The 71504-nt window shown below is 32.9% G+C and overlaps 9 protein-coding genes across 11 annotated transcripts; 4 read left to right on the top strand and 5 right to left on the bottom strand.

Moving 5' to 3' along the window:
• Positions 1-3009: 3009 nt before the first annotated feature.
• LOC122604870 (G2/mitotic-specific cyclin-2-like) lies at positions 3010-5394 on the bottom strand. Its single transcript, XM_043777733.1, has 4 exons — positions 5196-5394; positions 4576-4610; positions 3391-3855; positions 3010-3297 (listed from the first exon to the last, which is right to left on the bottom strand). Exons 1-4 carry the CDS (start codon positions 5392-5394, stop codon positions 3010-3012), a joined length of 987 nt encoding a protein of 328 aa, XP_043633668.1.
• Positions 5395-12100: 6706 nt separating this feature from the next.
• Positions 12101-14825, top strand: LOC122605650 (cell division control protein 2 homolog). Its single transcript, XM_043778605.1, has 8 exons — positions 12101-12126; positions 12201-12382; positions 12632-12752; positions 12840-13007; positions 13379-13572; positions 14038-14125; positions 14210-14263; positions 14383-14825. Exons 1-8 carry the CDS (start codon positions 12109-12111, stop codon positions 14467-14469), a joined length of 912 nt encoding a protein of 303 aa, XP_043634540.1. The 5' UTR covers positions 12101-12108; the 3' UTR covers positions 14470-14825.
• A 4799-nt stretch (positions 14826-19624) lies between these two features.
• Positions 19625-20227, bottom strand: LOC122604869. Its single transcript, XM_043777732.1, has 2 exons — positions 20126-20227; positions 19625-20077 (listed from the first exon to the last, which is right to left on the bottom strand). Exons 1-2 carry the CDS (start codon positions 20225-20227, stop codon positions 19625-19627), a joined length of 555 nt encoding a protein of 184 aa, XP_043633667.1.
• A 7502-nt stretch (positions 20228-27729) lies between these two features.
• LOC122603148 (double-stranded RNA-binding protein 2-like) lies at positions 27730-30979 on the top strand. Its single transcript, XM_043775774.1, has 3 exons — positions 27730-28269; positions 29405-29624; positions 29719-30979. The coding sequence occupies exons 1-3, from the start codon at positions 28024-28026 to the stop codon at positions 30525-30527; spliced, it is 1275 nt and encodes a 424-aa protein (XP_043631709.1). The 5' UTR covers positions 27730-28023; the 3' UTR covers positions 30528-30979.
• A 1084-nt stretch (positions 30980-32063) lies between these two features.
• LOC122605001 (mRNA-decapping enzyme subunit 2-like) lies at positions 32064-35062 on the bottom strand. Its single transcript, XM_043777863.1, has 8 exons — positions 34886-35062; positions 34514-34665; positions 34303-34430; positions 34099-34194; positions 33149-33301; positions 32860-32963; positions 32686-32753; positions 32064-32501 (listed from the first exon to the last, which is right to left on the bottom strand). The coding sequence occupies exons 1-8, from the start codon at positions 34942-34944 to the stop codon at positions 32317-32319; spliced, it is 945 nt and encodes a 314-aa protein (XP_043633798.1). The 5' UTR covers positions 34945-35062; the 3' UTR covers positions 32064-32316.
• Positions 35063-36980: 1918 nt separating this feature from the next.
• On the top strand, positions 36981-40326 carry LOC122603779. 2 transcript variants are annotated; one of them, XM_043776585.1, is made up of 4 exons: positions 36981-37289; positions 38475-38591; positions 38679-38880; positions 39864-40326. In XM_043776585.1, the coding sequence occupies exons 1-4, from the start codon at positions 37175-37177 to the stop codon at positions 40153-40155; spliced, it is 726 nt and encodes a 241-aa protein (XP_043632520.1). In that variant the 5' UTR covers positions 36981-37174; the 3' UTR covers positions 40156-40326. The 2 variants fall into 2 exon arrangements, with proteins under 2 accessions (XP_043632520.1, XP_043632518.1); XM_043776583.1 differs by having other exon boundaries at positions 38475-38880.
• A 118-nt stretch (positions 40327-40444) lies between these two features.
• On the bottom strand, positions 40445-45653 carry LOC122603160 (phosphoglucomutase). 2 transcript variants are annotated; one of them, XM_043775789.1, is made up of 18 exons: positions 45511-45653; positions 44548-44757; positions 43899-43965; positions 43465-43648; positions 43274-43326; positions 43099-43187; positions 42748-42984; positions 42600-42664; positions 42450-42510; positions 42251-42368; positions 42080-42161; positions 41928-42000; positions 41709-41770; positions 41477-41572; positions 41259-41413; positions 41086-41182; positions 40888-40965; positions 40445-40800 (listed from the first exon to the last, which is right to left on the bottom strand). In XM_043775789.1, the coding sequence occupies exons 1-18, from the start codon at positions 45515-45517 to the stop codon at positions 40693-40695; spliced, it is 1842 nt and encodes a 613-aa protein (XP_043631724.1). In that variant the 5' UTR covers positions 45518-45653; the 3' UTR covers positions 40445-40692. The 2 variants fall into 2 exon arrangements, with proteins under 2 accessions (XP_043631724.1, XP_043631725.1); XM_043775790.1 differs by lacking the exon at positions 44548-44757 and having other exon boundaries at positions 45511-45652.
• A 6368-nt stretch (positions 45654-52021) lies between these two features.
• LOC122604011 (ubiquitin-like protein 5) lies at positions 52022-52521 on the top strand. Its single transcript, XM_043776893.1, has one exon. It carries the CDS (start codon positions 52128-52130, stop codon positions 52347-52349), a length of 222 nt encoding a protein of 73 aa, XP_043632828.1. The 5' UTR covers positions 52022-52127; the 3' UTR covers positions 52350-52521.
• Positions 52522-60609: 8088 nt separating this feature from the next.
• On the bottom strand, positions 60610-64229 carry LOC122604148 (auxin response factor 16-like). Its single transcript, XM_043777046.1, has 4 exons — positions 64072-64229; positions 61866-62931; positions 60986-61776; positions 60610-60903 (listed from the first exon to the last, which is right to left on the bottom strand). The coding sequence occupies exons 2-4, from the start codon at positions 62907-62909 to the stop codon at positions 60834-60836; spliced, it is 1905 nt and encodes a 634-aa protein (XP_043632981.1). The 5' UTR covers positions 62910-62931; positions 64072-64229; the 3' UTR covers positions 60610-60833.
• Between the last annotated feature and the right edge of the window lie 7275 nt (positions 64230-71504).

Raw genomic sequence — 71504 nt, 5'->3', positions numbered from 1 at the left:
TCGAAAATGGAATAAACTTTAAAATTGAGAATATATGATAAAAGTGAATAAATTGTATGACTTTGTTAAGGTTAATGACATTTTAAATCATTTTTGTAGAAATATTAACGTATATTTCATGTTACCTTACATAATCAACAGAAAATTATCATAATCATATTAATATATACTTTTTTTCAACATATAATATATATATATGGATGTTAACATATGTTTTTTTAATATATGGTATCATTATACGAGTACTAATTATATATGTTCACTCGCGTATTACGCGGGACAATAATCTAGTTTAATTATTATATCGATAATTATAATAATTACAAACATAATTTTTAAATATGTGAGTGGTCCAATCAACAAATTAAGAGATAAAAATAATAAAGAGAATTATAAACAGCATTTAATTGGTGGTAATTATGTCTGTAAAAGTTTGTTTTTAAATTTATTTGTATTATAGCGTTGCTCATATAACAAATATATAGGTAGGAGATGGTTTAGTCTTGGTCTAATGGTCCATTTATGTGTCTAGCTAGTATATAAGAGCACCCCCAATGTACTCCGTATTGTTCCGTATTTGACCGTATTGAGGGGCGTATTGGGTTGCTCCGTGGTGGGCAATACGGAAGGTTTGCTTGTTTTTTTTTTCTTCTTTTTTTTTAATTCGTAAATTATATACATGTGTGTGCCTGTGTATATATATATATATATACATACATGTTTGTGTGTACCTGTGTTTTGTAAATGGTGCTTCGCGTTTTTCGGCAAGAACTCCGGTGAAAGTCTAGATCTTGAAGACAACATAGCTATATATATTTATTATAATTTTCATTTTCTACCCTACAGTTTAATATTTATTACAATTTGAACCCTACAGTTCTATATATGTATATATATATATTTCAAAACTATTTAAACTTATTATTATTATTTATTATTCTTTTAAATTTTATTATTGTTATTATAATAATAATAATTATTATTATTTAGAGTGCATAAAAAATAAATATTAATTAAAAGTGTTAAAATAAATATGTTGGAGTGTATTAGAATGTATTGAATGTATTGAGTATTGGGTGTAAATTGGGGGAAATGTATTGAAAATATGTTTTTCTGATATGGCAGTGTATTAGTTAGTATTGGGTAAAACCATTGAAAGTGCTCTAAGAACAAAGGATACGGTGAATGTGAAAGTCAAACAAACTTCAAACGCGCCTTGGGAATCGCCATTTAGCCTGATCATTGGGTGGGGGTAATGTAGCCGGCAATTCCAAAACGATTTGGGTTTGGGCCATCGGGTAAAACCATACCATTCCTTTTAGCTTAAAATTATATTTCATATATAGTTACCCAACTTAAATTCATACCATCTTTGTAATATGTCATTCCTAAGCATTAATTAAATATATAATATCTACCTACCCAAGTGACAATTTTCAATCATTTTAAAGTCTAAACACTCATCAACTACATACATTCTAAATAAGCATGAGGTTAACTTAAATAATAATACTAATAATAGTTATTATTATAAGATAATAATAATAATAAGCACATATATGATCAATAAATACATTTATTGACTTTTAAACTTACAAAGTTTATGGGGAATATCTACCTGCCAGATGCTCATGCACTTGATCAAGAATTCACCATCAACATTGAACATAAAAAAAAAAAGAGAATAAAATGTCTATCAGAATAAAAGACATGTGGTTTAGTTGGGTATTAAGAAAAAGGTTTTGCTAAACACAATATATAATATATAAAATACTTGTATAACTATCATAAAATTTAAGGTTAGATTTTCGATATGATAATTACAAGTTTTTTATACATGTTTTATACAGAAAATAATAATAGTACTATATACACACAAATATGTGTGTATCTTTATTTGATGGAATGTCATTTGACCCATCATCATATATGCAGCTAGCACCATAAATAATTCCCAAATCCCAGATGTCAGTCTGGTATATATATGTATTATTTACCAAAGCTATTACGACTAGTTGATATACTTTTTTTTTTCAATGGCGTTAGTTGATTTTTACTAATGCTTTATCTGAAGAAATATTAATTAAAGGGACGATGTCACCACCAAACTTTACTAGATTATCAAAAAAAAAAAAGAAAAAAAAAACAATTTAAGAAAAAAAGGTAATGGACGGAAACTCTTGATCCCATGTTTCATATAAAATCGTAAACACAACAGATGTTCAAGCAGATCGATATTCAAGATGGGAAGGTTCTTGGGATTGAATAGAGCATCATTAATAATCTTTTTAATGGTCCGGTGATTATATATCAATTTCAAACTGTTTGTAATAGTTAGTTAAACTGTTAAACATATATATATATATATATACTAGGTCTTTTACCCGTATGATGTGCGCATGGTAAGAAAGTTGAAAAAAAAGTAAAGATTGTAAATATTTTTAATATTAAAAACCCGTATAAAACATAAAAAGAAAATGGTTATCATCAAATATATTAATGTTTGTTGTCTAAGTACATCAAATATATTTGATATACAAAAGCTTAAAGGTAGCTATATGCATTTGTTTATCAAAACTAAAAAATGTTGTAGTAAATAATCACATAGATATTTCAGAATAGACTCAATCCATGTCGTCGCAACTTCAACAGGATGATCATACGCTTTTAAAAAACTATTATTAATATGCTCGGGCTGAACCCTAGGATAGTTAGTCTTTATTTTAATATTTAAATTCTTTTTTGATATATATAAATAAGATAAATATTGTAAAAAATTATGGAAATGACACATATGATGTAATCCTAGGTGACAATGTTTTAAAATAGGTTTAATTTTGAAAAGGACTTTAAAATGCTAGGATTATTACTCTCTTAATATGGATATAGATAGATATATATCATTCATGCCACACTAAGTATATATGCATGTTTCATTACATTCAATCAATTAACACATTAGATCATATTTCGAATTTGATCTAGCAGCTAGCTAGCGATCAGGATAAATTAGTTAGGTGCATGGTGTACGTCATCATTTGAATTGAAAGGAATCCACCAATTGCAATCCTCATGACCAACCCAATGAAGCTCCAGCATCCTCTTTGAACAAGCCAAAAGTTGTGTGTCCTTGAACCCAGTGTGATCCCGAACCGTGTCTTGCCACATACTCATATTACATGTGAACGCACATGCCGCATATATCGCTGCAGCCGCCAACATTTCTAGAGGATACGTTATCATCAGCTGATAGTTCCATATCCCCAATTTGGCGTAAAAAATCAACATCTCTTCCAACTGTTAAAGAAAAATAAAAAAAAAATATCCTCGTATCAAAATACATACCAAATTATAACTAGTACTAGTGATATATATGGAAAACACACTCACAGTGGGATCTAGATCTAGCGGGTTTTTGATGGCCGCATTGAGAAACCGATGGATGAAAGTATACACTGTAGGGACCTCTAATTTCCATCCTAACTCGTCCAAAATGCGTTTCTCCATAACGCGGCCGCGATAACGGTGAAGGCCGTTCGGATCGGGAAGTCCTCCGTTGACACATTGAATGAGTTCATCGAGTGACAAAGTTACGAAGAGCTGAGTTTCGTGGTATTTAGTGGCAATGTGCATTGCAGCCACGGCTACGTAATCTACTTCTTCTATGGAAACAACATTTTGAGCCTCTGAAAGAAAACGGTCAAATATGTCGACAGCAGCCAATGCTGTCATGTGCTCTAAAAACTCCCGACAGTGCATGTCGAAGAGCCAATCGACCAAAGCTTTTCTCTTTTCTATGCTAACTTTGGGTTGCCGAATTCGCAAATAATCATCCAATTTTCTCTCATTATTATTCTGACATAAATATAAAAAAAGCCCGAATATGTTAAAAACTATTTTAATTACATGTCCCCAAATTAAACGGGCAATGTCTCGATCTAGAATTACGTCATCACTAATTTAAATAAACAAAAACGCAACAAGAGCAAAACTAAAATGACACACTTTTTCAAACAAATATTTACAAATATAATTTTTATATATGTGCATGAGTGGTACAATCAACAAATTAAGAGATAAAAATAATAAAGAGAATTATAAACAACATTTAATTGGTGGTAATTATGTCTGTAAAAGTTTGTTTTAATTTTTTTTGTATTTTAGCGTTGCTCATAGAACAAATATATAGGTATTAGGTAGGAGATGGTTTAATTTAGTCTTGGTCTAATGGTCCATTTATGTGTCTAGCTAATATATAAGAACAAAGGATACGGTGATGTGAAAGTCAAACAAACTTCAAACGCGCCTTGGGAATCGTCAGTTAGCCTGATCGTTGGGTGGGGGTAATGTAGCTGGCAATTCCAAAACGATTTGGGCTTGGGCCATCGGGTAAACCATACCATTACTTTTAGCTTAAAATTACATATGCCCTTCCTAAGCATTAAGTATATAATATCTACCCAAATGACCAGTTCAATCATTATAAACACTCATCGATCAACTACTTATTGAGCAATAAGCATGAAGTTAACTTAAATACTATGAGTAAATACATTTGTTGAATTTTAAACTTACATAGTTTATGGGGAATGTTTGCCTGCCGGACCCTCCTGCACTTGATCAAGTTCACCATCAACATGTTAAACAAAAGAAAAAAAGGAGAATAAAATTTCTATCCGAATGGTTTAGCTGGGTATAGTATTTGGAAAAAGGTTTTCCTAAATTAACACAGTATATAAAATTTTAATTGTACTCATAAAATGTAAGGTTGGGCTCTTGATATGGAATGTACAAATTTTTTTATACATGTTTTACTTCAAAAAATACATAATACTTAATGAAAATAATAAATATATACACACAAATAATGTGTGTATAATGTCATTTGACCCATCATCATATGTAGCTAGCAGCATAAATAATTCTGAGATTTACTTTTTTTTAGCTATCATAAATAATGTGTCTGGTATATGCATGTAATTAATTGCCAAAGTTACTACGAGTAGTTGATGTACTTTCCTTTTTCAATATATAGCATTAGTTGATTTTTACTTGGGGTAAAAGTTTAGGTTTTGTGATCATAAAAAAAAAAAATTAATGCTTTACTTGAAGAAATTTTAATTGCAAAACGATGTCAACCAAAAACTTTACTAGATAATTAAAAAAAAAGGGTATTGCTTAACTAACTAACGTACCATTACGACGGCTGTTGGGGATACGGAATTGAACTTTAACTTTCCTGCGGAGACGGCTGATTCTAGGAGGACGGCTTGGACAGCGGAGGAAGGGAGTGTGTGTGTGGGTTTTACTTTTTCCGTTTTTGGATTCTACAGCACGAATGACGTCTTCTGTTTTTGGTGGTGGTTCGGATGCTGATGGAACTTCTACTTCCATTTTGGTGAGCGATATATCTTCAAAAGATGATGGTTCGATTTTTCTTTTGAGAGCTAGCAACGGTAAAGTGGGTGTTTATATGGAGATTTTTCCTCGGGGTTAGGCGTTTATAAGCGTGACAATGTTACCATTACTTCAGTTTCCTTTTTTAGCTATCAATGATTTATCAAATGGCATTTTAGTTATGGTAAGATATATAGCAATATCATATACATCGAAGTCTCTCCCTCAAGATTTCACTATTCGACAATTTTAGTCATGTACTTCTATGGTGCTAAAAGAAAGAATTAAACAAAAAAAATTTTCACTCCAATATAGGTCTCTTTTCTTACTAATTTTTCTATTCTTGATATATTGATCGAGAGATTCTTACAAATATCTTCAAGATTGTAACAGTATAATAATTGTAATTGTTACCGTCCATTAATTTACAATTACTGGTAGGTTTTAATATATCCTTTGGGCTTTAGTTATAGTCCACATATATCCATGTGTTTCGTGTTAGGTAAAAGATTAAAATGAAATCATCATATTTAACATTTTAATGTAAGTATTAAAAAAATAGTAATAAAGTTAACTATTGAAATTAAAATAAAAAAAAAGTTAAGATCATTAAACAAAATGCAAAGTGAAGCATCAATATATCTTCCTTTCACTATTTAAGTGTTAATCTAAAATGTTAAGTTATTAAATAAAACAAGCTATTAATAGCTAGGCACAACAAGGGTTAAGAACTTAAATATGCCAAAAATTATGTCCAGACCACTCTAAGTATATAACTAAACAATATATCATAAATCTTGAAAGCTAAACTATTAAAATTTAACATTAAAAAAACTTTAAACTATATAGCATAAATTTAGGCTTGCCAAATCCGTTTAACTATTTTTAGAGGACGGGTTTGTCAAACTTGTGCTCATTTTCATAGTTGAATTAAAATATAGTTGAATTAAAATATAATGTTTTAAAATATAATTTTTAGAGAACGGGTTTATAGTTGAATTAAAATATAATGTTTTAAATACGTTTTTAAAAGTTATCACATTGAGAATCACTAAAACTTTAATATTATATATTAGATCAGATGTCAATTACTATTCACATATGACACATGTTAAAAGTTCATATGGGAGCAAATTTTTTTTATTGAAACATATATTTTATATTATAACCTATTTAAAATATTTTTATGTTAACAGTAAAATACAATTACATAAACATAATGTACAACTATTTAATACATAGTCTTATTAATAGGTTTTACTTTGGGTGTCACATTTTTATAAATATCCTTTGACAATAATATACACAAAAGTACTGATAGATTGGTTGGTAAAAGTGGCCTGCTGGAAGACTTCATTTTTAAAAGAAGAGGAGTTCGAATTTTGCTAAACACAATTCATTAGTTTTTGGATAAAAAAATAACTTTTTTTTTTTTTTTTTTTTTTTTAAATTTTTATTTGCTCTTTTTCCATCAGCAATCACATTTGGTATTATTTTTATGACATAACTTTTGATATTATATATTTTTTTATAAATAATCTCTTGTATTATTATTAAGTTTTATAACCCATATAAATTCGATGCTAAAAATATAATATGTGTTAATATAGGAACTCTAATATACTATAAATCTGAGTTTCATCATCAACTTTATAACAATTTCAAGATTTACAATGTATTGTTTAACTATATGTATCAATTAATAAGTTGATAACTATTGACACCTTGAAGTTGAAGTTTAAAGCGTAGATTCGAGTCTATATCTTACAATTGATTTGTTAATATATATGTGGGGTAAAGATAATTAAAAATTAAAATGTTAAATTTTGAAGAAAAAGCATATTACAGCCCACATAAGGCCTCTCTCTAAGCTACCTTCATCCTTCCCTTTTTCACACCTCTTCCACACTGCCACGTTAGTTTTTCTCTCTCTTCATCCACCTCTTCCACAATCACTCCCTATAACCCCTCTTCCACACTTTATTTTTTTTAATTTTATATTTACACAAAATTAAAACTAAACTTAATTTTATTAATAATAAAACATTACAACTAAATTAAAAAAAACATTACAATTAAACATTACAACTAAAAATAAAACACATGACACACTTAAAAACAAAACATTACATGGAAAAACAAAACATTACGATTAAAAAAAAAAACTACTCGTCGTCGGCGGTCTGGTCGTCCTCCTCCGGGTCGTGGCTAGGAGCCGGCGGTGGCGCCGGTGCATAAAACGAGCTACCGAAGTTCTCTTGCAAGTATTGACGATATCTCATATGTGCTTTAAAGTCGTTTTGCGACAAGCCCGTCAGAATTGGTCTCGCCAAAACCTTCATGGCGTCTCTAATCTCGGCCCGTCGCAAGGCTTCTTTTTGTTCTTGAAGATAAGAACTAACGAGCTGAGCCGTTTCAGAACCCGAAGATCGGCCCGATGTGGCATCGGAAACTAGACAACCTGCGGCTAACATTACGTCCCAGTGGTCGCCTAATGGGGTCTGACCCAAATAAGGCCTCAAATGTCGTTAATTTGGTTTTCTAGAAAGTGATTCCAAATGTCGTTAATTTGGTTTTCGTTATTTGACATGGTTTAGAGATGGAGTGGGAGTGTAAGATTTTATTGATATTGTGAAGAAAATGAAAGGAGTTGTGAAGAAAATGGAAGTGAAGAAGGAGATGTGAGAAGATAGTATATATAGATGAAAAGTGGAAAAAAAAAAATTAAGCAAACTAGTCGTTTGTTTTAAAAAAGTTTGAAAAAAACATTTTTCTTTTTTGTTTACGTTGAAATGGTCCCCACAAACACACTCCTCTCCCTCGTCAAAGAGCATCGATCGATCGAAATGAGTTGAAGGAAGAGGTTGTCGACGAAGTCACTCCCTAAGCTAGGTGTGTCGACGAGCCCATCGAAGAGCGGTCGAAGAACCCTTAGGGAACGGCCTAAGAAGTTAGACGATGTAACATTGTAAAAACTAAAAGGGTCTTTCACACTTTTGGACTTTCTAAATTGTTGACCTTGAGGCATACCAAAAATAAAATCCCGAAACCCTTTATTTATTTTTTTGTAAGCGGTGTTTCCATTGATTGATTTGTTCACAAATTCGTGTGCCGGTGTTGTTAACATTATTAAGACGAGCAAATTCGCCCCAAAGCTTGGTCGTATTGTTAAATAATAGCTAGGACTACTTCTATTTAATTTCTTATATATATATATACACCGCGGCATCGATCCCCGCTTTACCTCGTCAACCCCAGTCGACTATCAGACAACTATTGTCCCCAGGACAGTATAATTCCTTCTGCGTAAGTTACTAGGTTGATTTTCTGTAAAAAAAAATTTTACTATTGTTTTTATTAGTATTATTAGGACAATAAAATTCGTTCTGTGGTAAGTTACTAGTTGCTTATATGTTTGGATCATATCTTCGGTATGTCTTTGTAGATAATCTGCATTCTTAGATATTTTCTCTTTTTTTCTCATTGCGTTTATGATTGATTTTATGTTTATTTGGCCTCATTTGTTAGTTGTCTGATAATGTGACTAATGAATTAACCCACTAGTTATTATTATTATTAAAAAGTAGATAACATCCAATGCCGTTTTTCACGGGTTTTGGATCCTAATACCACACAACCTTACCCCAGACTATATAGACTATATAGAGGCTGCGTCTAGGTTTTATCTAAGATAGAATGGGACCTCCGGTCTTGCAAGGAATGAGGATAAAATCCTTGACCTTTGTCTCCAAAGATAAGGGTGTAAACCACTTGATCCAACCTTTATGGTTATCACTAGAGCCGACAATAGTTGCCCAAAAGCAATAGACTGGGCGATTTTGGATTATTTTTCATGCACTTTGGGTGTGATCGGGTGGTGGTAATTGTCTAAGCGGGTCCAATTGGGTAGATTTGAAAATACGTTTATAAGAACTATGGATCTAATTGGGCAAAGCTTTAAGCATGGACGGGTTAGAATATGGTGGAATAGAAAGAAAAAAAAAAGACAGGAGGTTCTGGAGCTTGATTTCAATTTCAGGTAAGTGTACATCGGTGGACATGGTGGTGGAGAAATGGCAGTGGGAGAGATAAACATTGCTTTTCCAAGATTTGAAATTCCTAAGTTTAAGAAAAGTGTATATTTATAAGTTGTACATTGTGGAATGAAATGTGTAATTTGATTTGGTGAGAAAGAAATTACATTACCAAGCTAGTTTTCTGGATTGGACAACAAGGGTATGATAAAGGAGAGAGTAGACTTCTTGAATTTTTGAACTAGTTATTATTGAACGTGTTAAATGTATTTTTGAACGGCAGCCGGATTTTTCATTAAAAACAAATAACTCGTGGACACCCCTAGCAAGTCGCTCAGAGCCTCAGGAATGAACATCAGAAGAACAATTATACCAATGTGAAGTTACAATTTTTTTTTTGTTTAATTAATTTCTCAATATCCTCATGAAAACGATGCCATTCATTCCGCGAGACACATGGAAGCTTTGCACGATGGAGGGCACACTCGTAGGAGATGCCTCTTTTATTTCCTCCACAATTCTATATATTAAGATATCTCTGTTGTCAAACACTTTTTCGTTCCTTTTATGCCACATGCTCCAGACTCTTTGTATGATCGCATGAATAAACCTCTTTTGTTTCTCCGCGTAGTTGAAGCCATTGACACTTTGCAACAACTCACCCAACGAATCAAACTGTGGCCTGTAGGAAGCTTTAACCATGTATAGACCTGTGTGCATACTACGTTCGCCACCACACGATGCAACAACACATGGTCCGCTGTATCCTCCCTAACACCGCAAATTTTATAAACCGTAGATTGCAGATCCATACCTCTTTTCTCTAGTGCTATAGCAATAGGAATCTTCACGTCCCACAGCCCTCCATGCAATAGGTTCGATTTTGGTGTGGCAATTCTGTTCCATCCAAAGCCATCTGCTTCGATGTTCACGTCCACTCTGTTCCAGAGGTCGTGTCTCGCTCTTCTCACTAAAAAACCTTACTCCGTGTCATCATTTCAGTTCCAACAGTTCCCCTTGTCTCAAGATGTTGATGTGAAAGCATAGTAATCAGATGAGCCAACTCCTCCTTTCTTCGGTTCTACTCGGTTTTCTATTCCAACCCCATTCCCAAATAACGCCACCATTGATTTCTTTGTAGCTATCCATCAATTGACAACAGTGCTTCTTCTTTTTTGCTAATCGATTATCAATGGGTGCCGATCCCTAAGCGACCCATGACTAGTCCACTTGTCTACCCAAAACATTGTTTTATTCCTGAACGTGTTAAAAAGTTAAGCTTCAAGTTAGGATTCATGTTAGTTGAAATGGATCAAATGTTTCGTGTTAATAATATGATGTATGCTTACAGACAAAAGAAAATTTATACTAACAAATGAGTAAGGCTGCTAAGATTTAGTGCTCTTAAGGTGTTTAATGAAAGTCCTGAGAAAGAAGAATACGAATGGTCTGGCACGAGAGTATGTTAAACATACTTAAGTGTTGTCGGTTAACCAGTTCCAGACTTGAGTCATGCCTCTACTCGCCGGCCCGTTTAAGTTACACATATTATGGCATTTTCCATTTGGGACGGGGGTTAGGTTTTTTGTTACAACTTCGAACTGCCAGATAATCTACTCAAGTGTGTCAGGAATATCTAGCTCTGCGACCGTCGTTCCTCTAACTTGTTAGTTGTTTTGCTCTCAAGCTACCCCTCATAAAATATACTAGATTAAGGTCTTTTAGTTTTCTACCAATTCTGGTTATCCTGAAACATGCCAATATCTTCTGGTAAGACTCAGCTGGGAGATGAATGTAGCCACTTTGGCAGTGAGCCAATGAGATGAGTAGGGGGAGAAAGACGGGCTCTTTGATGGAATTAGGTATGAAGGTTAACCATATAGAATCATGGTAGGGTCCTCTTAAGAGTGAACAGCTGATTAATCCATCATAATAACATGGATCAATGTGACAAGCTGCCTGATCATAAAAACAAAGTAAACACAGATGCTCTGTTTTGAGAAGGGCATTACTATGATCACTAAAGTTGGGAAACATGTGCCATATAATTTCGACACAAACTTTAGATTGTCGCTTTTAAGTTTATTATACCATGAAGAGGATCTGCAAATATGAAATATCATGCCAAATATTATTGTCCAACTAAGGATATGATGGATCTATGCTAGTTTTTACTTATGAAGGATGATACTCTTTATCTTGATCAGTGTAATTGTGATTAATGTCTCAAATGGTCTAAAATGTATTATCGACTTACTATTTTGAGGGCCCATTTTCTATTCTTGATCCGGGCCTTGGATTTTTTTACATTCACGGAGACGGCCCTTATCAATAGACCTATTGATTCATAAAAGATAGGGATGACTACTGTAGTTTATGTGGTGTTATTTTGAGAAAAGTTTTAATTACACCACATAAAAACTCTTAATGCTGTGTGTTCAATTTACTTGTTATGCACAGTTACACTTGTAAGCCATTAATTGCTCAATTTTGTAAGTGTGATTGTTCCCGAAAATTAGGGACGTTAAGAAAAAATTTAATTTATTGTGAACTTCTTGATGGGGTTAGGGTTGTGAGTTTGAATCTGCCCATTGAATTTATAATTCTGATTTATTGTGAACTTTTTTTTGTCATTGAATTTAGGGTTGTGAATTTATAATTCTCATTTGCATATAATATGATGGAATTGGATCAGGTATGCGTTTCAGGGTCTCCAAATGATTTTGTTCTAGATTATTCATTTATTCATATATATCTCTACCACTGCAGTACAAGATACTTGAGAAGATTGGTGAAGGAGCATATGGTGTGGTATACAAGGCTCTTGACACAAAGAACAATGCGATTGTTGCTGTGAAGGAAATTCGCGTCCCTAAATATGATGGCATACGGGCCTCAAATCTAAGAGAAGTGGTGATTTTGAAAACATTGCAACATGACAACGTTGTCAGGTACACTGAGTTATATAATCATACTAATGTTTTGAGTGGTCAGCTTGAGAATTATATAGATTTTAAAAGTTCTGCATGTGCCACTTTCTCCTTCACTACTTTTTCCTGTGTTTGTGCCCATGCCTTGCATAATCTGTTAGAGATCAATGTAACTAATCAACGATCGTTATTCCCTACATCACGTATCTTTGTGGTGTTTGTGTCGTCAATGATTATATATCGACTTGAATTATGGTTGTTTGGTGGCAGGGTGCTTGATGTCGTGTACACTCATAAGGGACTGTATTTGGTTCTTGAGTACCTAGACGTAAACTTAGAGAAACACATGTCCTCTTGTCTAAGATATTCCGATGATCCCCATCTTATTAAAGTGAGTAAATTATTTCAAACTTTATAACAATATTTCTAGAATTTTAAAAACACGAGTGTCATCTTTTTGTGTTCTTTTATCCTTCAGGTGTTTCTGTACCAACTTTTACGTGGTATTGCTTATTGCCACTCTCATGAGGTGATGCACAGAGATCTAAAGCCTGAAAACCTGTTGATAGATCTTAAAACAAAAACTCTCAAGCTTGCAGACTTCGGGTTCGCTAGGTTTATTCGTTACAAGCCCTTATCACTTGAGGTAATTTAAATGATATAGAGTTTTCCATATCATATGAATGATATTGTATATTTCAGTATAAGAATCACCTTTATTCACTTTTTTTTTTAAAGAACGGCAGAAATTTATTAAAAAAGATTTCTAACAAGATGCTAGAAATCACAATACAAAGTCTAGAGCATCTTTGTTCACTTATCTATCATCACACTATTGTTTTGTCAACTACTACCTAGTTAGGCCGTGCACATGTTTTATTTCACCTTCCATGAGTAAGGGAAAACCTCATTCTTTTACCCCTTAACACTCTTTGTCACGTTTTGGCAATATTTTTTCATGCAATAAAATCAACACCATTTGATAAATAATACTTAAGTGTTTGTATAATTTTCTAGGTAATGACGGTTGCTTATACACCGCCAGAAATTCTTCTTGGATCTAAGGAATATTGCTTTAGTGCTGATATGTGGTGCATTGGTTGTATTTTTGCTGAGATGGTAAATCGCAAAACACTCTTTGGTGGAGACTCCAAGATTCGTCAATCAGTTAAAGGAAATTCTCAAATTCGCCAACTCTTCCATATTTTCAAGTAATACATTTTTTTAATTATTTTGTTTTTCTGTTTGTGTGTGTATATAGTTGTTTCCGTGTGTACAAACATAATTACACAATCCCGCCCGGCCGCACCCGGGGGGGGGGGGGGGGGTCATACCTTTAACCAAAGTGTATTATAGACTGTTTCGATAATAACCTTCGACAAAGAGAGCTTCCATAAATTGTCATTTTTTAAAATCAATGGTTGATTATTATGCTACATCAATTATTAACTTTTTTAGTGTTCTTACAAAAAATTTTTAATAACATTCTGACATAGAAGTTCTAATGGTTCTCACTTCTTACATGAACCTTTTCCTGTATATGTATATATATATATATATATACAGTTATGAATAAAGGCAACTCCATAAAAAGATAAATATGTATGTGTGGTTGGAGTTGGGGGGATGCTTGCCTTTTTTCTAATTCATATCTTATGGTTGTTCTTTCATTATAGAACCATGGGTACTCCAAAAGAGGATACATGGCCAGGAATTACTTGTCTGCCCAATTTTATGCCGACTTTTCCGGAGTTTGTTGCAAAGGTAAATAGTTTTCACCGTTAGTACATCTTAGAATGTGCACCATGTTGTTTTTTTTTTCTCTCAAATAACATTATCTACATTCAGGACCTTGCAGTTGTTGTTCCAGACCTTGATAAAGTGGGCCTTGATCTCCTACGTGTAAGATCAACTAGTTACTTATAAATTTTCATTAGTTGCATTAGTGATAGCATGTTTCTTGTCTGTTAATATATTGAAAAGGTGGTACTTAATTATGGCTTTGTATGGCCATGTTTCAGAAAATGCTATCAGTCCATCCGAGTAGCAGAATTACTGCTAAGTTGGCATTGGAGCACGAGTTTTTCAAGGGTATTTCATTTCCTTAAAAGCTGTTATTTTGTGAGATATATACGCGCATATAGTATTCTGGGAGATTTTTTTTTTTCTACCTGTGGGACTACTTTGATCAATCGACAAAGACCCACTAGCGTCAATGTAGATCCCGGACGAAAGCTCTTATTACTTTCCTGAACCGTGGTGCCATGGTGGTAATAAACACGTATGGAAGAAGTTTCTGAATAGAATAGATGAATTGAGGACTTGAGGTAGAAATGTTTTCTATTTCCTGCAAGTTAGAAATGTTTTTGAACATGAAATTGTGGTTTAGATTCCGTATCTATACTCTTTAGTTTAATAACCCTATGAATTATTTTGTATCAATTTAAATTAGCAAGCACTTGATTTGGCGGTTGGAAAATATATTGTCATAAATTGGCTTATGATAATAAGTAACTTGATTATGTTTCATCTTTTTTGTCATCCATTTTAACCATCAAGTCACATGATGAGTTGTATTTCCGGCAAACTAATTTATATATGTGGGTGTGAATAACCTTTCCATCTTAATAATAATAATAATAATAATAATAATAATAATAATAATAATAATAATAATAATAATAATAATAATAATAATAATAATAATAATAATAATAATAATAATATAATAATAATAATAATAATAATAATAATAATAATAATAATAATAATAATAATAATAATAATAATAATAATAATAATAATAATAATATAATAATAAAATAATAATAATATAATAATAATAATAATAATAATAATAATAATAATATATAATAATATAATAATAATAATAATAATAATAATAATAATAATAATAATAATAATAATAATAATAATAATAATAATAATAATAATAATAATAATAATATAATATAATAATAATAATAATAATAATAATATAATAATAATAATAATAATAATAATAATAATATAATAATAATAATAATAATAATAATAATAATAATAATAATATAATAATAATATAATAATAATAATAATAATAATAATAATAATAATAATAATAATAATAATAATAATAATAATATAATAATAATAATAATAATAATAATATAATAATAATAATATAATAATAATAATAATAATAATAATAATAATAATAATAATAATAATAATAATAATAATATAATAATAATAATAATAATAATAATAATATAATAATAATAATAATATATAATAAATAATAAAATAATAATATAATATAATAATAAAATAATAATAATAATAATAATATAATAATAATATAATAATAATAATAATAATAATAATAATAATAATAATAATAATAATAATAATAATAATAATAATAATAATAATATAATAATAATAATAATAATAATATAATAATAATAATAATAATATAATAATAATAATAATAATAATATAATAATAATAATAATAATAATAATAATAATAATAATAATAATAATAATAATAATAATAATAAAATAATAATAATAATAATAATAATAATAATAATAATAATAATAATAATAATATAATAATAATATAATAATAATAATAATAATATAATAATAATATAAAATAATAATAATATAATAATAATAATAATATAATAATAATAATATAATAATAATATAATAATATAATAATAATAATAATAATAATAATATAATAATAATAATAATAATAATAATAATAATAATAATAATAATAATAAAATTGGCTATTGAAATAACATAAATATTACTCGTATATTATATCTTATATTAAGACTTAAGAGAATAAGGTGAATAATGAAATTGATTAAAAAATATAGAGAATTAGGGGTGAGAAAAACCGAACCATAAATCGAATAAACCATAAAAACCGAAAAAACCAATGGTTTTCGGTTTTGATTTTCTAAAAATCGAATGTTTTGGTTTGATTTTTGTTTAATATGAAAAACCGAAAAAAAAAAAACGAACCGAATAAAAAATATATATTGTTTATATTATTTTGTATTTATGTCCTTTTAATACTCATTCTCATTAAACATATTAATATATTTGCTTTTGTTAGTGTTAAAACAATATTAACTATATGTTTTATGTGAAAAATACAAGTTTATTTGAAATAAATATTAGAAGTTTTTTCAACTTATTTTGATGGATTTATTGTCAATGTTATGTTGTTTTTGCTACATATATTTTTTGGATAAGTTATTGAAGTTGTAGTATAATCATTTGGTATAAACTTTAATCTTTTTAACTTAAGTTGGCTCAAACCCACAAATAGTTAAAAACCGATTAAAACCGAAACGAAAACCAAATGGTTTTAATTTTCAAAAGCTGAATTATTACGGTTTGGTTTTCGGTTTTAATCAAAATTCAATCAAAAATGAATCGTACTCACTCCTATAGAAAATTACATACATCCCTTTTAAAGTTTAACTTATTACATAGACACCCAAGCTAGGTATAGCTTAACAAATGCAAAAAATAAATATACGGTTGGTAACATGGTAACATGTTGTTGTTTTTAACTTTCTCCCTTACAATAGTTTCATCAAATGATTGACTAAAATTTTTTTAATAAAAAAATTAGTTATAGAACTAGCAGCATGAATGTTAAGCCTTTAGTAAATATACCCGCAGTTGTCATATAAACTTATATATTTATCCAATCATATTTACAACATTATAAATATACAAATTTATGACAAGGTTACCCTTTCATCGATAATAATAATCATTCATCAAGTATTCCATCCATTCATAAATACAGATAAAATATCGTATAACATTTGGAGGGTTTGTATACATTTGAATAGACTTTAATTGACTTAATTTGTAAACAGATGGCCCGTTTCTATGTTACTATCCCTATAGCTTAATTTATTTTACCAATTCAATTCCTTTGAATCAAAATTGTGAAATCAAAAAACATTACAAAGGGTTGATTGGAAAGTAAATATACCCGCCCCCGCCATCTTAGATTAAATACATTACAAGGCAATGTTAGAATGATGAAGACTTATCTAAAAAAACCTATATTTGTATTATATAAACGGGCTGATTGGAAAGCAAATTCAACGGCTTAACCAATTGCTAAAAAAATTATTGCATTGATTAAGAGAGTAAGAAGACTATGTAACAGGATTCTTCGGTTTTTGGTCGGTTCAAATAAGTTAGACATCTTATTACAAAATGAGGTGATGTATACGCATTTTAATAAGTAACCAGACTGCATTTTAATTTCTACCCATATTTATGAATGGTTCATTTTGGTTTATGTTTCAGCTTTAATGACTTATGTAGGTTGAATAAAAGGATCGGGCTAAAGGGAAATGGGTCGAAAGGCACCCAAATTATTTCCCAACATTGTTATTGAATAATGAAACATTGTTAATTAAGCTAAAGAATAATAGATCGACCTCTATATTCAGCATCGTAATCCTTTAAATGAAAGTCAAGATACATACAGTTGACTATCATCTTCAATTAAAATGCATAATTTTTGAATTTACAGTCTTTAGATTACTTATTGTTTTTGTTTTATGTAGACATATACATATATACAAATATATTAACTGCTTACTATACTTTGGCCAACTGATCGAGAGGTTTACTTGATTAATCTATAGGAATTTTTCTTGATCTTACACAATCAGTCCATTACAAATAAATCGTAACCCAAATGGACCTGTTCATAAGTATACACGTCGATTTTCACCTCTAATTAATATATCTTTGTGTAACTTTTTTGTATACTGTTTATTTCGACAATGATAGGTCAGCTTTGACTGTTAATGTACCCCATCCTACATATTCGATCTGTTGTGTATTAACTATGATCATCAACGTACCATTATATATATTTAAGTAATCATTCCAACATAGAACGTACCAAGTTTCAAATATTAATATATGGTATCTTCTCCCACAATGTAGTATGTATCGAGTAAGAGGATAATATATATGCGCTTGTATGATACAAATATAGTATGAACTTAGGATTGATAGAAATGCTTTAATTTTTATGATTAGTGATTAATTAAATATATACATACACTTAGCAACAACACAACAACAACAGGACCCAATCCCTGCGCAGGGTATGGGGGAGGTAAGCTGTAAACAGTCTTACCTATACACAAAGATGGAGAGACTGCTTCCATAGGGACCTCCGGCCACAAAAGAGTGCAAGACGGAAAATGAGAAATGTTTAGAAAATCAAACCTGTCTGCCGAGAATCTGAAAAGAAGAAATACCTGTCTGCTGGGTCCGGCTACTATGCGGGTCGAACGTTTATCACTCATGCGTCCTACCGATATCTTAGAAACATGTTTGACAATACAAATACAAATACGAAAGCCACCATATTGGGTATATTAAACAACATAAAAGTAGCAAACTAATACGTAACTCGAACAAGTAGTGGGAAACAACAAGACAAACATACAAATAAATAAATAAATAAGAAATGACAAAACCTGAAAAGATCCTGATTGAGCCAAGGCAGTAACTACTTCTAAACAACCTGTGGAAAAAAGGACCTTAGGCCACCTAGCTATCCTAATCCTAATCCTCTCACCTGCTCTTCTAAACCAATAAACTAGTCCTAAACCCCTAGTCCTCTAGATAAACTCTCATTGGTCATGTCCCCCGACAGCCATCTTGGGGGAAACAAACACAAGAGTAACCTCCCCCCTCGGTTTAGGCCTCTCGAGACACAAGGCTAAAAACCCCTACGAAAGGTCACAGAGAACCAAAGTCTAAATAAAAAGTCTACTTAATCTAAAACCCATATGCCTTACCCTCGCATTCCACTACCTCTACCTGGAAGCTCCTCTAACGCATTCAGAATTCCGTACTTCCACCTCCATCTACCTACCACTCTTCCTGTCACGTCAAAGTCCTCTGTAGCGTAACTAAGCCACTTCTCTAGGCCAAACCCTCACAAACCTCCTTTGGCAAGGCAATATGGGAAAAGAAGACTATCTAGGTCGTCCAAAAGTCCTACCCTAACCTACTATTCTACTCTAATCCTAGTTCTCCATGCCGTCCTATCCGACGTCATGTCCTCCGACAGGCCAAGTTCAATTAGATCCTTCGCTAATCGATCCTCCCACCTCATCTTTGGTCATCCCCTTCTTTGTATGCCATCCACGTGAATAGACTCCGCTCTCCTTAGTGGTGCAGTTTAATCCCTTCTCCTAACATGGCCAAACCATCTCAAGCGCTCTTCTCTTAGCTTGTTAGTGATGGTCCCTACTTTAAGTTCTGCTCTAAAAACTCCCGTCGGGATCCTGTCTGCTAAGGTCTTCCCGCAAGTCCACCTTAACATCCTCATCTCAGCCACCTCTACTCGAGCCGCTTGGGCTTTCGTCATCGCCCAACATTCTGACCCGTATAACATAGCCGGTCTAATAGCCACTCTATAGAACTTCCCTTTCAGCTTTAGCGGGATCCTCTTGTCGCACATGACTCCCGTAGCTGCTCTCCACTTCATCCATCCGACTTGGATTCGATGTGTCACATCTTCGTCTATCCCACCCGATTTGTGTATCACTGATCCCAGGTATCTAAAAGACTCCTTCGGACGCAATATGCGGCCCCCAATGCTAATAACCTCATCCCCATTTTGTCTTATCTCCTATTTATCGAAGTCACATCTAAGGTATTCTGTCTTCTCTCGGCTCACGCACAAACCATGGTCTTCAAGGGCTTCTCTCCATTTCTCTAGCCTCTGGTTTAGTTCCTCCGTCGATATCGCTATCAGCGCAATGTCATCGGCAAAAATCATACACTTAGCAAATGTTATGTTATTCAAAATTTAAAGAGATTAGAGTAGCAAATATATAAACAATGCACAACATGTGTAACCAACTTCAATGATTCATTCTATAATATGTAACAACAACCTAATTTAACCGATTTATTACATGACTTTGAAAAAAAAAAAGAAAAAGATGTTAATGTTTAAGACATTCTTCGATTCCCCCAAAACCAATGATATATCAACTTATTATATATAACATTAATTTGTTATGATCGATATACTACATGTTAACTAATAAGATCATGAAGCGTACGTACATAAGCATTTAATTAGAAAGTAAAAACGAAAACTAAATAAAATTTCGTTAATGATCACTGTCAGCCAAGTAAACATCACCGAGATAAAAACTCACATTAATTTGATATCATCAATATACCATAATAAGAATTGTAGGAGACTAATGGGTAATAAAGTTACCAATTGAAAAATAGAAATCATATATAGAAGTTAATTGCTAAGAGTAAATTACAATTTTCGTCCCTGTGGTCTGTACCCACTTTCATGTTTCATCCCTAGGTTGATGAAATTACGTTTTTAATCCCTAGTTTTGGAACTCTAACTTTGATCCACGAAACTAACTTACGTTATAAGTGGTGTCACGTGATCTTCACACCGAAGGTAAATTCGTCATTAGCATTGTTACAGGACCAAAAGTGTAATATATTAAATAAAAATACAATAAATAAATATAAATAATAATAATAAATCTTTTTTCAAGTTATTATCATCAACTAACTTTTCTTATTTTTTCCAGATGTTGAATAACAATAATTTCAACATCCTAACAAACTACTCACCATCGCTTAGCCACAACATAAAAGATCTATTCTTTAAATCCAATCTCTCTTTTTTCTCTCTAAACAATATATGTTCCCCCAACCACCACGGGTCTGCCACCGTCAATTGCACCACCGCCAAACACATAGATATAGATGTAGATCTTGAAGGTAAAGTTAGAGATGGATATATATAATATTTCCCGACCACCACTAATCCACTATACGCCCACCCATGTTTCTTTCCTTTCTGGTACAACTTGCATCCCCGTTTCGCACTTCCATCTCTCTCCGATGTCTATATATGTATATATTAGATCTATATATACAACAATGGTGCAATACGATTGGTTACCAGGAATTGAACAACAGAGTCTGAATAGTGCAAAATGGGGTGTGATGCACAACATTCACAACCTTTTTCTTTTTCCACCTATTTCTAACGTGGTTCTTTTTCTTTTTTTTTTTTGTTAATTTAGTTATTAATGTTCTTGGTGATTTATGAGTTTTCTTTAGATATATATATATGTTACATAGATATGGATGGAAACTTTTGTTTAGAATATATGTATAATTGTGTGTATGATAATGATATGATGATATGATACATTTTTTATTGTACGTGTGGCTGGTAATGAATCTGGAAATAAGAGATAGAGACAAAGGTCCATGTGATAAAAGAAAAATACTTATAAGAATTACACTAGCTTTTAGTCCCGTAACAACGCAAATGACGAAGTTAACCTTGGCGTGCAAATCACCTGCCCCACTTATAATGTCGTGGACCAAAGTTGTTAACAGAGTTCCAAAAATGGAAAACGTAATTTCATGAACCTAGGGATGAAACATGAAAGTGGGTACAAACCACAGGGACAAAATTTGTAATTTACTCAAACTAGTTTATATCCATAAAAAAATACTCACTGGCCTCATTCTCTTAATTATCGATCACCCCTACGTACATACCTCACTAGTTTCTACTCTCACAGTCTCATCAATTTTGTTTAAAAACTAAGGGAAATGATAAACATATATAGCCGGCCCCTTAGGCTATGATAAGAGCTTATCAAGGGTTATACATAGAATCACAGTCCTTAAACTTAGGAGATTGTTATATACATGCATGAAACCCTTGATGCATGCGATAAACTTTTATACATAGCCTAAGGGGCTATATATATATATATATATATGTTTATCATTTCCCATAAATTAAAATAGTTACGGTAACTAATTATGCGTGTGGATATATATGTCGATCGATCTCATCAACCTAGCTAGCTAGCTTTTAGGTTAAATATTATTACACTCTCGATCAGCTGGTCTGTAATTAAATTATGCATGATGACTCTATCGTACTTATTATTTATATATATATATATGGTGTGTTATCATGTGATTTTGTTATATGTTAGCTAGATTATAATCGCATGCATGTTTTTATATATAACTAATTAAAAAACTCTTATTGATGTTTTATATAACTAAAAACATATAACTTGATCTGTGTTATATAACTTGGTCATGTGTTATTGTGCGATATGATTATGTCATCGATGTAGTTAATTGTTACTATTAATATCTAGATGAGCCTGCTAGCTAGTTTGTGTTCTTGAGCGCTAGCTACTTTAAATACATCGATAGATCGATCTTGTTTCTGAGTACTTGTTATGTTTATGTTCATAGTGTAAGTATCAAATACATAATACACACCAAGTGAGAATACATCTCAACTATTTATCAATTAAACCATAAGCTGAGAAAAAATTGAATGTTTTTTTTATTTTAAGAGTTTTTTAAAAGGGTAAGTTATTGTTACAATATATATACCCGTACTAGACTAAAGCTTGCGACGGAGACGGTGGTAACGGTGGTGGTAGCGGTGTGGTAATGGCGGCGATATAATGGTAGCTGTGTAGTTATTGGCCGGTATAACAATAATTGGTATGAAAACTTTATTTTAATTTTTTTTTTTAAAGTTGAGGGATAAGTGTTATTTAATTAAGGGTATTTCATGTGTATATGTTAATTATAGATGTATTGTGAGTTTTTTAGACACTTCAAAATTTAAAAAGAAACAAAAAAGAGGTGTTTGCTTAAAAGTTTAAGGAGTTATAAATTTGTGAGAATCGGATTAAAAATAACGTCTAACATCTGCTTAGTAATGAATCAAGAAGAGCAATAGTATATTGAGATATTATTGTGTGTAAAATAAGAACTAGGAGAAAAAGGAAAAAATATATAACATTAGTTATGTATTACGAGTATATAAGGAAAGTCAAAAAAAATAATAAACTAATATCACATGTCTATGACATGATAATTTAAGAATTGCTATCTAAGTGCCCCTAGGGCATTTGCTAGTTGTAAATAATGAACCTATATAGTTTCTATATATACAAGTACTTTATATTAAAGTGATATCAATTTTGTTCCTCTTTAACATTTGCCTTTTTTTTATTCGATCTTTTGTTCATTGAATATAAAAGGGTTTTGGGCCCCAATACCTGGGAAGGTTGATATGTAGACAGTCTTACCCCTACCAAAGGTAGAGAGGCTGCTTCCAGGTTCTACCATAGGTAGAAAAGAACCTTCAGCCTTGCTGGGCATGAGGATCGAACCCATGACCTCTGTTTCCAGAGGCATAAGCTCCAACCACTGATCAACCCAGTTGGTTCTCTTTTGTTCATTGAATATACATGTTAGTATTTTATGTTATTTGTGGTCTATTCATACGTTGTTTTTTTGCATATCAAGACTTCATTAATTTTAAAGTATAAAATTCAAAGTCTTTTTTCTATTTGAACAGAAAAGAAGAAGCATATTTTATATAGCACTTTTACAAAGAATAGAAAACAGGATATAATATATCTTATATATATTGGATTGGATATCCATTTGTATTGATTTGTGATCATTTTTTAACAAATCATGATTCAATCTCTCCAAATCAAATTTTATTGTTATTTACATAGTACATAATCTATAAGTACATAAATATGATTAAGTTTAGTTCATCGTTAAATAATAATTTTGGTTGATGATAGTGGAAGCTTGATTAGCACGTACACCATATGCTTGATGAAACGTTTAAATGAAAGCAAAATAAAAACGTGTTAAAAATGTCGTCTGTTTTTTTATCTGTTGCTTTTATATATATCACATTTCCAATTTTTACTGGGTTAGCACCTAACACAAAAATAACTTTTTATATATGAACCCTTACTATTTGTCGAGTGTTTGCTTTAATCTTTTCTAGAGAAACTTTTTTTACTAAATAATGAACATTAGATGAAATAAAATAACCAATTTTTCGTATTTTGCCTCTTCCATAAATCCATATATGTGGATAAGTAATTAGATTGGATCAGCCTCGTAGTGGGCTCAGTAGGCTACCAGGCTTGTCTCAAGTTTGCCGGGCCATGTGAAATTTGGAATCAAGCAATTACCCATCCAAAGTAAGTATCCATGTGAAATTGTGAATTAGTGAATGTGAGACTCTGACAGAGAAATGAGAGTAGTTAGAGGACCCAGTGGAATCCCGAATCAAAATAAGCAAACCTGTAATTAAAGATAGAAAATATAAGTAATGCGTATATTTTTATGTGAATAATTGTCTTTTTTAAAGACAAAATATATACTAATACCTATTACCTAACTACTCATAAACTTCAAAAAACAAAGATGACAACCAAATCTTACGGGTCATCCCAAACCCATTTCATCTTGTATTTAACATTTACCGATATGAAGTGCATCTCGATAGATGTGATACCCAAATGTGCTCATTTTGCCACCTCTACATAAAATCTATCATTTACCTGAAATTTGTCAAATATATATTAACACATAATTAGTAAGAAATTTTACATCAGATTTTCATATTATGAATGGCATTGTTATGCATGTGTATGTTCACTTTAATATTGAGTATCAGTTAATGACAACTTTTTATTATGGGATTTTAATACTCCATAGTTTATATTACCATAAGGACAAATTAATGCTAAGCAGCTTCTAAACTGGATACTTCATATATGCTATATGAGAACCCAAAATCTACATAATGGACCTTAAATTTTGCTGATATGGGCTAATCTTTAGCCCTCAAAATCCATTGTACCAAGAAGTGCTTGATGAGGCCAATTCGTAGACCTCAAAATCCACTTCTTGTTGTTTGATGATGTCAATATCGGGATCCAAGAGTTGGGGTAAAGTTGCAAAGTCTAACCTTTTTACAATTTATATTTACGCTCGTAAAAAGGTCAAAAGAAAGCTATATTTTTTTCTCCAAAAGGTGAAAGTATATATTAACAATCAATGTGTACATAAGATACAAGAAATGAAGAAAGTAAATTGGACAATCTCAATTACTGAAATCAGCTTTAGCCACGTTACTAAATTTCTACACAAATTCAAACATACAAGTCATACCAAATAGTAAAAGATCATCCCTTCCCTCAAATACACTAAGCCAATGAGCCAATCACACCAGTCAAATACCACACGTGAAGCTTGCACTATTCGACCAAGAAAACTATACTTTGCAACTAAAACAATAAAATATTTTTTTTTAAGGGATCTCTATAGACCGCGACCAAAACTACTTTTTAGCAATAACGAGGTATTGCAGTTCTTCATAATCGAGCAAAACATGGTTTTACTCGATCCCCATGCCACAAACAGAGAAAATGAGCTTGTCAAACACACATGAAACAAAAAGTTAAAATGTGTACATGGATCACTAGGTTGTCAATTGTGCATTGTATATCATTTGGTTTTAAGGAATTTTTTTATGTTTCACACAGTAATGATTTCACATCAGTACTTGAATATTGGTTCTTTATGTTATTAAATTTTGAATGTTTGATGTTTTCATTGACATAAACTATGTCACATTCATATATACATCTACTTTAAAAGCCATTAAACAAAATGCATAAAGTGACCGAAAAACATGATACGTGTTAGAGTTTTGAATGCTTATTTGTTTTTGGTAAACGAAATTTATAATGTTTTTATGATAATAATAGTAATAACATTGAAAAAGACATTTCATGGAAAAGAGTTCGATTTTGTGTTTTAGACTGCACATTAAATTATTTTAAACCAAATTAATTAGGAGACATTATAGTAGTTGGCTTTGATTAAAGAGTAACTTTCACCATTAAAGCATTTTAGTGTTGTCTTTATTATTATGATGATAAAAATGTGATATCATTTATTTAGTTTTAGAAAAAAAGAAAGGTTAAATACAGCCCTAAGGGCTATATTTAACGTGCATTAAAAAACTTGTACATTCCATATTAAAAGTTCACCCTCTGATTTTTATAGTAAATATACAAACAAATAGGGTTGTGTTTATAAAACCCCTTAGAAAAAATGGGAATTAGTTATGTCCAAAATTTGAATTTATGTAGTTTAGGTTACGTCAATGACTCAATGTTAGTGTTATTAAGAGGGTAAGTGTTAGTTGGACTTTGATTATTTTGACCAAAGTTATGTTTTGATATAAAAATAAGCATGGATGAGCATGAGTTAAGGCTTAAGTGACGAATTAATCGACAAGTTTTAGGTAAAATAAAATAAGTATTAAGGTAAAACATGTAAAATAATAGGCTTTCTTTCACTAGAAATTACCGTGCATCAATATATATGTGAATTTCCGTGCATCAATTTTATCATGATCTAATGGTTAAGATGTTGTATTATTTGTTTTATTTTAATATTTGTTTTACAATAACTAACCATATATATATATATAAGCATAATATAATTTCGGTTTAAATAAAACATAATTTAATGTAAATAAAATAATGTTATTTTTCGTGATTAAAAATCATTGTCATATTCGTGCGTTGTGATTTATAAATCCTTGTCCATTCATTTTATCATAATTCAATTGTTAAAATGTTATATTAATTATTTTATTTTAATAATTATTTTACAATAACTATCTCGGTTATAACATTTCAAAGTTTAAACTAGGGATGTGCAAATAGTCCGACCCGCGACCCGTAAATGCATGAAAATCGGAACCGTGACCCGGCCCGTGAAGGTACAGGTCGGGTTCGGGCGGGTCACAAGTTTCCTTCACTTTTTTTCGGTTTTTGGCTTCAACCAACCCGATCCAGCCTGACCCGCGCGACCCACGACAAAAGCGTGACCCGTGACCCGGCCCGTTAGGGCTTGCAGGCCGGTTCCGAATCGGGTGCGGGTCAACAGGTTTTTTGCTCATCCCTAGTTCAAACATAGCTATGTATAAAAATGTAAACATTATTCCTCTAAGTTCAAAAACATATTAAAAACTTAATCTATTTTTATTGGAGTTTAACGCGAGTTCTTTTTTTTATTTGATCTAAGTTAGACAGTTGACCAACTTGTTATACGAGTCGGACTAACTCAACCTCTCATATCTCCAAGTCACCAGTCGAGTCCTAGTAACCTGCTTAGTTGGCCGATTTTAACTACAATAACGACTACACGTGTAATCATGTCGTGGTGTTAGAAAAATCATAAAAGTTTTAAAATGAGGGCGAACACTTCCTAAAAAATAAAAGAAAATACGAAGAGAAACAAACTTTTATTACACTCACTCTCTCGCACTCGCACTTCTCTCTCTCTCTCTCTAATTAGTGCGTGGTTATCTAAGTCCACCACTTTCTCTCTCTACATCTGATATACTGTATCTCTCTCTCTATATCTCACACACACATATATATATACACACATAATAATATAATATAATATATATACATATATGAATAAATAGAATATAAAAAATGTCTACACACGACTCCGCACTACCAAATCCAAAACCCTAAACAACAATAACTCCGATTGCGATCGGAGACAGTTGAAATCGATGATCGGCATTTTCGATCGCCGCTTTCATCTCATGACCTAATAATAATAATAATTTTATTATTAATTTAATAAAAGATATATTTTTCACATATATTTGAAATTGAGAGAGGGAGAGAGATGTATAAGAACCAGCTGCAGGAGTTGGCGCAAAGAAGCTGTTTCAATCTGCCATCATATATAAGTATAAGAGAAGGTCCGGATCACGCGCCGCGCTTCAAAGCTACCGTTAATTTCAACGGCGAGACTTATGAGAGCCCTAATTACTGTACTACTTTAAGGCAGGCTGAGCATTCTGCTGCTGAGGTTGCTTTAAATGCCCTTGCTAGCCGTGGTCCTTCCAATTCCCTTGCTGCTCGCATTTTGGTTAGTTTTCTTTCTTCTTAATTTAGGGTTTCTGAAGGTTAATTTTTTTTTTTTTTTATAATTATTTACCAGTTGTGTAATTAATAAGTGGTCTTTTTTTTTATATATATAATTGGAGAAAAAGGAAATTCCTTAGGAAAATAAGCAGACAGGGAACCTTGTTCTGTGGTTTTGGAGATGGTTTTTTAGATGGAAAATAATAGTTAGAAAACTGTGATCTTGTGGATGGATTATTAGACAGTTGGCTTAGTCGTTATACTCTTGTTCTCGAGTTTATAGATAAGACTAGTTAATATTCAAAAATTACCAACCAGGAAAGTAGTCTTTCTGTTGTTTTAGGCGTAGGTACGGTGATTTTGATCGGCAGATTGTGGGTCATGTTAATTGTTGTCTAGAAGGACCTAATTTTTTTTTAATTGCTTACTGGGGGTTTTACTCCAGGCATTGGATATCTTTTTTCAATTATGCTGAAATACGACATTATTAGTGGTTTGGTATAAGTAAAGTATGTATTCATGGTTGTAAGACTTGTTGATGATAAAAATGTACCTATAAGTATAAACATGGCAGCACTCAGATTTTACTAGTTGCAACAAACAAGTTTATTTTCGGGTAAAATGCATTTTACGGTGTGTCGATGCTCAATTTGGCTAACATCTTTGTTTAGTCATTTTGAGTAACATAGTACCTGTTGTTTATCGATTGGGGATTTAACCGGAAGTTAACCAGATTATTGCAAATTTCCTGTAAGGTTTTATCCTAATTGATGGAATTCGGATCTTATGTTACCCAATGAAACAAAAGTTACCAGAAGTGAAGATTCACTCATAGATAGTTATCTTAAAATAGATATTCCACTTCTTTCTATTGGGGATGACATCAAGTATATTCTGAATGTAATTGCATGACGGCATGCCACTTCGAAACCTTCTTGTGGCGGTTTTCTTTTGGACCGTTGCAGCTTTTATAATATTAGTAATAATTTATAGTTAAAAAAGTGCACTATTAGAGGACTTTGAGGGATACTTTCATATATCATTCCCTTGACATGTTTCATCAATGCAGTAGATTTTTTGTTTCGCACATAACTTTCCTAAGAGCTTTACTTAATCAGCGTAATTTTTTGGATGGACAGGATGAGACAGGTGTGTACAAGAACCTATTGCAGGAGGTTTCTCAAAGAGTAGGGGCATCTTTACCAACATATACAACTTTTAGGTCAGGCCTTGGGCATATGCCTATTTTCACCGGCACTGTTGAGTTGGCTGGCTGTACATTTACGGGGGAACCAGCAAAGAATAAGAAGCAAGCTGAAAAGAATGCAGCCATGTCAGCTTGGTTATCTTTGAAACTTTGTAAGTGATGTCAATTCAGGTTTTGTCTGATTGACCTGCCAAATTATGCAAATGTATTTTAGACATATATGACTGATTTTTATCTTTGTTTCAGTGACCCAGGAAACAGAAAGCTCAACATTGCAAAAAGAGATCATCGAGGAGCAGGAGCACGTAACTGTAGCTCGTGCTTTACAAAAATTTAGGTTAAAGGCAAGAATGTCAAATATACCATTTCCTATCCAGTTTCCACCTCCAAACCCAAAGCCAAATACTGCACAAACACCTCTGTCAACAACATCAAAAATGCTTCCATTAATATGCCTAAAAACAACCCCCCGAAGCAGGCCACATCTCACCACATTGTTAGATAACGACGGAACTTCCAGCAGAAAACCTGAAAGCAGCATACCCTCGAAATTACCTTCACAAAACCAATTCAAAATCACCAATACAACTGAATCGCATGATAAGCCTACCACAACCCGACCACACAAGTTCCCTGCGGTTGGAGCTGCACCATATATCCCTGTTGGCCACTTCAGGGCTCATCACGGGATGGCCCCGCCAGTCACCATACGCAATGCGATTCCTGTTTTTGCTGCTCCACCACTTCCGATTCCTCATATGGGAATAGCACAGCCTAATCAGCTTCCACCTCAGTTCAGGGCGATGCCACCAACCATGTGCGGTTTGGCACCGCCCGTCACCATAAGACAAGCAGTGCCAGTTTATTCTGCTCCCACTCCCAACTTCCCTAAACCACATATCAAGCCATCTGCCAGCCCAAAGCCACCAATGGAAGAAAAGGGGCATCCCACCTCCACTGCCCAAGATTCTAAGTCTCATATCAAGGCTGAAGCAGTTTCCTCCAGTGCTGTTGGCGTTTTGTCAATACCAAAGGAAGAGGAGGGAAAATTTTAAGAACCCAAATTGGAAGAAAATTATAAAGAGTTACAAGTTTGACATCAGGTGAGAAATTATCCAAAAGAAGCAATGTATTCTGCAAAATCTACAAATATAGTTATTGGATCTTCGGCTACTTTCTCTATATAAATATGTTCATGGTGGGAAGAGACGAGACAGAGAGCTTGTTGTAGTCGGCCTCTTGTAGCGTCGTGTTTTTTTTTTGGCTGGAGTTTAATCTTAGTAGGCTGGGTTGTTTGCACAAGGGAAGATGGAATTTGTATGGATTTTGAAACATGTGCATTGTGGTTCTATAAAGGGGGGCGTTGTGATATGGGTTGTAGGTAGAATCCTGGAAAAAGAATGTTGTAAGATTTCACAATTTGGTATGGCACTTGGGTTAGTCATCAATGTGTCTTTGACTTGCGTTTAAAAGGTACAAAGCTAAGTTATTATCATTTATCCGTCAATCTTTTGGCTTCCTTGTCATGTTATTGGGCTTGTTTCCTTTTCGCAAATGGTAGTTTTTTTTCTTGTCAAATACTAGGCCGTAATTCCAATTTCCAGAAACACATCTTTCTTTTAAATGGTCGAGATAATAGAATGGCTGATCTTGGATCTCCAAACCGCTAGTCCATAATAAAACAAAAAACTCCCCAATTATCGATTGGTAGGTGATATAGGTATCATAATGTTTGAGCCATGGGATTGTCAATTTGCCATCTCAAAGACCCGATCTATCAGAAATCAGATTACCCGTTTAAGGTACTAGCATATTGTCATCGTCTTAAACCCTGCGGAAACTATGTAAACGGTATTTGATATTTCTCTACTTTAGACCCGTCCAATTTGACTTTTGCAAGCACGTTCTATGTAATGTTAAAAAAGATTGACAGACAGGTCAAATGATTGAGTCAACAATGGACCATCCAAACCTATTTGTGATGAGTGCATTAATTTATGTTAGAATTGCTAACTCGTCACAACATCAATTTTTGTATATTAAACTTGCAATTTATGACCATGTATTACTTACGAGCAACTGGTATGGCACTGATTTTGATTATATAGCAGGTGACATGACTACAAACACTTGTTGCCCCGGTTATGATGAAGTGAAAATTTAATACACAAAATACAGAGTTTAAGACCGATTGCAAAAGTTTATACTAGATCACTTTTCCGTTCAATCTACTAAAACCTGAGCACATCACACTAACATCAAGAATGATCCTATCTTTATTTCGCAAACTTTTCTATACCATGCTTCGCTCAAGGTTGTTGCAAGTAGAAATATTCGTTTTTAACTTTTAAGGTCATTAGTTATTAGTCTTTAATTGACATCCATCTCATAATCCATAGCTCACACCCTCAGTGAACTGTCACTCATACCATATGTAGACATTATGACTTAACAGATTAGCGATTCATTAAGAAAAACCAATAAGATAAGCAATTATCCTACATTTCAACCTTAATTCAAGATAAAGTGTAAAAGAAATGTTATGCTAAAAAGAAGACGTGCCAGCTAATCTAGTAAGAAAAAACCTGTAATTCTCCAGAAGACAAATCAGATCCATTCAAAACAAGTAGGCTAAACTTCACGAATCAGGGAAGAACATTACACGATTACTCTATACAAAATATTACTGACATCTTCAAACCTCTAACCATATTTGCAATTTTACACTTGGCTCAGTTGTAGCACAAAAAGGCCATTGTCAGTTGTAGGATTAACTATGCATGTGACGGCCGATAGATGTGGTGAGTATGCTTGACTATGTGCATGAACTGTTCACATCAACTTTTATGAAGAGAAAACAGTTTCAATTGGCTGTAGAATGGGATGAGTGTTGAAATGAAAATTTCTGAAACTTTGGCCGGGTCCTTTGTTGGAGGAATTTGTAACATGACTACTTTTGCTTGACTGAGTCTCCGTTGTCACTAAGCTACTCCCTGAAGAGTTTCCTTTTGCTTTCCATATGCTTTTTGCTTCACAAAGACACAAAAATCAATAAACAAAACAAACTTAACCTCATCAGTTATTTTATTAGCGACTGATTTGACAAATTTTTAGCCGCATGTATTTCAAATCATGTACATCAGGAACACATAAAAAGAATCATACTCCCTAACATTAGTATATAATCAACAAGGGAACAGAAAGATAACAAACCTCTTGCAGGTGCATTTAACCTTGGTGGTACTGGGGGCTGATGTGAGCAGATCCATGATCTCAAGGATCTGAAGGAAGTTAAATGTGATACATTAATACTTTAGTATGTAGAACTTTAGAATGAAGAAAAAAAAGGATGAAACCCCAAGCATACAGTAGTGTTATATCACTTACTTCAAAAACGGAGCAACCATGTAAAGCTTAAGACCAGTTACACCATGTGATATCACATCTCCATATACTGGCCGAAGGTCAGCAACACGCTGCCACGCAATTTCCTGCACTCGGAGAATACACATTACAACATTAATGATGATACAAGAAACCTACCCTATATTTTACAGCTCATAAAAGTGAATGATAATAGCTAAAAAAAAACTAAAGGAGTCTGCCATTTTCTTTCGGGTTAGGAGTCTAACAACATAAATATTCATGACACTTTCAAATAATAAGAGTCACCTACACTTATCTCCTTCTTAGTTTGAGGTGCAAATGTCGTATCTTCTTTCACGCCTCCAACTATGTAGAGTCGTACTCTCTGTGGCCCGAATATCATTTCAACATAATCATCTTTGTTAATAAGTTTTGAAACATCAAATCCTGTTTCTTCCAGAACCTGCAGACAAAGAGGACAAGTAGCAGCAATATCAATACATGCAACCAAAATGCACCTAGAGTATGATCACAACAGTTGATTTCAACAAGGTCTAATGGGGCAAGACAGTGGTTCAGCCAGAATATACCAAGTCATGCATTCATTTTGTGGCTTGCGATGAAGGACAGATTACAGACTCATGAAAGAATGATGAAATGGAACCCTGCAAATACATACATTTGTGCTCTTTGTGAAAAACAACATGATTCACTGGATCATTTCATTTTAAGGTGTGAGTACTCTGGTTTTATATGGAAGGATGTAAAGGAGATTATGGAGAACCAACAAGCTCCTGATAAGTGGCAGGATATCAAACACTGGTTTAATAACAAAAGATGCAACAACTCCATAAAGAGTGTTGTCCAAAGATTATGCCTTGCAGCATGTGTGTATGTAATATGGAAAGAACGGAATGCCAGATTCATTGGCAAAGGTCAGATCCCTAAAGAGAAATTGAAGGATCAAATAGTGGATGTTATTAGACACAGACTTAGCAGATTGCAATTTAAAGCGGGAACAAATTATCAGAAACTAAAGATGAGATGGAACATATAGCAAAACACATACTGGAAGAGTGAATAAAATAGTTGGTTTGTGAGAATTGTATGTATGTATAAACTTTGGGCCTGTCCAAGTCTTCTATTTCTGGATGGATTGTAATTTTTCAGTTCGAAATAAATAAAAAGAAACAGTTGATTACACTTAGCTAACAAATAAAATGGAAAAAGCACAGTACATACGTAACAAATGTATTTTACCTCTCTGATAGCACACTTGTGGTCTTCCTCATCCTTATTCTTTTTCCCTCTCGGAAAACTCCAACTTGATCCCTTCCACCCTTTGACTAGCACACACTGACCCAAAAAAACATCAAGTATCAGAAACATTACATACACGAAAGAAAGAAAGAAAAAAAAAACTTATGATTCAATATCACACAGATAGTTGAAAAGAAACCTAACCCTTTCGTATGTTTCGTCCAATATAATTGCCCCAGTTACAGGAACCCGAACTTTGTACGACGTGAAGTCCTTAAAAATGTCATCTATATGAGGAACATAAGGCTTCAAGACGTCGCAACTGTTAAACACTGCGATAGCTTAAGGAAATAACAAAAACGGATATAAAATTAAGACACTAAAGATTTAAGCAATAGAAAAAATGGAAGGATACTTAGAGAGGTAAATTCCTTAAGGGTGAAGGACTTCAAAGAGGGGTTATTTTCGACGGAATTGTCCTCGTAAAACCAATGTGCATACTCCACAAGAAACAAAATCCTCTCGAATGACTGCTGATCCTCTTTCGGCACATTCAGAACAAATCGACTGCCATTCAAAGTAAGTAAGCAAGCTATACATACATGTCAATCACTAACAGCACACACACACACACACACAAAGATATCCTGATAACTAAACCTCAAACTAGGACTACAAACTGCAGATATATATATATATATATATGTGTATGTATGTAATGAATATCTATATATATAACAGAAATATAAATAGATGATAGAAATGAAAGATGTGTAGAGAAAGTAACCTGCAGAGATCGTCAAGGAGTTCTTTAGGAGGGATGCCGTTTTTCACCGGAGCACTCATATCTCCTTCACTTTTCCGATTTCTAGAAAGTGCGAGTAGAATAACAAATTTAAACCCTAATTTTATTTCTTTGTTAAGTTCCGCTCTATCGAGTCGACTAAATCGACTTTCAATAATTTAGTTAGTAAGACCGTTATAAAGTTATACACCGTTTAGTCTTTTTATGGAAAAGTCACATAACACCTAACCAGGTTTAAATCGGACTATGCCTTCACATTTATCTCCGTATACAAATTGATCTACATCTTAAATTAATACGTGAAATGAGCAAATTTGTCACTAATTTTTTTAAAGACTCAAATTTAAGAGTAAATTTGACACTTAAAATATATGAATGACTATAATTTACCATTGGTTTTTTTGAATACCCTTATTTACCACTAAACAAAGTTACAAATGTAAATTGCTATAAAAAAATATATATAACAATAGGTAAATTTGTCACCAACAATTTTTCACCTAATGCTCCAATTATTTCAAACTATTGTCGCATATTTCAAATCTCGTACATATATGTATGTACACATTCTCTAATATGTGAGACTCATATGAAACAATACATATTATGCCCACGATTTAATAAAATATTCAGTTATCAACATGACCATCTAAAAAGATGAAGTTGGTTACTTGAAATATTGTTCATATTGATCAAACATGAATCTAAGGTGTATTCATTTAGAGTTTTTGTGTGTGTATGTGTATGTATTTTTATAAAAGAGTTCAAAGTTCCACGTTCTTTAAACTATATTTTAAAACGTCATTTAGAACATAAGCGAATGATTGCAATGTTTATTGTCAATGTGAGAAATCTAAATAAAAAAAAAATTTCTTGTAGAAAGTAACAAATTTGGTCTTATTATAGCTATTTAGTGGCAAATTTAGGCATTTCAAAAAATTAATGGCAAATTTGTTCTTTTAACATATTTTAAGTGACAAAATTGCTCTTTTAACCTTCATTTTAACTAGAACCCTATCCATGCGTTGCAGTGATAGTGATGTAACGGCGGCGGTAGTGGCGGTAGCACCGATGCGGCGACGACGTAAATTATTAATCTAATTTGGTTTTGATAAAATGTTAAAACTTAAAATGTTAAACAATAGCTATTGTTTTATAGATAGGACGGATATAATGTAGTGTCTATTTATATATATGGATTTGATTTCCCAATTAGATTTTAAAGTGGTTTGACACGTTAATGAAAATTTTATGTGGATATATGAGTTGGATTTGAAAAGTTATTAACGACCTGAAAAATCTTCAATGCGTTTTAAAGCCGTCAAAATGTAAATGTTTTTTAATGATGTCTTTTAGTCTTTTGATGACGCATAATAAACTGTTTGTGTTTAATGGACGCTTAACTTAACGAGTGTGACTAACAATATTCTATTTTTTTAAATGATTTTGATAACGTAATGTTTTAAATATACGAACTCTAAATAACTTTTTTAAAAAAAATTTAAGTAAAAAGTTTAACTTTTTAAGATGTTACATCAGGCTATGACTCCTCTTGACTCATAAAATGTAGTATTTATTTTAAATAGTAGATTTCTTTTGTTAGTATTATAAGTCTTAAAATTTAACAATCACATTTAATAATACCTTTTGTTTTCCAAAAATAAAAGTACGATCAAATCATAGTTTTTTTAAATTCAAAAAGAAAAAAAAAGTTTTTTAGACCTTTTAATGTAAAACTAGAAAGAACACATTTATTATCTTCTACTTTTTTTCATTTAGAAGATATATTTTCTTAAAATATTAGTCTATTAGATTATGATACTTGGTAAGATCAAATAATAAAATTAAAAGACAGAATGAATATATTACATTTGTCATATTTTAAAATTGTTATTAGGCTAATTATTAGAAACATAGAAACATAACATTTTTGAAAAATTATCCGCTTAACACAAAACTTTACTTTATGGAAATGTGTAAGAGAAGGAAGGAGAGCCGACCCGACCCGAGAGCAAGGCAGCCATCTACCCAAAAGAGAACAAACAGAGAAAAACACAAATGATTCTTTTTAAGAAAAACAAAAACTCTCAGTATGTGTTGAGTGAACACCGAGAATACCAAAATGTTGTCTGATTGATACCAACAACTTCTAAATTTCCTTCATCTGTCTTTATTATCTTCTTCTTTCTTGGATCAAAATCCTTGAAGTTTACTGATTAGCAGCAGCCTCCTTCAAATCTTTTGACCCAAGAAAACAAAAAGAAAAAGAAAATGTGGACCATGATACCTCAAGGAATCAATCTGTCTCCAAATTACAACAAATTGCCCCTTTTCTATCCTTCTAGGTTTCATCAATCTCCTCTCTCTAACCATCTTTCAACATCTGGTACTTCTTTTTCCTATCTCTATCTATCGATATCTATCTATCTATCTATATATATATATCCATCAGGCCACTGTTTCCTAGTGAGATTCTAACCTGAGCTCTCTTAGGGTGACATCAGGTCTCCTGACAAGTAGGCGACCTTGGTAATAGTTAGGAAATATGTATCTATATATGTGTTTGCTTAATCGAATTTGGTAATTTGAGCTGAGGTCCAATCTTTGTGTTTCTTGAATTGTAGTTGAATAATCAATAGTAAAGATTCTGCCTTTTTAATCTTTAGTTATGTTATATGTTTGGATGAAATGATGTCAATGTTTGTTTGTTATAATTCAGTTAATTTACTAGATTCCTGATTTATTAAACTCTTATCGTTGATTCCGAAATATGTATCATGTCAAACATAGGCATAGCTAATGTGTTTTTCTGTGACAAAGAACCTACTTCATGAGTTTAGCTATTAGAAGTAAACTTGTGATGAAGGGGTTTTTGGATTTGTGTTTTTGAAATTTGAAGTTGTTATTGCCACATTCAAGTATTAGAATCATATCTTTAGCTTCATTGGAGTAATGGAAGTTATAGGTAGCTGTGTCTTTTTTAGCTTTACTGTAGGCTGCCATATATGCTGTAATCAACTCCTTGATCCATTTCACAAAATCTCATTATTTTGGCCCAAAGTAATCTAAGCATCGGAGTTCTTGGAACACTCGGCCATCTTCTCAAAAATATAACAATTACTCCATCAGACTCATGGTTTTATAGAAGTGTTGGTCTATTTGGTAAGTACCTAAGATAGCACTGGCGATCACACAGAGAGGAATATTGAGATACAAAATCTAAAATTAGTTATTAGATATGGGAGAAATGTAATCTTGGATTGAAAACCTTACTGGATATGTAAATGTTTCAATTTCTTGTTTGACATTAAGAATCAAAAGTTACCAAATGTAGGCTACAAATATCAATCTGGAAGTTGAAAAGCCATAAATATGATTTGACCTCATATGTCAAAGTTAACGTTTTTTGTTAGAACTATATGTTGGAATTTACTATCATCTCTCGAACGCTGATGGATTCAAATAAGAACTATACTTATCTACCTATAGGAATGTAGTTATTTTACAGTTCATTTTTTTTTATTCGCCTTTTCTTATTAAAAATTGTTCCGAATCTCTTGTTTTTCTCTAGACTCGATAGGGATTTGCAAAGCGAGTCAAGTGGTTGAAATATTTCCAATCGTCTCCCCCGAAATTGTTGTTCGTGAAGCAAGAATTGAAGATTGTTGGGAAGTTGCAGAAACGCATTGTAGCTCCTTCTTCCCTGAATATTCCTTCCCATTAGACTTTGTTCTGAGGATTGATAGACTACTTGCACTCGTTTTTGGATTGTCAGTACCCCCTGGTTGTAGAAGAACATGTCTGGTTGCTGTCGCTGGTGCTTCTGAAGATGACATGTTCTGTATCGGTGATGAAGATCTCAAAATTGCCGGCTTTGGTGCAAAAGTTAGTTTGAATAAGGGTTATGTTGCTGGGATTTTGACTTTAGACACTGTGGCTGATTTTCTTCCTAGGAAAGGACCTCTTCGACAGAGAAGGTGAGCTTTTTTTAAAGCTTAAAACAATTGTGACTTATTTTTGGTCAAGTAGTTGATGTTTCTTATCCAACAGCAACAATATCTGAAGGTTTAAAACTTTGTTATTGGTTGTATTGTTATGCATACTTTAATCATTAGCATACTGCTATGATCTGAATTCTTGAGTCCGATAGGATTGAAGAATTCGTTCCAATATATAGAATTAACACACAAAGAAAAGTGTGTTGAAGATAAAGGACAACGAATGATTAATTGTTACTGAATTAATCATAGCGTCCTTACCGAGAGAGAGAATTTGGTTTCTTACAAATATCATAGATAAGTAGAAATGAATGGGCCCCTCTTTCTTGAAGTTCAAACTTAAGGATGCATGTTTCCAACTTAAGATAGAGCTACTCCTGTTCCAGTAACTACATTGAACATTGTAACAAAAACTACATATAGGACCAATATATTGTGTAGTACTAGCCTACTGAGTTTGCATAGGATCAAACCATGGCCTGTAAGAATTAGATTTAGAGTAGACGATTCAAGATTTTGTGAAAATATGCTTAGCGATATCTCTCAGGATTAGATCTTCTTTATAGCTAAATACTATGCTGTTGATGTGTTTTTGGTCTGTGTGTATGCTTTTAGGATATAGTTGATACCCGGAAGTCAAAACCGTTATGTCCTTCTATTTGGTTATATCATGAGATAGTTTAGGGCAGTCCGTGTTAAGATACATTTAAAATCAAATGTTCCTTGATGTACCAGGTTATTGTAATGAATAGTTTGAATTTTAATATAAGGTCAAATAAACCAGCTCCTAACTTGAAAATTGACCATCTGTAACTTCATAGTTCATACCATCTACAGTTAGTCTGGATATGTCTATGTTTTACTATTTATGTATCAATTTGAATCTTGAACCTGAAGTTCAAGAGGGTTGACTTCAGTAGTCAAACTGTAGGGAATTATAATTCACAAGTCTTTCTCTGCAGGACCGGTATTGCATATGTATCAAACGTTGCAGTTAGAGAAAGGTTTAGACGAAAGGGAATAGCGAAAAAGCTCATAGCAAAAGCAGAAGCTCAAGCCAGAAGCTGGGGATGTCGATCCATTGCATTGCATTGTGACCTAAACAACCCTAGTGCCACCAACTTATACCGAAACCAGGGTTTTAGGAGTATCAAAATACCCGAAGGAGCCAAATGGCCCCAACCCAGGACCTCACCTGATATGCAGTTCAACTTCATGATGAAGCTCATTGATAAAAACCAATCCAGTTGTTAGATTCGTTTAGTGCTGCTACTATTACAAAAGGTACATGCAATCAAGCAAGTAATGTATTTAGGGTCATAGCAACTATTTTACTCCGTATGTGTTTATATGTGAAATGTATATCTTTATAGTCTAGTACTTGCTTGTTCTTGCAAGATAAATGGAAATTTGTGGTTTTCTTTATCTTGTGGCGTGTTTAAAATTCTCTTTCTTTTGCATTGAACTCAAACTCAATAATGTTTGCGAGTTTCATCTCAACCTTATTTAGTATGATGAAGGTAAAACATGAACACACAATACACATATAAATGTGACGATCAACATGATAAATGCATAATTTACATTAATGTCAATCGCTTCAAAACTTGATCTCAAATATATAGTGTAAGTATTCAGTATCCTTTGGTGGTTAGTTTAAGAACTTTTGGAACTGCCAAAAGCGACAATTTTAATACTTATTACAACAGAAATCCTCAAAAGAAGCTCACTGTCCTTTTCAAAAGAAAATTATATATATATATATATATATATTATATAAGCCGAGCTTGTTTACTGTTGTACAAATTTCACCAAGGCCGAGACATCCAGAGCGGAGAACTCATTTGTAGCAGAAAGTACAGCAAGTCCAAGTTTTACTGCATCCTCATTGCTGGGTGCCTACAGTTTTAACAAGTTTATTTAGTTTTTCTTACGCCGATAACTTGAAAGAATACATATGGTACAGTTGAAATTAATTTGATTTACCTCGATGTTGAGGGGCAACACAGGATCATGAAGTGAAAGTCTCAGAAGAAACCACCCACCATATCCAGAAACTCGTACCTATTTTAGATTAGAAAGTAAAAACACCATATGGCCGTATACACTAATAAGCACTTTTTAGTCGTTTTAGGTCAAGTTCTTTTATGTAGCACCGATGCTGGAGATATTTTAAGAACTTACCCCTTCATAGTTAACAGGCGCTTTTTGAAGCTTAGGATCTGATTCGCTTTTGCTTTCCAGATGCCTTAGCACTGCTTCCCCATAGTCACGGAAAGATCTGTAAAAACCACCAGAGTATGATCAAAACTTCTGGAACCATAAGCAATAATTATGCACCTGGTAAATTAACATACCCTCCTTTAAGATCTGCATGATTTTGATCTATTTTTAATCTAAGCTCAACAGCAACACCAGGTTCCTGCAGTTCCTCTACCAAATCGGTCAATACTTTGCTACCGCCAGTTTGGCCCGAAGCTCTGGCCGATGCAAGTTTGTTTAATAGTTTGACCTGCAAATGAGGTCAAATCAAAACTACACAATGAATATACATAAATAGACAATCAATACCTACCATGAGATATGCACCATCATCAAGCCAGTGATTCTCCTTGAGTGCTCCATGACCACTGGTCTCAATAGCCAAATGTGACTCCTCACCAACAGAGTTCTGTGTTGGATGCCAAATTAGCATGGAAGTAAACTGATATTCAGAAATACTTTTTGGACTTTTTCCGCAAATAATCTAACTTACAAGAACATTAAATAATGTAAAATAAAAAGTTTGCTCCTATTTTATAACTTACCAGTCGAACAGCTTCGTCAATAACATTTTTATACCCTCGTTTGAATCGATGGTGCTTCCCCCCTGCAAGAATTTGGGAATTATCAGCATATGGATCATCAGATCAACCATATCTAATTTGAACAATAAATGCTTAGTGATCAAATAGATGACCCATTAAAATTAGAATGGGTTAGAACCCTTGGATAATCTAAGATGCATCTATGAAGGCTGTTCTTACCTAGCTTTTTTTCAATGAATGTTGTAAGCCCGTCCGAAGTAACACTATCTGTGACGATGGTTGTTCCAGGGTGCTAGTAGGATCAAACAAAAGTAGTGAGTAACTCGAACTTATGGAAAGGAACAACTGTGTAAACAGTTCAAGAAACTCACTTCGTCTAAAACAATAGCAGACATCAAAGCAATAAGACGATTACGGTTAAACTCACGCCCAGTGGAATCAACAGCGGCAGATCTGATTTAGACACCACAATAACAAAATTACAAATATGACCAAGAGTTTATGCATAAAGAAATATTTTGAATCTGTAGAAGTTCGATTACCTATCAACATCTGTGTCAAAGATAATCCCCAAATCAGCCTTGTTATCAAGCACCGCTTGGGTAATTGCCTTCATTGCTGCCTTATCCTCAGGGTTAGGAATATGATTAGGAAATAAACCTGAGCATTAGTAAACTTAACTTGGGTTACAAACCAAACCATCCTAAATAATTTCAAGTTGTTTAGTTCATAGGTTATTACCATCTGGTTCTAGAAACTGACTGCCAGAAGTAATAGCACCTAAAGGCTCCAGCACCTTTCCCTGGATAATAAATAAGAGGAAAGAAAAGTAAGTTCCCTAACTGAAATATCCCTTGGTGTTTTAAGATCGATGAAGCATCAAAAACTTACAGCAAAAAAGCCACCAGCACCATTCCCGGCATCCACAACTATATGAAATCCTTGCAATGGCTTTTCTGATAGCTCAAAGCCAAACAAGCAAATTACCTTGAGTTCATCACGACTTAAAAAGTAACAAAAAATCAACAGGATGTCTTACCTATGTTTCCGGAAGCTGTGCGGACAGCGGCTACAAGGTCAGCTGAATAAACAGACATGTAGTCAACCTTACTGATACAGAATGAAGCTTTTCTTTCTGCCTCTTCAAGGGATTCTGGTGTAAAACCGTTGTATATGTTCGCAGCACGTTCTAAGATGTCTTTGATGTCAGCTTTTCCAAGCCCTCCAGCGTTAGTAAAGAATTTAAACCCGTTTCTATTAAAAGGGAGATGGCTTGCTGTCAAAAGAAAGTTACACATAAAGCATCCAATAAGTGATTGAAATGAAGATAAAAAAAATATATCCGTATTTCACTTTCAAGAGTCTGATATTTGGTTCCATATATTTTTACCAGTTATCATGATAGCCCCATCAACTGGACATAAGAAGTCTTCATTTTTGGTCAATGTACTATTGAACATCGCCGGGGTGGATGCCAGTCTACAAAAAGTTTATGAAAGGAATTAAATGAATAATTTGCAGAACAAAATCAAACATACAGAAAAAAAATTCATGATCAACGTTACCCATATTGCACAACATCAAAGTCTGCACCAGCAATTCCCCTGGAAGCTGCATCCTGGAAACATTAGGTCAATCTTTCAGACAAACAACTCACATGTAAAGCATTATAAAGTGTATAATGGGAATACAATGTTGTAAAGTTCTTCATAGCAAAAAAGAAAACTCAACCCATACTTGTAGTAGGGGCTGCTACCTGTAATTTTTGTGCAGAAATTCGAGAATCATGCCCAATGGATATTCTGAAACGCTTAGAAGAATCAGCTTTTTTCTTATCCAAAAGCCATGCAGCAAAGGCAGCTGCTATTGCTTGTGTCACTGGCTCAGTGAGGTTAATAGGTTCAACCGCAACACCATCAACAGCAACACCACGTATATCGCTGCATTCAAATATGCGTAGATGATAACCAGTTTCACAATATATCGCTTATATACAAATTCATCTTCTCTGTACATCTGAGATGATAAATATAAATAATTGATACAATTGCAGAAATTGAACCCCAGCCACTTCAAATATCATCAGAGAAAAATAATTAAGATAACAAAAAACATTGTTTGCTGAAGTTCAAATTGAAAATAAACTAACAAGGAAGATATATACTGAAACTGCATGAAGGAAAGTATCACCTGCCATTTTGAAGTTTGAGAAAATCTACTTTTTCAAGCGATGGTACAGCAGTAGCAGAAGGAGAAGCTGTAACTAAAAAAAGTCTATTAGAAGCCAAAGAAAATGGATAAAAAGATAAAACCCAAGAAGCATTAACAAATAACTGACTGTCTCATGCTATCCAATGTCTGTTTACATGGGTTGTCAACCAGATTATCTCATTTTTAGTTTCCTTTAGGGCCCGAATGTTTCATGAATTAGCAATAATCACATACTTCATAATTATAGCTCATCACAAGCGTTATTAATTTCTTTGATTCGAGCAATGAGGTTTTCCTAATAAGGCGAACCTTTTGACTAAGATGTATTCGACCTAAACGAGTTATCTTTTTCAAAACCTATCCTAGGCCACCCCAAGAGACCTCTTGTGAGGACATCAGTCTCCTGATCACTAGGCCAACAAAAGTAATGATTATCTAATGCAGTTTTACATCAAGTGGACTTATAATGCATATGGTCTGAGTCACTATCTCCAATATGCCAACCTCATTTCTGCCTCACCATTTATTGTAGGAGTATTAGGATATGGGGTGTCTCGAGATCTTAAAGGGCTTAAATATTTTTGGGTACATCTGATATTAACCTGGATGGTAAGAGTCTAGAACGGACCATTGCAGTAAAGAATTCCCCGTTTAATGTTTGATACATTACGCACTTGCATGGCCGAGATCCCGGTCCATGCCAACTTCCTTCCTTGAAAGAGAAGCAAGTTGCGTGTATATTGTGCACATCGGTCCCTTGGATATAGGGCGCCGAATTGCGTATTTTTCTGACAGCATTGTGAAGTCTGTAAATTTTGAACAATTTTCCCCATGATTTCTGCATAAAAGTTTTATCAGATTAGCTAGGTTTATTACAAAAAAGCCAAGTTTTTTTCCTTTTTTTTTCCCCCTTCAAACTGCAGTAGTATGTGTAACTTTAACGTGAAAACATACCCTCTAAAAGTGTGCTTTTGGATACAATATCCTACACTTTATTAAGAAGTATAGAAAAACAACTGATGACACTACTAATTTTACTAAAAGTGTTAGAATCACCTAACTACAACGTACTTTTCCGAATGTTCATTTGGTCTCATGTACCCCTTTCTGTGGATTTGGGTGATTGTACTCGTACTATCACATGGTTAAAAACTTGTAATATATGAGCATACACTTATTAGGTGGTTTCTGAAACGAATACACTTACCCAATTTAAGATTCACGACTAGTACGATGATCCAAATGTACATACTATGAATTTTTTTTGAAAAAAAAACACACGACAAAGACAATCAAATGCCACAAAAGAAAGAAAAAACACAAACATAAATTCAAATTGAAGGAGACATGATTCATGGTTTGTGATTGTAAATTAGCCTATCAAACAAAAAAAGAACTCAATCCAATTATAGTAGCACTAAGTATCTTCAAGTAAATTCATCATAATATAAGAAATAAACTGTTAAAAAAAAGTGAATCCAATATTATAAGATCAAAATAAATAGTGGTGGTTTAACTTTCACATCATCATGAGCAAATTAATATATGTAGACTAGAGAAAGATATAGAGATAGAAAGATGAGTCACTGACCTGCCATTTAACAACTCGAGTTTCTGAGTGAGCGAAGGAGATGGAGATAGAATGATAGTCTAAAAAATGGAATGGACGGAGAAGCTGAGAACACGATAGCGTGCGATGCACGTGCCTTTGCCTTGTATTGTAGTAGTTTCACTAGCCTTTTTGTTCTGTTTTGATTCGTGATCCGTTTCATATGTACCAACCAACGGGCACTAACATTTGTCATATTAAAATTAAAATCCTTCGAGATTAATTTTTATAAAAACTTTCTTATTAAGTTATTTCTTTCAATGATAAAAGCGTTTTCACTCTAATGAGAAAATGTTTTTGATAAAGTTTTCTTTAAAAAGTTATGTAAAAGCATCATTTGAAATGCCCGTAAGTAGAAAATAAAAAATACAAATAATATAGGTTGGATCACTTCTCTATATTTGAAAACAAGATTTGAATACGACTATCATATGTTATTGTTTAAACCGTGATGTAAATGGTGAAAATGACGTGTTCTCAAATGTGAATTATAGGGGTTCATTATAGACTCACGAAGCTTTCCATGTAGTTGTTGTGAGAGTACACGATCATCAAATGGGTTGTATTCCATCCAGAGGCGGTACCAGAAAAAAATTCTAAAGGGGGCAAACTTAGAAAACTTATGAAAAATAAATTTAAAAGGAGGCAAAATGTTAAAAACCTATAAAAAAATTTTAAAATTTTATGAAAAATTTAAAAATACATTGACAAAATTTAAATTTGAAGGAGGGCATTGGACCCCTTGGCCCCCTAGTACCGCCCATGACTCCATCTATCGGGATTTTGGCCAATAATGAAACCTTGTCTAAGACATAAGAGAAAATTCTCAAAAGTTAGTCTCTTCAAGCTGTATTAAAATAAATTAAACAATACATGTGTTAGTATGTGGTCACCATTCTGATTTTCTGTTGACTTTTTACTTTAACATCTCATTCTAGCTCCAAAGGCTACAATTGATATGACGGTAAAAGTTAAGTTACATATTGCATATGGAAAAGTTGGTCTTTTTGTCTAAGGCTGTACATTATCGGTAATTATACATAATGATCATGATATTTATAATCCTAACCATAAATGTATGATGATACAATGTCTCATACTAGGATGTAACATATTCATTTTACATTGTATTAATAACAACATTAATGTTTCGATTCATATAAACATTAAACAACATTTTATTATGATGTACATGTGCACTAAGTATGTATTTATAACATGAAAAAAAGAAGTGTTTATATAGACTTTATAATTAACACTATTTACATCAAATATTTACGATTGAAAAACATAAATAAATATATAACAAACATACTTTATAGTAAATACAAAAAAGAATTTATTAGAAATAGTTATTCTTTGTCGACCATTTTGAAAATTATTATTGTGTTCAATTATTATTGTGTTCAATACTGTTTAAGTCATTAAGTATTGTCTATTAAATGTGGTGATGCTGGTGCAAAGCTTAGGTTATACTCTTTTGTATTTAAAAACTAGTTAATCAACCCAGGTTTAACCCGGGCCTTTTAAAAAAAGGTTTTTTCATATGTGTAATTATAATATTCATACTATGATCATTTTGCTATTTTAAATGAATAGTTAGCTCAATTGGTTGAGCACTTGCCTTACAAGCAAGATGTCTTGGGTTCAAGATTTGGGAAGTACATAGGAAGTCTTCCTATGAAGGCTTGACTTGGGTATACCCAGGTTCAAGTCTGAAGGGGCAGGGTTTATCCCTATTAATCGTCGTGCCTTCGGGCGGATTAGTAGGGGGTTTTCCTCCCATCAGGTATTTGAAATAGGCATTTCTACTTCGAGGGAGCTCTCTAGCTCGGACCCGGTTAAGACAACGTATGCTAGACCTCCCGCTGTCGAATCGCGACACGAAGTTCTTAAGCGAAATTCACCATTTAAAAAAATATATATAGTTTAATAATTTTTGGTCAACGCTAACACGAGTTATATGATACAACGTCCAAACAAACCAAAATTGTCTTGTACATTTTTCTTTATTACATGTCGATAAGTAAATAAAATAAGTACAAATCAACTCTTTTCTGATTAAACAATTCAGCTTAGCTACCACCACCATATGACCATCTCTCATGTGAGTTTGCCCTTATTCACTTTCTTTGAAAGCTACCTTATTTGTTGTGGCCTGTGAGAAATCTGTACTTAAACTCTTGTATCATAAATGATTAGCACACAATCAGCATGAATGCATGATATATATGTGATTACTTGACAGCATAAGAATGCCAACGTAGATCACAAAGCAATAACAAGTGTAATAGTGTATGATACCTGTGTAATATAAGAATCTTGCTGTTGAACATGTTGCTTGACATCGTACCAGCCATTTAAGTAGTTGCAGTAACATAATTAGTGTTCTTGAGTCTTGACATCCTAGAAGCCATTAAAGTATTCGAAGTTCATTTTATCGCCATCCATGCGGCATGAGGTGCCCGTAACCGAATTCCACCAACTAATTTGCCACCTCTATTAGTTTTGTTTACATTTCATACATCTATAGGAAGGAAATTCAGAATGCCCAGGGTTAGTGCCTCATACAATTGAGACATTATTTAAGCAAGCAACAGATAGCAACCAACATATCTATGACGAGCTGCAAAAGCACATATTAATTTATCACAATTGGTAAGATCCCAAAGTTGAGCAATTTGCAAAACACCACTGGCCGGGTAGAAACTTTATTTAGACAACTAAATTTTATATAAATTTGTTTTCTTATAGCATTTTTCAGATTAACTTTTGCTGCTGTCCGTGGAGACTTGTTCAGCCGAAGTTAATCTAATCTCTCCAAGGAGCTACTTTCCTGTTACTTTTTGCGTTGTTACATTGCCACTGGCGTAACTTTTGTAGACTTTTTGATGGCATTAGAGTTGACACCCTTTACAATTATTTGATAGTAACAATGCTTATCATATTCCTTTCTAGAATAGACCAGTGCTTAATAGAATCAATAAGGCCTTATACTAAGCTAACCTCATCCTTACCTCTTCCGCACCTCTTCCACACTGCCACATCAGCTTTTCTCTCTCTTCATCCACCTCTTCCACAATCACTCCCTGTCTCCCTATAATCCCTCTTCCACACTTTTTATTTATTTTATTTTATATTTACACAAAATTAAAAAACTACTTAATTTTATTAATAATAAAACATTACAACTAAATAAATAAAAAACATTACAACTAAACATGAAAAACATAGCACACTTAAAAATAAAACATTGCAAGGAAAAATAAAACATTACAATTATAAAAAAAAAAAAACTACTCGTTGTCGGCGGTCTGGTCGTCCTCCTCCAAGACGTGGCTAGGACCCGGCTGTGCCGCCGGTGCTGCGGGTGCATAAAACGAGCTACCGTAGTTCTCTTGCAAGTATTGACGATATCTCATATGTGCCTCAAAGTCGGTTTGCGACAAGCCCGTCGGAATTGGTCTCGCCAAAACCTTCATGGCATCTCTAATCTCGGCCCGTCGCAAGGCTTCTTTTTGTTTTTGAAGATAAGAACTAACGAGCTGAGTTGTTTCAGAACCCGAAGATCGCCCCGATGTGGCATCGGATGAACTAGACAACCTCCAGCTAACATTACGACCCGGTGGTTGCCTAATGGGGTCTGACCCAAATAAGGCCTCAAATGGGACCGGGGTGGGGGTGGGAATAGGAGTGGGAATGGGGGTCCCGCCTAATGGAACATCATCGGCGGTCAAAGCTACCGTCGGAGCTTATCGACTACTCGTGGCCTTGTTTTCATTCCAAAAGTTGGACAAGGTTTTAAGAAGGTCATAGCAACTTTGGTAATGCCAAAATTTCTCCCCTGTTTGTTTCTTGTATAGTTTCACAGCTGCATCCACCACCTGTTGCTCATCCGCCCCACTTTGTCGGCCGTGCTCGCTAACCTTCTTCAACGCCGCACCAAATGCCTTAACACCTTTTTTAATCTTGTTCCATTTGCCGTGTATTTGGCTCTTCGTACGTGCTGCGTGTTGTGTTTCGTTGTTAAACATCTCCACCACTTTTTTCCAAAAAATACCCTCCGTCTGACTATTACCCACCACCGGGTCCTGCGACCAATGCACCCAACACCGTGCTAACAACAGTGTATCATCATCTTCCCAGTTCCTTTTCTCTCTCGGTTTTGGCGCGCCTCTTCCCACGACCCACCTCCACAACTTCATCTTCATCTTCATCATCAGCAGACGCGACACTATCTTTGTCGGGGACATTTTCATTGATAATCAATGGCGGTTGTGAGGTTCTTGGTCTTTGTTGCTGTTGTTGGTGAAAGTCAAACGCCATTTGAGCTTGCATTTGAGCTTGAATTTGGGCTTGGAGTAACGCTAAACGTTGAGACTCGGTCCAAGTTTGAGTTTGACCCATAATTGGATTGTAACCAATTTGATTGTAATACGCTTGAGAATATGGGTTAACGAGGCAAGGGGGTGAAGGACCCATTGGGATCGGGTTGGATGAGCTAGAAGCTTGGCTTGTTTGGCCTTGGTTAATTGATGACATAGCCGGCATCGGGGGCATACCCGGCATTGGGTTTTCTAGAAAGTGATTCCACATGTCGTTAATTTGGTTTTCGTTGTTGTTTGACATGGTTTAGAGATGTAGTGGGAGTGCAAGAATTTGTTGATATTGTGAAGAAAAAGTGAAAGGAGTTGTGAAGAAATGAAATGTGGTGAACAAGGAAATGGATTAATTTGTAGTATATATAGATGAAAAGGGGAAAAAAAATAAAAAGAAAGCATACTAGCCGTTGGTTTTCAAAAATTTTGAAAAAAATCATTTTTTTTGTTTACGTTACATGCGGTCCCCACCATACGCTCATCCCCTCGTCAATATGCTTCGACCGATCGATGTGCAACGAAGGAAGCCCCGTCGACGAGCTCACTCCCTAAGCTAGGAGTGTCGACGACCCCATCGACGACCCCATCGAAGAGCCTTAGTGAGAGGCCTAATGAGGGATTGACCATGAAAGTACTTGATCTTGTAGAAAAGAAGTCAAATAAAACATTTGTGCCTGTAAAGCAAAGCATAAATAGTTCGACATACGCTTTAAGCAGGGATTTACATTCGGTAGGACGTGACATAATAGGAACATGTGAAGAGACTTATTTCTTGTTAGTCTTACTACTCAATGCACTATCATCTGCACATTAGTAATTGTATTAGCATCATAATCGAATCAAAGTTGTATACATACCGTCTTTAGTGCTCGTAAGTTTGTATGTCCAACATTCCCTTTCTAAATGCAAGGGCAAAGCTCAACTTGCATCTGTTAAATTGATTCAATAAAAATTACTATTAGTACATCATAGAATAGATTTGTTGAAAAAAACATATTGTCCATGGCTATATCCACATTTTTGAGATTGTTAAGTAAAATACTAAGATACCGTATCATTTTTGGATGCTAAACATATGCTCAATGAATGTACTGGATATATTTTTTTAGGCAAACACACTAAGACCATTCTCCTTATTCCAACTGATATTAATCTATGAGACTGCTTTATTACATCATATTATATCTTTCTCAAGAATTTTAAATATTTATTTTTCCTAAATTTTATTTGAAATTTAGAAATACAAGTTAAAAGGAATACTGATCAAGAAACTGAGAAAAAAAAGGGTTGAACTTAATTTGAGAAAAAAAATATAAATAATAGCCCTAAATTTTGATCGGAAACTAATTAAGGATAAAAAGTAAGAACCCTAAATTTCCAAAACTCAAAAACTCAATTGAAATAGAAAATTGATACCTTAAAATCAAAACTTTTTATCATGTAAACAAAAACATACCTGAAATGACGGAAGGAAGTGTTGTTCTACTAAACTACACATACCATAACTGCATAGCCTCAAAACATTCGATCCAAACTTCAAATAAGAAGAGGAACATATAAAATTTATATCTTTATCATCATTATGATAACTTTGAATGATGGTTTCTGTGATTGAATAAGAAGATAGAAGTTATGGACAGCGAATCCAAAAATCCTTCAAAAATTTTGTTGACACACATCGTCATTAATTTAATGAAGGAAAATTAAATATTGAAGGTGATAAATTGAGATAGAATCATAGCATAGATAAACTAAAAATAATTTTTTTTTAAAAAAAGGTATAATTTTAGTTCGACGGAAATTATGTTAAAGAAAGAATTAGGCTGCCACTTGGCAGATTTTTAGAAGGTCATTAGAATTAAGAACTTTGTTTTATTAAGAGGAGAGATATCAATCAAATATACTTAAGTGTTCGCTTTCTCATACGAATGGTAGAAACATGTTAATTCTGTTATAACAAACATGATTGATTTTTGGTACTTGTATTTAATTTAAAAAGAAATTTACACCTTTCCTACCACCGATGTTAATATGATATAACCTGAGGGGGTGAATATGTAAGTCGCGGTATAAAACCAAAAGCCAGCCATCCACACACGCACCGCCTTGGCTTTATCAATATATATATAAAGGCAAGTCTTCTCAAAAAATCACAATTGGGAATTAGGGTTTGCATCCGAAAATTCATATAAAAATAAATTAAAGAAAAAGAAGAGGAAGATGATCGAGGTGGTGTTGAACGATCGATTGGGAAAGAAGGTGCGCGTGAAGTGCAACGACGATGACACGATCGGAGACCTGAAGAAGCTCGTGGCAGCTCAGACGGGTACACGCGCCGATAAGATAAGGATCCAGAAGTGGTACAATATATATAAGGATCATATCACTCTTAAGGATTACGAGATTCATGATGGCATGGGCCTTGAACTCTACTACAACTGATTAGATTTCCTTCCTATCCTCATTATGATTCGTCATGATGACGTAAGGCTGTTGAATTTCGGTTATGTATGAATGATTATAATAATAATAATAATTGTTGTTATGTGTTTGAAAATTGCTGAATTGTAAGGATATTATTATGCGTGATATGTAAGCATGTGTTTGGATTGTATATGGTTTTATATTGCTTGATTTTTATTTCATGCTTTATGATGATATTTTATTATGTCTAGGTTATGTAATTCGACTTCGTACAGTACTAATTTTAGGTTCCTAGATGTATGTTAAGTTAGGCTTTTAGTCGGTCCCGCTTTCGGTGTCTTTTTGGCTTCAGAGGTAGGATGCTTTGTACATGTTAGTAAATGTGTGCTGATTAGCAAGTCGTGTTTATTAATGACCGATCACTTCATCGTAGGCTCATGTTGCTTTGTACACGCTTGCGGCCATTGATAAATTTTCTGGATAAATCATGTATGGCTAAAACATCATATCTTGAATGTTGAAAATTTCTTTTGGGGTTTGGTTGTTTTTTAGGTGTAAGTCGAGACTCATTTTTTGGGTCTCTATTTGGTAGATCAATCAAGTAATTTGGATATGTGCTCATAGATTGGCTAGAGTGTCCAGACTGTAGTTGATTAGTCATTGGTAAGTGGTAACTCGACGCTTTGATAAGACTCTGGTATAGTATATGTTGCTTGGTGAAAAAAGCTTCTTGACTCCCTAAATAGAGGTGTGCACATAGGCTGTAGGTCGTTGATTGTTTGGCCTAGTTACTTATCTGTGAATTACCTGATACATCCAGATTCTTCAACTCTAAGTATATTTCTAAATTGCGATGTTACCAAACATGGTAAGGATTTGCTGACTTTTTTGGGAGTTGATTGCATATTTTGTTCACTGATAGCCTCTTGGATTTTGGCTTTTTTATTTGTTCTCATCTTTCTGCTTTTTTGATATACATGAATCTTTGGGGTCTCAGCAAAACATATTGGCCATGCTTCTCTTTAATCCAGCTGTTCACTTTTGTCTATTAAGTATTAACCTTTTAAAAGGATTTCAAATTCCATGGAAATATTCCCTGCAAGTTGGGGTTTTTTTTCCGTAGAAATTTGTGCTGAATATGCTTCAGAATAGTCGGTAGGAAGTTGTGGCAAATGGTGACCTCTGGTTGATATGGTCTGGACACTGGTTGGATAGGTCACCGTTGCTCGTATCATCTGTCATTTTTCGTACCAAGCTACCCTTCATCCAATAACCATGACAGGATCGACAGCAATAAGTTATGTGTTGCTTGCATCTTTTGGAATAGTTGGTTTATCTGGTAATAAACTCTAATACACTTTAGATGTTCGTGAGTAATTTTTTAGATAGTATACTACGAACTCTTATTTCAGCTAAAGTTTGATATCAGTTTGACATTTGTCATCTCCAAACAACCCAGAAGAAGTACTTGTAGTTTAGTTAGAAAAAAATGATAACGTGCTCGTGGATGAACTGCTCAGCACTATTGCATCTTGTTTTTTCAAACTCAGTTTACCTTCAATTGTCGATGCTCTTCCATACTTAAATTTAAGTAACGGTTGTGTGGCATTGAGTGGTAACATTGAGCCTAAAGTTGAATAGGTAACTTGTGTTTTAGAATTTGTTGTAACTCGATTATAGTCTTGCATTTCTTATGTTGTATATGTACTCTACTAAATTAAAGTAAATGCTTCAAAAACCCAAACGTGGACCACCTGGGCTGGTCTCCTCCAATAGTAGATACAACACCACAGTGGCAGTGTCTGCTGCAGAAGTGTCGTGCTTTAGAAGTCAAAAGGTAGTTACTAGCGGTAGTATCTGTAAGTATGTCGTTACAGACATAGTAAAAAACAAAAAATATTTTTTTGATGGATACGCATCTTTCCTTGCTCTTTTTAGCATTCAAACCATTTGATGGAGTAAGTGAATGGTTTCCAAATGCACTGCCATCTATTTAAGATGCTCAATTAATACTTTTATACTCTATGACCAGTAGATTTTAGTTTCGGTATTGTTTTGCGATAACCTTGAGGTCGTGGGGGTTGCGCGGCGATCTTAGGCTCATAACGCCTCCATGACTTTTATGACTGCCAAGTATGTGTTCTGTATTGTTTGGTGTCATGTTTGCGATGTTCAATTATGTTCCATTGTTTGGTTCTTTTCTTGTCTATATAATGTTCATTTAGTTGCTGTTAAAAGTCATGTCTGGACATGATTGTGCAGGTCATGTTTAAATATCTGTATTCTTGCTATTGTAGGTAATGTTTACACGAGGAAACTTGAATTCTCCATAGTATCAACCATAGAAGTCTATGACAACATAAATAGAGTCAGTAACTCGGCTAACCACCACTAACGTTCAAGGGTAAAGCAAAAGGGCAGAGGCTTTAGTCCTCCAAGTTTTATAACCAATTTTGGGTGTATATGAATTGGATATGGGATAAATGAAAAGTACATTATGCTTTATAATGGTAAGAAGTACCAAATTATGTGTTAACTAATATGCGAACATGTTCATTTACTTCGGGATATTCGTATAGAAATTATAGTATGTAATTTTAAGGTCCACATATATAGGCATATAGCATATACCTGATTAAGTAGGGCTCATTACAATGCCTTCTATAAATTGAGCTGCCCATGAGTTGCAGACTAGCAGACCAGCTCCTTGATATTTTTTTGAAGAGGTCGTGCCTAACACTACATGTTGCAAGTCACCAGGGATGTCGAAGTGAAAGGGTATGCAAGACCAAGGTAGGAATCAAATAGGCGAGGTTTTTAATATTGAGATTTTATTCATTATCGTTTTGTCTCTTACACATCAGAATTGTAAAATAAAAAAATCCACAGACTTGTTCAAAGGAGTAAGCCTAGTGGTAAGGGAAATACTTAGTGACCTTAAAGTCTAAGGTTAGATCCCGCTTGACACAAAAATAAATTTCTTTAAGGTATCCGTTTGCAATGAAGCCTAGATCCACATGTGAACCTCTAAAGATCCTTCCGGATGCCCATATCATGTGAGCATTAGGATGGAGGTATTGTAATGGCCTCATATGGCTCATACGGGGTGAATCGATGAATATCTAATTATGATAGCGGGACTAGAGTTCTTCCATTACTTTTTTTTTTGGTTTTTTGGTTTTTGTTTTTTTCCATATATGTAGTTCAAGTTCAACCATCTCATCCTGGCCATTACCCTTTTCTTTTTCTTTTTTTTTTTTTCACATTACCACGTAACTAAGCAGTCCAACTTTAATTTCAGCCCAATGCTTTTTCGAACAGCCCATGCCTTGCATTGTCATTTTTGGGCCTTTCATAGTTGTCCACTTGTCCTATTTTTATACCAACGCTTTTAGGCTTTTACAGTGTACAACAACAAATAAAAACGATGCTTAATACCATCATAAGTGAGACTCTATCCGACACTACCTCTTGTAAAAACTGGCTTTCAACAAAACTTTTCAACTATCAAAAGTAAAGTACTAATGTGATCACAAAATAAAAATGTCATGGGCATTTTCATTGGTTTGACAGTTTTGGTGAGTTACATTTTAATTTTTAGAGTTACATGTCATATCTTGTACCGTTCATGACATTATGTTCTAACTCAACGTGAATAACCTAGTTGTCTCAATTTTATGACGATAGTTTAGTGCTAAAAGGCAGGCAACAATTTTTTTTTTTAAAGAAAAAGCAGAGGTTCAAATCCAGCAACATCTCTTTAACTATAATATTACATGATTTTTTTTAATTTTTTTTTCGTATTGACTGAAACCGAACGGTGAAGGTAAATAATTCAGTTATCTATATTGAATAACCTTTTTATAGTATTTATATATAGTTTTAGAACACCTAGGAGATGTTAATGTGAAAGACATTAGACATGTACACCCATGCATATTTAGAAGGGTGAGTTACACCTAGGAGATATATATGGAAAGCTTTGGTTTTCAAAACAAAAGCATTGGATGCTTGTCACTTTACACAGAAATTTGTGTTTTTCCCCAACTATTTCATCTAACTTGCCGTTGAGAAGTCTATATTTGGCTATGAATATTAAAAAAAGTTTTCATGGCACGTAATAACAATCATAACATTATTATTATGTTTTTTTTTATCAAAACTTTCTTAAATACAAAAGGTGAATTTTTAAAAGTTGTACGAGAGCAAGTACCCATGCGTTGCGGCGGTGAGCTGGTGATGGTGATAGGTCATAGGAGATGATATGTCATAGAGTGTCATAACCTATCTTAGTCGTATGGGCTCCGACCTCAGATTTAAAAATTTGTCGAAAGTATATCGAATGACATCTCTAATGAAAGAGCATGAAATTTTAAGAACACCCATATAATTTTTATAATTTATCGATATACGGTTTTTGAGATAAAAGATTTTGAAAGAATTAGAGGAATCAAATGATTTATGGAGGAGAGAAAGTTGTAGGCATTGATGTATGGTACATTATGTATTATCATGTGTACATTGTTGAAATTGAAAGTTGAAACCCTATTTGCTTTATAATATAGTATAGATCATGCGATGACAAGTCATTTTTAACTCATTGTAACGTCCTAACTCCTAACAGGACTTGTCCATGCGTTACAACCATTTTCATGGTCATATCAAGATGATGTTTAGAGCATGATTCAAACTTAAACTTTTTGTGAAGAAATAAAACTCTTTTATCACTAGACCAATCACTGATGGTTATATATAGTTATAAATCATAAACAATGATTTTATTTATCTAATATATTATTAGATGATTATTGTTATATTACTTATATTTTCTGTCTTTTACATCATCTTTTTTGACTATCTGTTATATAGAAACAATGATGCCTTCATACCCATTTTGCCTTTCATTTTGACACGTGTTACAATACAAATGGTTAAAATGATACACAAGGATAAGTTATAAGAACAATTATAATATCTCTTGTTGAACTAAAACAACTTTACAACTTCATATAAACATATTTTGTGGAGTATAAAGTTGTTTTCGTCATAAACAATAACTAGTAATACTATACTAATACGCTAAGGCTATCTCCAATGTTAAGTACGTTCTTAGGTGTCCTTGAGTTGCCACATCATATCCTTATAAATCCTTCAAATTCTATAATTTTATCTCCAACCATACAAACATCCTTACATATCATTTTACCTCTAACTAAAAACAAAAGTTTATTAGGTAAATAAAAGCATGCCTTTAAGTGAGGGCATTCTTAAAAAAAAATTTAGTTTTGGACAAGATTCAACGACAAAGGATATTTAAGGACGCCTAAGGGCACCCCCATTGGAGATAGCCTAATATAATAAGTAAGATCAATGAAAAAATGATCCGTACTGCAGACTTTACCTAAACTTAGATAATGCCACATTGAAAAAAAGTTACATATTACACCTTTGAATTTGATAAACATAAATACCCTTGAATTTTTATAAACCCCTCCAAAATTTTACATAATCCTCCCTCTGCTTTACATAAGATAGCTATTGTATGTTTTACCTAACCTTTTCCCAAGATTAATATATTAACATGTATTGTTTTTTACTAATGAAATAGTAAAAAAAAAACAAGAAAAAGAGGAAAACATGGATAGAGAGTTTCTAGGGTTGACTCTCTGACTTTGTAACAGAGTTGGTGATCAAGACATTTCACTTGGGATCTTGGGCCTATGGATTTGTAATCTACTAATCTGTTGTATTGGATTCTCTTTTACCATTTTTCATATATTATATTGTTAATTAAATATCATGAAGTGTGGGAATTATATTGAAATTATAGGATAAATGTTTTTCTTAATATAAAAATTAAATATTGAAATTATTTACAAACTCTTTTGTAGACTATATGTTTGTTTAAGTATGAAACAAGTATATACTCTTATTAAGAAAAAAAAACTTACAATGATCTTTATACACATTATTCAAATAAGGTGAAATACATAAGATTATACATTTTCTTTATAGTAGAATAGCAAAACTTTGAACCTAACTATTTTCCAGTGAAAAATCTATCTTATAGTAATACAGTAGTAGTCATATAAAATAAAGATTTTCGTAAGACAATAAACAAATGTCATTACTTGTACATCTAAAATTTTAATCTGTATTTTGACCGCACGTGAGCAAGCTGTCTATTTCATCAAAACGATGCTAATCTTCTAGTCCTACCTCAAACTTTGGGATTACTACTTTTTCAGCCCCTAATAAATGTTTATTTTTATTTTTTTTGAAAAGTAGGGAATGGATTGGATCCTATCCAAATGGCAACACGGAATTCATGATAATCACCTAGAGACAACATTCAATTACTTATGCGGTATCTTATTAGATTTGCTTTTTTACATTAAGCTGTCGTAGCTTTGATATCTAAACTACACATACATAATACTGTAGTCGATTGGTAAAAATTTACAATATAGAAGTAAAAGTCACAAATTTAAATCTCATGTCTTTTTAATCATATGACATACATCTTTCCTATTCATGGGAAGACAAAATAACTAAAATATTAGAGAATATGTTAATTTTTTATAAAATTACATACGTACAAGGAAGTGTAAATGAGTTGGAACTCTCTATCTGTACTTTTTTTTTTTACCCAGAATATATACTGCATAGTTATCATGTCTGGTGACTCACCATTCTCATTAATGGATGAAGAAAATTTAAACATGTAATTTACGGTTTTTATCAATAGTCCCATATAGTCACATCACTCACATGATGATGATACTAGTTTATATCTGATCAATTGCTATACGTATAAAGTTTTCATTGTTTCCCAGGATTTTTTTTCTTTCAAACATGACTTAGCTTTCATACACAGCTAAGAATATACATATATGGAAATTTATATATAGTATAGTATTGTTTGGAAACATTACATGGAGTAGTAGGTATGGTCTTTGACACACAAAAAAGGTTGGGATTCTTTAGGTGACATACCTCCCACACTTCAATATGGTTTGTGGGAAATAGATGCAAAACTTCTATAACTTCTTTGACCAAAAACCCCTTAATTTCAGGGCCCTCAACTTTTTTATATTTTACTCTCAAATCCCTATAAATTTGGCTTTCCATCATTTGCGCCCTTCATTTTGCTTAATCGGGATTAACAATACACATTTTTGTGCTCTGTGACTACCCCTTCTTTAACGCCTTCAATTTATGAATATTGTTAAATTCAATAATTAATGATCTCGTACTTTCCCAAAACCTTATATTTGACATTTCAAAAGACAATAAGTTCGCTAAATCTTTCACATTTTGTCTTTTTTTACGTAATTATTCCTAAATCTTGAGTTGATTTCTTGGAGTAAACATGCAAATTAGAAATTCAAACTCCTACGTAACATTTTCTTTTTAACCTAGATATCAGATTTTCATTACGTGCCAACTAATGCCGGGACGACCATATCTCCGGATGGGTGACCTCCGTGGCTATAGTGGTATATATTTTCTTTGCTCATAGGATTTGCTAGTGTAACATCTTAAAAGCAAAAATAACAACACTTGATCGATAGATCAGGGGTATCTTAATTGGAGTTGGGCAGTGACCAGAGGTTGGAGCTTGGGGTTGAAGAGGTTTTTATATATCTCTTTGTAAAAGTTTTAATTTAGAGACTTTTTAAGGGCTTTTAGAAGCTTTTTGGATATAGGACTTTTTTGTATCTTCAAAATTTGTGATGTATGACGCAATCTTTTCTTTCTTTTTTTTTTTGTAAAATAGTTTTAATGGTATGTAAATCGATTTCTTACAAATTAGAGTTTTAAAAAGTCTTTTCATTAGTATACAATGGTCATTCAAATGTTTCTAATTTGGAAACAATGCTTAATGACACATAGAATTGTTATTTGGGTTTTGCTAAATGCAGTCCTAAGGTACATTAAATAATTATGCACTTAACATAAAATTCAGAGGTAAGATTTTATACACGTTAAATGCAACCCTAAAGTTTGCGTTTAACATTTTCCTTGTTATTTACATGTTTCTAACTTTAGAACATGCAGTTTCAGATGGTTATTCGGTAAATGTTTGTAACCGAACTTTTTGTTTGATGTATATGTTATCTTAATCAAACTACTCTAATGAATTTTCAAATTTTGTTGTCAATAAGTTTGTTTATACGTTCTAACATAAGTTTTGAACTATATTAGTCTTTAAAGAAGCACAAAAGTGCAGCAAAAGAACATATGCAAGAGCACCAGTAGCAATAAGTCACAACCATTACGTACAAAAGCCAAGTATTTTATAACCAAAAATAATAATATAATTGGTCAAATATGCAATTTTTAACAAAGTGATTACTACAGAAAACTTAGGCTAAACCGGCTCAAAAATCAGTCGATGGGACTCCTACTACAGACTACTAGAACGTAAAGACACGAAAAGTCGCTAGAATATGAATCAACGACGACTATACATTTTACACGAACCTCCTAATCCGTTGTTTAAGCCCTTACATTGTCACTGCCCGAATCAATCACAATGGTTAGCCTTTGTGCTGTCTTTGAGAACTCACTGCAACATTAAGAAAAGGTTGTTAGTGACACCAAATGTAGATGTTATGATTCAAATTGTACAGTATGATCAAGCAAAATACCTGAAGGGTTCATCTCTTGTATGTTTTAGTGAACCAGATGTGGTACGGTAAATCAAGTTGTTAAGCATTACAGATTTCTCTACACTGAACATGTCGGCGAGCTTTCTGTCCAAATCTTCATATGAACGAAAAGCAGCCAGGTCTAAAGTCCGACCCACATCTTCTGACTCCATGAAAATCTTGCAATGGCCCGTCTTGAGACCAAACTCAGACCTTTGGTCCTTGCGCCATGGGCCCGCTTCATCTGATGAGCTCTCGACTTGGCCATTCTGAACGAAGACTGAACTATCGGATTGGTTAGCCACTGTCTCACCAGAACTACTGTCCGAGAGCTGTTGTTCTGTAAAAATTGGTTGACCAAACAACACAAAGTTTGGTTTTTTTTCATCTCTTGAGCTTGATTTCGAGTTATCACTGTTGTTCCCTATCGTTAGCAAACAAGAAACGTTTTCTTCAGTTTCTTGGACTGTTTCCATAAATCTTGGGGGAATTCTTGGTGACCCAAATGGAAAAGATTGGATCTTGCTTAGGTACTGATGATGTTGAAGAAGATGGTGATCAAATCCAAATTGCGGATTTTGCCTGGCTCCCTGGATGCTTGCAGGAATTTGGTTTGTGACAAATGATGGGATTGAAAGAAGAGGAAAATCGGGTGGTTGAGGGATCCGAAGCTTCTTTCTTGGAGGCGAAAATGGTGAAAGATGAATTGATGGCATATTCGACACCAATTCAACTAACCACGGGTTAACTCGTTTCACATTTTGTAGCAAATCAGGTTCATCCCACGCTACCTGAAACCGAAACCAAATCAAATTAACAAAATTCCAAGGAACTGTTACTAACACTTTAACTTTTTTAGAAAATTATTAATAGATTGTACCTGAAGTAGCCTCCATGGTGAATTAGGCCAACGGATTTGATCATCAACGTCAACTGAAGAAATCGTGCCCATAAACCAACTTATCCGCGACGAATCTTCTGTCTCAAACGCCATCTTAAACCTCATCCCTGGACACCATTGGATCCGCATTGCAGCCTTTACAGTCGAGGCTTTAACACAAAACTCCGGTGTGCTAGCTCGAGGGTAATACACCACCTCAAACAGCCGTCCTGTAGCCGCTAGTTTTGCAGCTTCAATCACCGAATCTGCAGTTACTTTCCCCGAACCCCCAACTCCAGCAATTGCAGTATTCCACCCAGAAGAATTCCCATCAAGAAATCCCCTTCCGGTCCCCCTCTTGGCCCTCCGAATACCTACACAAAGATCCCCATTATCCGCCCTCAAGAACACAATCGAGTCACCAGCTACAAGCTTCTTTTGGTTAACAAAGTTGCTCCAACCGGTTGTCAAAAGATGCCTGCGAGGCGTCCCTCGATATATATGCCTAAATTTCCATAACTTCCCATGAACATCTTTTGCCAAAATGGTTTGCACTGGTGGTTCAGCAGTGTAATCCAATCTTGGAAAGATAGTTTCAGCACAATATCTTGGAACTGAAAACCCACCCCCATTATTAGCATCAGACTGAGTCAATGTCTTTGCGAATGAAGCCGGTTTATCTTGGTTTTCACTCTTGTTATTATGATCAAATCCTAAAAAACCATCATTATCAAAATCACAATCTTTGTGATTTCTTAAAGGGGTTAGTCTTATTCTTGCATAAACTTCATCTGTGTCGGAATCCGCCATGAAATTCACGGCGGATACCCCGCAAAGAATGTAAGGAGGGATTCTTGGAAGGTCTCGAAAACCGCCATCCCTTCCTGCAGCATGTTCGGCATGACCTTGAGGAAAATAAAATATTTTAGAGTTTACTTCAGGCATTTGTACCATACCACCTGCACAAGCATGCCATAACTGCCCATCCAAGCTTTTATCCATTTCATTCATTGGTTTAATCATATGATCCATTATATTAATCATTCTGAAATCAGAATCCTGATTCCTGTGAAACCATAGATAACAAAAGCCCATAAATTTCTTGAAAAGCCCATGTATATAACCATAAAAAATTAAATTGATTAAACAGTTCATAAACTAATTTATTTGTTAATAATTTCTGACACAAAACATAAACTGATAAATATCTAATCACATAAATCAATTAATTAAACTAAATTAATAAATCAGATCATAGCAATTCATGACAAAATCTAGAAACTTTCTATAAACTTCAAGAACTAATCTTTTTTGCTTATAATCCCTGTAAAACCACACACACACACACACACCCTCCAAGGTGGCCTCTAAAAAATTCTGAACATTCACACAAAATTTTGACTTATTTCAACAAATGATCCTTTTCTAAATGAATTAGAGCAAAAACCACACAAATCAAAAACCAAGTAAAAATCTTCTAAAATCCATGTATACAATCACATAAAGCAACAAAATTTATGTACAATTCATAACATTATTTCAACAAATGATCTTTTTTCCTAATAAATTAGAGCAAAAACCACACAAATCAAAAGCCAAGTAAAAATCTTTTAAAATCCATGTATATAATCACATAAAGCAACAAAATTTATGTACAATTCATAACATTATTTCAACAAATGATCTTTTTTCCTAATGAATTAGAGCAAAAACCACACAAATCAAAAACCAAGTAAAAATCTTTTAAAATCCATGTAACATAAAGCAACAAAATTTCTGTACAAAGTACAATTCATAACATTCATATAACAAGCTATTTCATTTTATTTATGTTAATAAATTATATATAAAGCCACAAAAACAAAAACCCATAAAAATTATGAAAATCCCATGTGAATAATCACGTACAGCAATTAACAACAATTCACAAAATGATGACTTCAAGTACTCACAATATGTATAGTAAAAAGAAGCTCAAAAAAAGTATATAAAGAAAAAGGCTTTTTGTTTCCTTGTATGTATAGTAAAAAGAAAGAAAGTAACCCAGATCAATAAAAACAGAAATTAAAAAGTTGTTTTGTTTATTAAGTCAGAGTAGACATAAAAAGTGTAGTGGAAGAATTTAAGCAGAAAACAGAGAGTGACAATACACAAATTAAAACAGAGGGAGGAAAAAAAAAAAAAACATACAGTAACAGTGACTGACCTGAAAAGTGCTTGTTGTTGCCGACCAGACGATAAAAACACAAGAGACAAATTATAAATTCTGTATCTATTTTTATTTGTTCTAGTGAGTGAGTGAGTGAGAGAGAGAAAAAGAAAAAAATAAAACAAGGAAAAGAAAAAATTGGTTGTGATGTTAAAACTAACTTTAGAAATGAGGGAAAGAAAAAGAGAGTGTGTTTGTTATTATATAGATATATAGATATATATTCACCAAATTTGATTGACCCACCACCCCCAAGTATTTTGGTACAGACTATCTATTTCTACTACTCGTCTACTCATATACTATAAAGTATTGTTAATACCCCCTCAAGTGTTTCATAGATGCTTTTATAGTCCCTAACTGAAATCCACATTTTATCCATTTATTGACCGATAGTGAAGTAGTTAAAATCTTCTCTTCTCTTCTTTTTTTATTTTAATTTCAACATTTTGTACGGATAAAGCTGTTAAGTACGACGTATTTTTAGGTTGATTTTTCTTTTCAGACCTTTTCGGTTTTAATAATTTTACCCATTTTCGTGTTACGTCCCATGATTATGTAAATTAGCAGGACATGATAAGTAAAAATATGATATGATTATTATTTATTTATTAGTAATGGCAGATTATCATGTTACGATTGTTTCAATTATAATAAGTATATGTTTAAATAGAGCTGAAATTCTTGTTTTTAACACTGTAGCTATCATTAGTGTAAAAAACCATGCTCATAACACCTTTTATTGTTGTTTATACAAGTATTTCTAACAAAAGACATGTTGACATTGTAACTCTTGCTTTATTCAAATCAATATCCCTAATTCTATGGAATGTATACGTTTCTCTAGTATTTGATAATCGAAATTCTGGTTATCCAATTGAAAAGTACATATATGGTACGAAAATTGAGTGATAAGTGAAACAACTTTTGACTAAATAATAATACGTTCGAATTTATTTTTTAGACACTATACGACATTAACTTTTATTGGAAAAAACCATAGAAGACCCAACTAGGCAGAGGCGGTACCAGAAAAAAATCTCAGAGGGGGCAAAATTAAAAAATTCATGAAATATAAATTTAGAAGGGGGCAAAATGTTAAAAACCTATAGTAAAATTTTTAAAATCTATGAAAAATTAAAAAATACATAACAAAATCTAAATTTGGAAAGGGGCATTAGCCCCCCTTGCCCCCTACTAGGCACGCCTCTGCAACTAGGGATAGACATGAGACTGATCCCGTATTAACGATGTCGATACTAAATTTTCTCTAAAATTTGGTACCGGTAGCGGTCTCATTTCTATCATTTTCCTTTTCCATACACCAATAAAAAAGTATCTGTCTCTGTCTGAATTCTCATTTGGTACCATTACCTGGTACCGGAATCGGGACGGAATTAGGATGAGATTAGGACTAGAAAAAAATATGCTCATCTTTATAACCAACCATGTTTTAAATCCCGGTGTGTAGATAACCTCATGTCTCCACACCAATCGTTGATCTAGACTTTATTGTTTAATCTGTTCTAATTAAAAAGGTTCACAACTTTTGGTTATCTAAATGAGAAGTACATGGACGGTACAAAAATTGATATCAATGTATGTATGTTTTTTTTTAATGTATGTTAAATTTAAGTCTAAAAGTTAGCATACATACATTTACAAAAAGTTCTCACTCTTCTTCCGACTTGACTAGTCAAGTTAGAGGAACTTGAAGGAATCTCATTCCTTTTTTCACATGCTTACTTCATCCATAAACTTATTGAATCTATTGCCACTTTTGATAAGCGTACTCTGTTTCTTTAGTGAAAAAAGTCATGACCGTAGATATTTTTATGATTTTTTACATTTGAGGCGATTATTTAGTCTAATTTCCATTAATCATCACCCAATTTTCGTACCAAGTTAAATTAAAGGTATGGTTTGTAGACAGGAAATGATAAATACTCATAAAGAAATAGCGTAAAATTTTTTCTAACTAAAAAATGATAACACGTGTAAATCATATATAAAATTAAGAAATATATTTAGTGAAGTTCACATCTTATTTAGGATGATTTTTGACTAATATTTAGGATGATATATTATATTCCATTGTAAATATAGTAATAAATCCTATGTTTCACTTCGAACAAATAGTAATAAATCCTATGTTTCACTTCGAACAAATCTTCGAAGCTTCTCCTACTCTCATTGTCCGGCACGTGTCCACCAGCGTGTTCAAAATGTAGAAATACATATGTTATGTCCACCCGACCACTCATTAGTTCGTATTGTCATTCTCACAAGTAGATTAATTCCCATATCATATCATATCATTCGTTCATATATTTTGCTCATTACCAACAATTATAACATATTTCTCTTTTTGATAAACACTCAGATTGTTATATACATACACACACCCAAACGTCATCCATTCTGATCTTTTTCCACAAACATCTATAGATTAAATATTTTATAAGTAAAATAGCTATAAATGAGGGCGAAATGTCTATGCATAATGCATTATTGGGTTTTATTCTTTGTAATAAAGAAGGTTACCAATGCAATGTGACACGCTGACTTGTAGTGGTGATGATGATGGTGATGACGACGTTGTCTAGTGTATGTAATTGACATAAATGTATTTTTAGTAAAAGAGTAGCAGAGCTACTTTAGAAAAATAACGAACTCGTGATGTAAATTAAAGCTAAAAATGTTATTATCACATATCCAAATTTATGATTTTTTACAAGGTCCTGGAATTATACAAAGTAGTATAGATAATATATTTGATTATTTTTTTTTTTTTAATTTTTAAATATATATATATATATATAATATATATATATATATATATATATATATATATATATATATGATTATTAAATAAAATCCCTGTCGAAATAGACCAAAATATAACATAACACGAGAAAGCAATTTTTTACTTAGTTTGATGTCGCATAGCAATATAAGAGATATGATAATTATTTGAACTATATAGAGGCAAATAAAAAAAAAAACATAGCCCATAAGAAAAAGTCAAACAAAAAAAAAAGATGGAATAAAACATAAAAGAAAAAACAGTAAAACATATGTGAATATATGTGAATGTTGAGACTTGAGTTGGCATATGGTATTCCAAACTATTAATTTTAGATGGTTAAAATATTTATCAAACACAAACACATATGAAAAAAATAAAATTTTGAATAGACTATAATTTAACGATATGTAAAATTAAGGCTAGTTATTTTGTTTTTTTTTAAAGGGAATGATATCCAACTTTACAATTCACATAGCTGTCTTGTATACCGAAGCGTGTGGACAAGATCCTTGTCAAAGAAAAATAAAGTGTATTGTTATTAAGCAGACAACTAAAAAAGTAGTCTAATTATTTAACTAGTAGGAAGAGTGGAAAAACAGGGAATTTAATGAAAGGTTAATTATTAATAAAAAAATGGGGATCACGAGAGAAGCGAGATTTAGGAGTAATTGACTTTTTAATATATATTATAGGGATGAAATGGAATAGGGTGGAGTCATGTCTTAGACCCGACTCTTGCGCCTAGTTGTTGACTAACCCTCCCATCTTTTTCGTGTTTTTCTGGTTATATACTATAATTCCATCTTTATAAGCTATTGGGTTTGTGGAAAATGCAAGTTTTTAAACCGTTCAGTCTGATAGGTCAAGGAATCTGGTTTGATAGGTTCTGGTTAGATAACGGATTGTGAATCGGATGAACCGGACGGTCAAACCAGAACCAAACCTATATTCGACCAGTTTTGAACCGACAATGTTGGTTAAGCCACCTAAAAACTGTCAGATTTTCGCCGAATCCTTTGCTATAAAGTTAGTGACAGCTAGTGGTGGTTGACATTGTGGGTATGGATGGATTTATATGATTATATCAAGATTCGAACTAATGTGTTATTTTTCGAAAATGTTAAAACTTTAAAGGTTGTTATTAATATTTTATTACATACATGAACAATAATACTATATACTCACAAAAATCATCTTGACTTTTCGTATTTAATTCAAGAAAACCCAATATATACTTATAAAGATACTTATAAAAACAACAATTTAGTTGTTATTGCATTGAATATTTTTTTTATTTGTTATAATGATAATTAATTAGTACGTACTAGTAATTGGTAATATTAAAATAAAATATACAAGGATGTAAAATCAATAGATAATACAAACTATACGGCTGCCGATTAAACTTTAAGCATGTAAACAAAATTATTGTCCAATGATACCTTTAACTTTTAATCAAATATTTTAGTCCTAACTTAACATTATTATAATATGGTTTTACTTGTTTTTATTTTTTGCTTGTAATTTGCCGACCAGTGTATGTTGTTTTGCAACTTTAATTTCACATTTTCACTTTCATAAGCTTTTTTTTTCTTTTCCTATGAAAAACCAAAATCTATCTCACGTCTAGTCCTAAACTACATAAATGCTTAAGATGCAATAAGAAACTTAAAAAAAAAAACCTCAACAATTCATCAGCACAAATATAAAGAGTATGACTCGAATCCAGATAGATAAACTACATGAATGCTTAAGATGCAATAAGAAACTTAAAAAAAACCCTCAACAATTCATCATCACAAATATAAAGAGTATGACTCGAATCCAGATAGATACTTTTAAGGACAAAGATATTACCAATGAACTACCAACCTCATTAGTCATGAAAATTTAAGTTTAAGATTTAATTAACTGCTAAAACATAAAATTTTTTTTCCAATGTTATACTTTATTGTATAACTTAGAAGGTAATTATGTTTGTTATGTAATACTTGTGTCCATTGACATAACATATGAACTCCATAACATCGAAGGACTAGAGACAAAGTTTTTTTTTCCCTGAATATTCAGGCGGTATACGATATTTGAAAACCCTTACTGTATAATGGTGAAGCCTATCACGTATCCTATAGAACGAAAAATTGACTACTGTATGTGTTGTTACAAGTATTCGAACGGAAAAATCCCAATGTTTATCATTCATAAAGATTGAACTCAAGACCTTGAGGTTAAAAGATGTCCAGTTTATTCCAAGTAAAACAATTTTTTATATAGATTCTCATTTAAGAAGATTAACTTAATATGATTTTATTCACTGGATCCCTCCCAATCAATCAATCAGCCCTTTTTAATATGAATTTCTAGTCTCATATATTGCTGATAACAATATGCTTATTATTTAGGAATAATATATAACAAGTGAAAAAATTTTGTATGTGTAATTTATATATCTATTAATCATGTATGTAATTGCATCAACAGTTGTCGAAATTGTTGTACTAAATTCTCAATGTATATTAATAATCGAGAAACTAAACTGAATTTAATTCAAACTAAGTTAATATGAACATTCAATCGAATGACATGTGATGTTTTATGTCAATTCTTATAAATGCATACGCGTATTATCAATGTGTACGTTTTTGCTTTTGAGATGAAAAGGATGTCATGATAAAACGAATCTTTTAATCCATGATTGATTGTCTAATAAAATAATGATTATTTCGATCGCTGTGTGTTGATCTTACTTTAAGTTACTCCGTATTATACATACTACTCGTATTCAATCTGTTTTGCGTTGTAAGTCTTGCCACATACAAATACATAATAGGCAGATTGAAGACTTAAATTTATAAATTAAACGAGAGTCGTCGTCAAGTAGTTACTTTATAATCACACATCTCATCTCATCACTAGCTAGAACTAGAATATACAATATACAATCAATATTATAACAATGTGTGACAAAAAATTTTTAGAGCATAACCCAATGTTTTTAACTTATATTTTGGTGCAATTACCATCCAACAATTGTGGTGGAAAATGTCAACTATCTTCATTATTCATTACTCCTATATATTGTCTATCTATGTAAAGCATGTCTTAAAAGTTACTAGAATTTTAAAATTTTAGAGCTATGGCTATTTAAAATTGGTGTTACTTATTTATTTAGGAGACATTAATAATTCATATGATTTTAGAGCTATTGGTATTTAATTATTAATTAGAGATAATTATCTTTATACAATATATATTGTTGATTTATAGGTGAACTGAGGTTAAAATTTACGTATGACTTTGGAAGAACTAATTATTATTAACGTGAATATATACATGGACTTGAATCACTTGATCGATATGCATTATATATGGTACGTATATGCGTGTGTTTCAGGTATACATGACACGATTAGAATTTCTGAATATACTCAAAATAAGCTTTGAAAGGGACTGTTTAACAAGAATGTTGTTTACTTAACATCCATTTTGTTGGGTGTTTTCAACTAACTACTCCTCATATACGTCATCCCATTTTATAAAGAAAAAAAAAAGGTTTTATAATTCGGCAGAATTTTTAGTTGATACGTTTATAACAATCAAGACTATGTATATGTGACAGAAACACACACACACTTGGGAGAGGTAACACATCCCTTTCACAACCATATACCCAACTTCACCTAACCCAGTATTTTGTACTGTTATTTGAATTAAGTTATTAACAATTTAAAGAATATCATACGCCGTATATATATTCAAAGCATTTTCCAAAATTATTAATTAGATTATATTAACTTAGATGCATATCATTCAACCACATATATATGTTTTCTTTACGTAAAATGCCATATTTATTTTTGGGTAAAAAAATGCCATACATTATGGTAATTATATGCTGGTATGTGAAAGTTTTGTTCTTACATAATTTTTTTATTTTATACATTATTCTATTCGTGGAATTTTTTATGATATGACGTCCAAGCGACATGTTACGTGAAATATTTATTAGGTACCACAAAAACAATGTTACTTCCGGTCAAAACACATGCTTTTATATATGGCGAAGTCGATCACGAACTCAAAATAAAACTATATTTATTATACGAGTGATACAATACGTGTTTGTACAGCCGATTAGGTTAAAAGATTTGGGGTGTTTTGGTGAATTGATCGGCGATTCCCTGTTGGTAGGAGTTTGACTCCTTTGTACATCGGGTTTGATAGTATATTAGTTTTAGGTTTTTCCTTGTGAATCGTGAATGAATCCTCCTTTTAGGGTTTTTCTCCTTTTATAATGGTAATCGTGGGGAGTCAGTCTCCACCACGACTATTCTTTTCTAGCAACGCCTTCTTTTATTTAAGGAATTGATAGGATCGTATCTTTCTCATGTTTATCTTCTTTCACCCGAGGTATGTTATACCCAGGGTGGCTTCTTACTCTGCGGTCTACCTAGGGTAGTATTTGAGCCTAGGTGGTAGTGGGTACACCATCAATACGATATTGGAAAGAATATTTCAACTTTGTGACATTAATATGTGCAATATAATAATTAGTCCAAGCACCATGTTAAAATATCGAGGAGCGTAAGCCCACCAGGCTAAAAAAAGTCAAACCCCGACC

This window comes from Erigeron canadensis, chromosome 6 (genome assembly GCF_010389155.1).
Source record: "Erigeron canadensis isolate Cc75 chromosome 6, C_canadensis_v1, whole genome shotgun sequence".
In the NCBI taxonomy this organism is placed as follows: domain Eukaryota; kingdom Viridiplantae; phylum Streptophyta; class Magnoliopsida; order Asterales; family Asteraceae; genus Erigeron; species Erigeron canadensis.
The sequence above is the reverse complement of the archived record's forward strand: the minus strand, read 5'-3'. Positions and strand labels throughout refer to the sequence as shown.

Coding starts and splice junctions, on each gene's coding strand:
- LOC122604870 (XM_043777733.1), bottom strand. CDS start 5,394: ATGGAAGTAGAAGTTCCATCAGCATCCGAACCACCACCAAAAACAGAA. Junction 3,856..4,575: donor AAACATTCCCCATAAACTAT/GTAAGTTTAAAA, acceptor TATTTATGTCAG/AATAATAATGAGAGAAAATT. Junction 3,298..3,390: donor CGCTAGATCTAGATCCCACT/GTGAGTGTGTTT, acceptor TTTCTTTAACAG/TTGGAAGAGATGTTGATTTT.
- LOC122605650 (XM_043778605.1), top strand. Junction 13,008..13,378: donor ACAAGCCCTTATCACTTGAG/GTAATTTAAATG, acceptor ATAATTTTCTAG/GTAATGACGGTTGCTTATAC. Junction 14,264..14,382: donor TGGGCCTTGATCTCCTACGT/GTAAGATCAACT, acceptor GCCATGTTTCAG/AAAATGCTATCAGTCCATCC.
- LOC122604869 (XM_043777732.1), bottom strand. CDS start 20,227: ATGATTTTTGCCGATGACATTGCGCTGATAGCGATATCGACGGAGGAA. Junction 20,078..20,125: donor TTGAAGACCATGGTTTGTGC/GTGAGCCGAGAG, acceptor TTCGATAAATAG/GAGATAAGACAAAATGGGGA.
- LOC122603148 (XM_043775774.1), top strand. CDS start 28,024: ATGTATAAGAACCAGCTGCAGGAGTTGGCGCAAAGAAGCTGTTTCAAT. Junction 28,270..29,404: donor CCCTTGCTGCTCGCATTTTG/GTTAGTTTTCTT, acceptor TTGGATGGACAG/GATGAGACAGGTGTGTACAA. Junction 29,625..29,718: donor TTGGTTATCTTTGAAACTTT/GTAAGTGATGTC, acceptor TCTTTGTTTCAG/TGACCCAGGAAACAGAAAGC.
- LOC122605001 (XM_043777863.1), bottom strand. CDS start 34,944: ATGAGTGCTCCGGTGAAAAACGGCATCCCTCCTAAAGAACTCCTTGAC. Junction 34,666..34,885: donor CTCCTTGACGATCTCTGCAG/GTTACTTTCTCT, acceptor TTTGAATGGCAG/TCGATTTGTTCTGAATGTGC. Junction 34,431..34,513: donor TAAGGAATTTACCTCTCTAA/GTATCCTTCCAT, acceptor AAGCTATCGCAG/TGTTTAACAGTTGCGACGTC.
- LOC122603779 (XM_043776583.1), top strand. CDS start 37,175: ATGTGGACCATGATACCTCAAGGAATCAATCTGTCTCCAAATTACAAC. Junction 37,290..38,474: donor TAACCATCTTTCAACATCTG/GTACTTCTTTTT, acceptor GTTTTTCTCTAG/ACTCGATAGGGATTTGCAAA. Junction 38,881..39,863: donor GGACCTCTTCGACAGAGAAG/GTGAGCTTTTTT, acceptor CTTTCTCTGCAG/GACCGGTATTGCATATGTAT.
- LOC122603160 (XM_043775789.1), bottom strand. Junction 42,511..42,599: donor GTGCTGGTGGCTTTTTTGCT/GTAAGTTTTTGA, acceptor TTTATTATCCAG/GGAAAGGTGCTGGAGCCTTT. Junction 42,369..42,449: donor TCAGTTTCTAGAACCAGATG/GTAATAACCTAT, acceptor ACTAATGCTCAG/GTTTATTTCCTAATCATATT.
- LOC122604011 (XM_043776893.1), top strand. CDS start 52,128: ATGATCGAGGTGGTGTTGAACGATCGATTGGGAAAGAAGGTGCGCGTG.
- LOC122604148 (XM_043777046.1), bottom strand. CDS start 62,909: ATGATTAATATAATGGATCATATGATTAAACCAATGAATGAAATGGAT. Junction 61,777..61,865: donor CACCATGGAGGCTACTTCAG/GTACAATCTATT, acceptor TTTCGGTTTCAG/GTAGCGTGGGATGAACCTGA. Junction 60,904..60,985: donor ACAAGAGATGAACCCTTCAG/GTATTTTGCTTG, acceptor TTAATGTTGCAG/TGAGTTCTCAAAGACAGCAC.